This window comes from Nothobranchius furzeri, chromosome 1 (genome assembly GCF_043380555.1).
Source record: "Nothobranchius furzeri strain GRZ-AD chromosome 1, NfurGRZ-RIMD1, whole genome shotgun sequence".
Classification (NCBI taxonomy): domain Eukaryota; kingdom Metazoa; phylum Chordata; class Actinopteri; order Cyprinodontiformes; family Nothobranchiidae; genus Nothobranchius; species Nothobranchius furzeri.
The window spans coordinates 64398212-64469269 of record NC_091741.1 but is presented as its reverse complement, the minus strand read 5'-3'; the positions used below and the strand labels follow the sequence as shown (position 1 = coordinate 64469269).

The 71058-nt window shown below is 43.4% G+C and overlaps 4 protein-coding genes across 4 annotated transcripts; 2 read left to right on the top strand and 2 right to left on the bottom strand.

Moving 5' to 3' along the window:
• Positions 1-2909: 2909 nt before the first annotated feature.
• On the top strand, positions 2910-28829 carry b4galt1l (DP-Gal:betaGlcNAc beta 1,4- galactosyltransferase, polypeptide 1, like). The gene is made up of 6 exons (XM_015952626.3): positions 2910-3451; positions 12003-12238; positions 24356-24543; positions 27926-28048; positions 28493-28597; positions 28679-28829. Exons 1-6 carry the CDS (start codon positions 3139-3141, stop codon positions 28806-28808), a joined length of 1095 nt encoding a protein of 364 aa, XP_015808112.1. The 5' UTR covers positions 2910-3138; the 3' UTR covers positions 28809-28829.
• Positions 28830-30229: 1400 nt separating this feature from the next.
• Positions 30230-33465, bottom strand: exosc3 (exosome component 3). The gene is made up of 4 exons (XM_015952640.3): positions 33199-33465; positions 32562-32711; positions 31723-31874; positions 30230-31186 (listed from the first exon to the last, which is right to left on the bottom strand). The coding sequence occupies exons 1-4, from the start codon at positions 33421-33423 to the stop codon at positions 30979-30981; spliced, it is 735 nt and encodes a 244-aa protein (XP_015808126.3). The 5' UTR covers positions 33424-33465; the 3' UTR covers positions 30230-30978.
• Positions 33466-37098: 3633 nt separating this feature from the next.
• On the top strand, positions 37099-50053 carry rest (RE1-silencing transcription factor). Its single transcript, XM_015952654.3, has 6 exons — positions 37099-37228; positions 41369-41643; positions 41715-42230; positions 45270-45430; positions 45822-45905; positions 47615-50053. Exons 2-6 carry the CDS (start codon positions 41396-41398, stop codon positions 49357-49359), a joined length of 2754 nt encoding a protein of 917 aa, XP_015808140.3. The 5' UTR covers positions 37099-37228; positions 41369-41395; the 3' UTR covers positions 49360-50053.
• Positions 50054-54364: 4311 nt separating this feature from the next.
• On the bottom strand, positions 54365-59648 carry LOC107381117 (proteinase-activated receptor 4). Its single transcript, XM_015952668.3, has 2 exons — positions 59392-59648; positions 54365-55630 (listed from the first exon to the last, which is right to left on the bottom strand). The coding sequence occupies exons 1-2, from the start codon at positions 59495-59497 to the stop codon at positions 54543-54545; spliced, it is 1194 nt and encodes a 397-aa protein (XP_015808154.3). The 5' UTR covers positions 59498-59648; the 3' UTR covers positions 54365-54542.
• Between the last annotated feature and the right edge of the window lie 11410 nt (positions 59649-71058).

Genomic DNA, 71058 nt, shown 5'->3' with positions numbered 1-71058 from the left:
ATGCAACAAATGCTGTTGCCTAGCAGACCGAGAGGGTGGAGCCACTAACAAATACACACACTCATGACATTGTGACATCATAATGTACCATTTTACATCATAGCTTACCTCTTAGCCAATAGCGGTGGCAGATTTAAATTCAAATGCAATGAAGAGTTTTTACCTGACAACGGCACAACACTGACAGTTTCAGGCAGAAAATAAAAATTTTAACTAAAATGCACTAAAGTGCAAAACTATTGACTACATGAGTCTGCAGCACGATTAGACATGCATTTATATAGTTTATCAGAAAACAATTGTTGATTTGGGGGTGACTTGCTCTTTAAAGGTCTTATTCTAAAGTCTGAGGTCAGCTAATTTTAGACTTTTGCTAATGTTCAGTTTGAATCATGCGTCTTATCCTGGGTGTTCACCAGTGATGTCCAAATGAAGCTTTCTGTCTGATTGTTTTGTTTTATCCATGTTGTTAGTTTATCTTCAGATCATTGACTCATTATTTATTAAACAAATGTCGTGGAACATGTGAACTTCAGTGTCACTTTACTACAACACACTGCCCATATTACCACTACAACTAACACTACTGCTTTAACTGCCAACACTGCTTCTACTACTACAAACATCAACAAATACCTTCCTAATCATTCATCCATTCACTGATTATTCCTGTTCAGGAATAACTGGTTGATTGTAACATAATCTCAGTTATTAACCATTGTTTATCAGGCTATAATGAAGCCTTTGATAAGAGGGGCAGTAGCAGGGAGGACCAGACTCCTCTCTCCCCAGCCACTTGGGCCAGCTCCTCTGGGGGAATCCCAAAGTGTTCCCTGGCCAGCTGAGAAACTCAAGTCCCTCCAGTGTGTCCAGGGTCTTCTTCAGGTCTCCTCCTGGTTGGACTGCTCAGAAAACCTCACTAGGGAGGCGTCCAGGATGCATCCTAACCAGATGCCCAACCCACCTCAACTGGCTCCTCTCGATGTGGAGGAGCAGCAGGTCTACTCAACCAAAAAACTGCAGCTTATTCAGAATTCTGCTGCTAGAGTCTTAACAAGAACCAAAAAAACATCACTCCTGTTCAAATCTTTACACTGGTTACCAGTAAACTACAGAATCAACTTCAAAGTGCTTTTCTAGTCTATAAATCTCTCAATGGTGTGGGGTCAAAGTACATGTTGGATCTCCTTCCAGTATATAGCAGCAGGGCTCTCAGACCCTTATTGGTAAACAATCAGCTGGTAGAACCCCGGGTCAGAACCAAACAGGGTGAAGCTGCTTTTAGTCACTACGCTGCACACAGATGAAATCAGCTTACTCATAACCTCAAATGTGCCCAAACTCCAGTAACTATTAAATCTAAATTAAAAACCTTCATGTATTCATCAGCCTTTGAATAAATGTTTCTTAATGTTTCTTTGACTCTGCCTTTTATCTGTTTTTTTATCAGGAATTATTATCTACATTTCTTTGTTTGATTTATTGTGTTTGCTGTTCTTGCTTCTGTAAAGAACTTTGAATTGCCTTTGTGTTTGAAATATGCTATACAAATAAAGCTGCCTTGCCTTTCCTACTCCAAGCCCCTCCCAAATGTTTGAGCTTCTCAAATAAAGAAAATAATCTTTATATAGCCCTTCTCAAGATAAAAATCACAAGGTGCTTCACAAGAACAGTACATTTAAAATATAAAAAAGGTTTTGAAAATAAAAGGATTAAAAGATGTGGTTAAAATGGAAAAAAATAATGTGATAAAAATGTAAGCAAAGAGAAAGAGGGAAATCAGTGGATCCTGGGAAAGGCAGAGTTGGTTGAAAGTGCAGAATGAGAGGGTGGTGATAAAGGTCACATAAAACCAGCTTGAACAGGTGAGGTTTCAGATGATTTTTGAAGGAGACCACTGAGTCCACTGATCTCAGGCTCAGGGGGAGAGAGGTCCAGAGTCTGGGGGCCACAGCAGCAAATGATCTATCACCTTATTATCATGGAGAGCCCATAGATAAGACACCCTGCAGAGAAAACTCATTTTGGCCGCTTGTACCTGTGATCTCATTATTTCGGCCTCCTTCACTTGTGGTAGGACCTCATCTCTGATGTGATGAAGGCTTAAAAAAAAGCTAGAAGCCAATCGATTTAAATAAAATATAACTGATGAACCAGTGAAATCATATTCACTGAGATGTAAAGATGTAACATTTCTGATGAAATCAGTGGCCACCAAAATCAGATCTCGAGGGCCACTACACAGCACGTTAGGTTTCGTCAAGTCAAAGTACTCTGGCAGGACTCCTCACCTTGGCTCAACCTCAACGTAGTAGAGCAGAGAGGAGTGTTGACTGTTGACAAAAACCGCGGAAACCGGTGAGGTGAATGCTGGGAAGTGAAGTTCAGGTGGTGTCAGTGTAGAGCCAGAGCGGATGGAGGACTGGAATCGTGATGTCTTTATTCTGGAGTTTTTGTCCAATTCCAAGAAGTAGAATATTGTACAGGTAAGATGAAATAACGGTACTCAAACAAGTTCTGCAGAAGCCCTGTGACAACCCATCCGTTTGAATAAGATGAGTTGGATTAGACAAATAAATGCCTCTAATACATTGAAGTTGTCTCGATGAGTGGTCTGTATAGATAAAGTTGGTTTTCTATAAGATTTTATTTTGAAAGCGTAAACCGGACGTGTTGTGCATTATTGCGTCATTTGGACAGTTGGGGTCTCCGCAGACAGTAAAGTTTTTTCTCCGCGACTTGAAGGAAGTTCTTTTAGGCCAACCGCGAGTCTAACGGGTTTTCTGACACGTTGTGAGAACTTTGTAGGTGTTGCTTCGGATCCGTTTGAGAGGAACCATTTTGCCGAAGAGTGGGGGGGTTCCGTTACTGAGTCGTTAACTTCCCGTTACTGTAAACCTGGGCGGACAGGGAGCTAATGGTTAGCTTCTAAAGGGTTGTGTTCCTGCTCATTATTTCACCGAGTTTTTTATTTATTTATCTCGGAACATTGCCTGTGTCGTTCAACGGAAACTGTGAGACGAAAACTTGTAAAGTTTCCGCCGACACCACCAGGCATGGACCGTGGATGCAGCTAGTCAGCGGGGAACCGGAGGAAACAGCCGTTCGACTCGTTCAGTCTGGAATTGTTCCGTCAGGATGCCCGCTGACTTCAGCCTCTTACACCGAATTTGCAAGCTGGTGGTCCTGCTCTGTTTCTTCCACATAGCTGTCACCGTCTTCTTCTACGTCCGCTCATTCGACATCCCTCTCGCTTTCCCCCACAAGCGCCAGTCTCACAACAACACGACCCAGTCCGGACTGGACACACACACAGTCAGCACCTCCAGAACCGAATGGAACACGCAGAATGAAGAAGGTACTGCGGCACCGCAGAGTGAACCAGGCCAGAAGTCTGTAACAGAACCGAGGAAGAGCCTGGAAAAATGTCCGGAAACTTCTCCTTTACTGGGTAAGACTTAACCCCACGCTCCTCCTAATGGAGAGAAAAAAGGCAGGATAAAGTCCTGGTTATCTTGATTCAGTTGGACCTACATGTTCTGTTTTCAAGACTGTCATTATTTTCCAGTTTTCTTTTCATTAGTGGGCGTAACCAGTGATAACTCGCGTGACCTTTGTCCCTCACTCAGAGGGAGGGGTTGTGTCAGACTGCTCTGTTCTTCACGACGAAGAACCCACAGACCATGTGGACCCACCTGCTGTATCGCTTTTATCAGCAGTCAAAGCAAACAGTTAATGAAAACCAACATCTGGTTCTACTTCTATCATCAGTTCTCTTTACTTAGAACCAGAGCAGTTTGACTAATAGTTTTTAAAGAAGTTAATAGAAGCAAAATATGGCAATGCAAACATGGGTGAACAGAGAAAAGAGGAAGAATGAGGAGATGTGGTCAGTATGTCCTTCAGCTGCCTAAAGCAGCATGGATACATTTTGCCAGTCTGGACTCCTGAAGCTGTTCTATTCTAGGTATGCAGGATGCTGTTATGTGCAGAATGCAGTTTTTCTTTAGCCTAGTGAGCTAAACCAAATTCCTGCTAAACAATATATTTATTTAGTCTGGCTTCCGGGCTACTTTTTTTGTTTGTTTTAAAACATTCAGCTCTGAGGTGAACAGAGGAGCCGGACTCTTCTGAGGAGTTTCTCTACAGGTTCGGCAGGAAAACTAAAGAATGAACAGAGCGAGAAGAGGACTTAATGAGGTGTTTGTGTCAGAGAACAAAAGCTCCCACAGGACAGTTTCTCAGGTGTTGTGAAGGGTTCCACCACTCACAGGTGTGCAAGGTAGTAATTCTGTCATGCAGGTTAAAGTCTGCCAGTAAAAAATAATCAGACTTCAATCTGAAACCTGAAACAGACCCTGACCAGATGTGAATCTGACTTCAGTCATAGTTCCTGTTTATGGGTTCTGACCTGTTTTTATTAAAATGAAATCAAGTGAAACTTGTTGACATTTTACAGCATAAAGATTAACTCAGTCTGATGCCATTCCAGAGTTTCCCATTTCGATATCTGGAAGCATGAGATAAGAAAACTTTTGCTTCTAGCTGAGTTAGCAATTGTTTGAGGAGGAAAGGATCTGCTCTCTGACTGGACAGTTGTATCTGTGATTGAGTCACCGTCCAATCAGAATAAGCTGTAAAGTCTAAGGTCACACAATCAGCTTAGCATCTTTGAGTGCTGACTCCTGAACTTTAATGAAGAAAAGGTTTATGCAGATCCAGGTGTGTCTGAGGGTCCCAGTCCTGAAGAAGTTCTGGGTCCAGATCCCGGTGACCCTTAAAGGTCAAGCAGCTGTTGGGAAACACTGCAGGTTACCTTAGGTCATAGGAGGATTTTTGTTTACATAAGGGCTGGGCAATAAATTGAAAATATTTCCCATGTCAATAAATATGATCATAAAAAAATGAAAATATGTGTCCAGGTTGGTGACGTTCATGTGCTACACACACAATATGGCCCACAATGTACACTTTCAGGAAGGTTTGCGGGCGAAATCCCAGATTTATGAACACTTTAATGTCTAAAGACAGGGGGAGTTTTGGAGAAAAGCTTAAAAGCTGTATTGAAGATAAATTTGAAGATATTAGAAGCTTGTATGAGCTCTGGGATGACGAAAAACGTTGGTCTGATTTGCATTGTTTTTCCCACAAATCTGCTGAGGAGATATTTATTCCTATTTAAAGAGCAAGTCACATCAAAATCAACTTTTTTTTAGCTGATAACTAGTATAAATGTACGGTGGCCCTGAAGTGCAAACCACAAATATAAATCACTTAACGCAAAAACAAATCACAAAACGCACAACAAATTGAAAAGCGCAAAAACAAATTCACTAAATGCAACAAAAAATCACTAAGCACAAAAACAAATCACAAAACGCACAACAAATTGAAAAGCGCAACAACAAATTCACTAAACACAAAAACAAATCGCAAAACCAAATTGAAAATCACAAAAACAAAAACACAAACTGGAAAAGGTTGGTACCAATGCTGCAACAACAGGCATCACTGATTGGATGATGGATCCGTTGGCCTTTTGAACCGAAAGTTGTTCTGCCGAACGTGGTTATGTGAAAGAGCAGTCAGCGGGTGTTTCCGAATCCACAGAAAGGATGCTTATGAGTACGGGTCCTCGCCGGCCTAGCAAGGCTGGGTCCTTGCCAGACCGCTAAGACCAGAACCCAGTGGCTCTGAATTTGGACAGTCTAGCCTTCACCTCTACGGTGACCCGTAGGTCCCGTCACAGCTGCGGCGGCAGCTACACGCAAAGGAAAAATGCTAAAGCTAGCAAAAATCGAGCAGGAATATTAAGGAGCTACAGCAGCTTCATGTCCATCAGCAGCGTTTGTTCACAAACGTTTTCAGGTAAAGTAACTTTGTTTATTCTAGAAGCTTTCAGGACTTACATGTTAACTTTAGATGGTTTAATGTATGTTTTAAGCTACAGAATGAACTTGTTAAACATACACAACACATTTTTACAGAGTATTATCATGTAGGTAATTAATATAAACCAAATGCATTATAAATGATAAATGCAGTAGGATGTTTTCTAATGTAAATTAGACCTTAGAACTTATTTTGCATCAAATGGGGGTAAAATGTTTTAAAAAACAGGCTTTTTAATAAAATGGCATTGAACTGTTTTCAATGTGCATTTGTTAATTCAACTTAAGCCTAATAATGATTAGATCTGTCTTAAAAATGTAAATTCTCTGTAGTTTTCCCTGCTGCTTTTCTTAAACTGAACAGAACCAGTGTACTGCAGGTTATATGTTTGTTTTACATTTTTCAATAATAAACCTCTTTTTAATCTATTTATTACAAGTCAGCATGCACTGTGCTGCACATCTGCCTCTGTGCTGGTGAAGTTGTGGGTCTGGAGGATGAGTGAGAGGAAGATGTGTGTGGAGGAGGTCAGTGGTGCTCTGTCCTGGAGGAGGTACCAGCAGACCACCACTATTGTTAACAGGCAAGTCATTCATAGAGATGCAACAGCCGTCTGAGCCAGCCCAGCAGGCCCTGTAGATGGACGATGAGGTGTACAGTGAGAGGAAGCGTCCCAAAGCTCTCTCTGCAGACCGTCCTGTATGATGTTCCTCTGGCCAGAAACACCCAGCCACGGTTCTGCTCCAGCCCTCCATCCACGTCTGGATCCTCCTGCAGCAGATCCAGCTGCACTGTTAAAGACTTCCTGCTCACTCAGTTTGAATAAATGATCCAGGAAGTCACTCAGGTTAATCCTGCTTTAACCATACATAACTGGTCCATACTGGTTTTGATCTGTAAATAAGTGTAACATATTATAAACAATCTTGTCTCCTTACCATCTTTTCATTATCTGTTCATGTAACATGTTCAAAAACATCTAATAAAATTGGTGATAAAACCAATGACCAGAAAGTTATTAGTATTTGTTTTCATATTTGTGTTCAAATATCATACAGCTAAATAACATTAACATGATGACAGTAGAAGGCCTCTCTCCCAGGATGACCAACAGGTAAAGCCTCTCCTAACCCTGGACACCTGCAGTCCTAAACAGAGAAAATCAGAGACCACAGGTGACAAAAAGGTAATAAACACATTTTTACATTTATCCACATGAGAAGATAAAACTTTTTATTCTTCACACAAACACTTTTACTTCATTAAAACGTGTCAGCTGTGTAAATCCCTGAATGTAAAACTACTTTTCACAGCACAACTACTGTGGTTGTGTGTGTAAACAGCTTCACTCTTCACCTCTAAGCTTAATAAAAATGCTTCTTTGCTCCGTTGTCCTTAAAAACAAATGACAAGTTTAATTCGCCACACACACACACACACACACACACACACATACACCCACCCACACACACACACGGGAATAACTGGGACCTGCAAAACAAACTCGTTCTGGGTGATTTCTGCCTAAAATGTAATTTTAAAAACAAATATACAAATGAAAAATGTCTATAAACTGAACCGCTTTAAGCTTTTTAGTAGGGCTGGGACTTGATTAAAAATTTTAATCTAATTAATTACAGGCTTTGTAATTAATTAATCTCAATTAATCACATTTTAATCGTTCAGGAAAATGTGCTCTCAAAGTAAAACTTTTAATTAAAATTATGAGACAGAGAATCAAACATTAGACATGGTTATTACTGTAAACTAAAGCTTTTAATAAAAAAATGCATTTTAATTCACTGTGTGATATGAAACAAAACCCAAATAAACAAAAATTTATAATTACAAATAGAAAACACCTGCAAAGGATTCCTGAGCCTTTAAATGGTCTCTCTGTCTAGTTGAATGACTGAAATAAATTAGACTTTGCACCAGATTCAAATTTTTCCAGTTTCACTTGTTTGTATAATTGGGAGTTTTTATTAGCATTTCTACTCATAATGTAGTAAAAACACATAAATAATAATCCTTCAAAATGACAGTAGAACAGGCACAAATATGATCTAGGACTTAAATGTACTAACTTTTAACACCAGAGCAGGCATGGCATATTCTGAGAATGATCAGGAACACTAACTGGTTCCAGTTGGATGACTGGAGGATGATGGGAAGATAAAAGATCATGGCGAGGAAATAATGATCTGACGAACAGGTGAGCGGACCTTCCTTACATGGGAAGTCCTGATGTCACGTTAAGAAGGGGAAGCCGCAGACCCGCAGATTCACGCCTGCAGCAGTGAATCTGGTGTGATCTCCAGCCTGATCACAACTTTCTCGTTCCTCGCTGCCCCTGATACACTTAAGCATCCGCCCCTTAGCTGATGACAGCTTCACACACCTCGCTGCTTAATGATAGTAATGCATGTGATGTTTAGACAGAGACTCGTCTCAGAAACATATAATTCCCCGACAGAATTGTTTAGAAAATCATCAGAAAAGTTTCAGAGTGTTTCTGTTTTAACTTAAACTTCTGTTTTCAACTTTAAGACACGTTGTTTGTGATTGTTTACAGAGAAGTGAGAACACGGAGCGTTCTCCCAGCGGCAGCCAGGTGCCTCTGGTTTGTCTGACTACTTTCATAAACTACTGTTAGGGCAAAGAATTATTCTGTCTGACTACTTTCAGCGCTGCACAGATGTTACGTAAATGTTAAAAATATAGCTTACCGCAACTTTTGTAAAATTCCCGTTGCCACCGGGCAGCTGCAGCAGAGACGATCTCTGAAAAATGTCCGCGACATGGACTCTGTTGTTGTCTGGAAGTTTTTTTTTTTTCCAAGTTAAGAAAAGAGGCGGACGTGTTTCCTAAATCCTGCATCAGTCCGAGCAAGGCAACTTCTCTGTTTTTATTCCGTTTTAGTAGTGTTATGATTTGAAGTTGTATATTAATATACTGTAATTAGATAATTTAATTATCTGATTTTGTATATTTATACACTGGAATTAAATCTAAGTAATCAATCAGAAGTGGTTGTTTTTATCATCAGGGAGTTTACTTAAACACTCTGTATTGACTGAGAGACAAGAAGAGAGAAAGAGTTGGGATTGTTTAAGAATCTTTAATTTCTCTAATTATAAATTCTTACAATCTACCAGGACTATCTCAATGATGAATGCATATGGATTTAGATGTTTCGTGTTGGTGTGTGTGTGCGTTTTGTTCAGAATCTCTAGGCTGACGTAGCGAATCTGGTTTGTTATGACTAGGCTACCACGAGGCTTCAGAAGCTGATGACATGAGCCGCCATATTGCCGTGACCATGTTACCGTATATGGAGTCACCCGTGTAGATCAGGAAATGCCAGGTCCTGGGACCCTCGGTTGTACTGCAGCTGGTGAAACAGCGGTCGCAGCACTACAAAGCCCGTCTGAGGATGACTCCGGTAGTAGTCGGCAGGCGTCAGCAAGTTCACTCTTATTTTGAAGGAACGTTGTCTCGTTGGTACAACCGACGGAAATCTCCAGCTGCAACAGTTCTCAGCTTAAAACAAGAAATACAGCTGGCCAGCCTGTACTCCTATTTGCGGTGATGGATTGAGAGCTGGTTGAAAACAAGGTTGGGAGTATGATGTAACTCCTTGGAGCTCGGATCGAACAGAGCTGATGTCAACGTGGAACTTAACGTGGAACTGAACTTAAAATGGTGTTGCCTTCTTTTTATATCTCCCAGTTGTTTATGAATCTTAGTAAACCGGATTGGACACATTAAGTAAACATCCCAGATTCTCTCTACGACAGACGAAAGTTCTGATTGGTTGAAAACAATGTGTCATGCGTTTCCATGGTAATGTAGATCAGTCTGTCTGGTGCAGTCCTGTTTATTCATTTAAACACATAACTCATGACATCTTTATTTCACAGATCATTCACCTGATTATTAATGATCAACATATGCTTTGATTAGCTTATCACAAATAAAGTACTTTGATTAATTAATGAAAAGCGTTCTTCTTCTGTTCTTCTGTCTCTTCTCCTGGAATGTAAACATACTGAACCAAGCGTCCGACCTTGGCGATGTTACTGTGTGAAGGGGCAGCTGTTAAGGGCAGACCATTATAAGCTTCATAACGCTACAGTAGCCATTAGCACTGTGCATTGTTGTGTGCGTCAGTGATATTCAGTCTACGAGGAAATCGTGCAATGACAAAGGTTCCGCCGTGCTTGAAATGCAAGCTGCGATTAATGTTTATAATAATGTTTATAATGTTTATGTGCTTAGCAGACGCTTTTACCCAAAGCGACTTACAATTTTATTTTTTTTTATTTTTAATTTAATTTTATTTTATTTTTATTTTATTTTTTTACCTATAGGGCATGTTGTGATCTGTGGGGGAAACCGGAGTACCCGGAGAAAACTCACGCATGCATGGGGAGAACACGCAACTCCACGCAGAAAGGCCGCAGCCGAGTTTCGAACCTGCAACCTTCGTGTTGCGAGTCAACAGTGCTAACCACTGCACCACCATGCAGTGAAATATGTTAATTTTTTTAACGCGTTATTTTTTCTAATTAATTAGTCGTGATTAACGCATTAAAGTCCCGGCCCTACTTTTTAGGTTTCTACGGCATTTATAATGCATTTGGTTTATATTAATTACCTACATGATAATACTCTGTAGTAATGTGTTGTGTATGTTTAACAAGTTCATTCTGTAGCTTAAAACATACATGAAACCATCTAAAGTTAACATGTAAGTCCTGAAAGCTTCTAGAATAAACAAAGTTACTTTACCTGAAAACATTTGTGAAAAAACGCTGCTGATGGACATGAAGCTGCTGTAACTCCTTAATATTCCTGCTCGATTTTCGCTAGCTTTAGCATTTTTCCTTTGCGTGTAGTTGCCGCCGCGGCTGTGACGGGACCTACGGGCCATCGCAGAGGTGAAGGCTAGACTGTCCGAATTCAGAGCCGCTGGGTTCTGGTCTTAGCGGTCTGGCAAGGACCCGGCCTTGCTAGACCGGCGAGGACCCGTACTCATAAGCATCCTGCCTGTGGATTCGGACACACCCGCTGACTGCTCTTTCACATAACCACGTTCGGCACCTTGTTCAATAAAGTTTTGAAGAAGAAAATGGATAAATAACCACGTTCGGCAGAACAACTTCCAGTTCAAAAGGCCAACGGATCCATCATCCAATCTCCTCTGCGGGTGGAGTGATTCCTGCTGTTGCAGCACTGGTACCTACCTTTTCCAGTTTGTGGTTGTTTTTGTGGTTTTCAATTTGGTTTTGCGTTTAGTGAATTTGTTGTTGCGCTTTTCAATTTGTTGTGCGTTTAGTGATTTGTTTTTGTGTTTAGTGAATTTGTTGTTGCGCTTTTCAATTTGTTGTGCGTTTAATGATTTGTTTTTGTGTTTAGTGAATTTGTTGTTGCGCTTTTCAATTTGTTGTGTGTTTAGTGATTTGTTGTTAGGCTTTTCAATTTGTTGTACTTTTCAATTTTGTGATTTGTTTTTGCATTAAGTGATTTGTTGCGTGTTTCAATTTGTTGTTGTGTTAAGTGATTTGTTTATGTGGTTTGCACTTCAGGGCCACCGTATAAATGAGTGTCTAATGGTGTTGTAGACATGTGTAGTTATTATTTTTGCATTTAGCTGCATTTTCTTTGAAAACTCTAAATTCTGTCTAAAAAGTCAGTCTAGCGCCATCTTCAGCTAAAAAGTATAGAACATGTTTATTTTGAGTCGGTTTTAGCCAATGGCTAACGAGAACAATGCTACGTATTTCAGAAAAGTACTGCGTAGCAGCTCTGTGGCTGTAGGTTATATAAGAACCATGGTCTCAATAATTTACGGAGGAAATTCCAGTAAAACGTTTTTAGCCTCCTTTGGGCCGAACACAGCAAGAATGATCTATCTGCGTCGTTAAATCCTCCAAACATGCAAAACAATTGAACTATAGGCAACATACGATTTTCCTTGCAACCCAAACCTTTGATGCAATACGAGAAACATAAACAATGGTGTCACAAATGGGCCTCCCTATAGTTTGATGAGGAAGAGTCTTGTAGACCTGATAGACTCTTTTGTTTTCGTCTGTTGTTTTCAGTGGGTCCTCTGCGGGTGGAGTTTAACAATCCAGTGAGCCTGGAGCAGATAAAAGATGAAAATCCCAATGTGCAGCTGGGCGGACGCTTCAAACCCAAAGACTGTGAAGCACTGCAGAAGGTTGCCATCATCATCCCGTTTCGTAAGCGGGATGAGCACTTGAAGTTCTGGCTGTACTACCTACATCCCATCCTGCAGAGGCAGCAGCTGGAGTATGGGGTCTATGTCATCAACCAGGTATGCCTCTACGTTACCAGGATGGAGTAAAGAGTAATCTAATCTAATCAGCCTTCTCTCACATTAATCCAGTAGTCAATTGTTATCTAAATTGTTGGCTTCCTTCTAATGAATTTCAAACAGTTAGTTTATTCTAAGGTTAAACACTCAAAAATGAAAATGGTGAAGATCCTCCTTTTTACTATAACTCTATCCGTGCTACACAGCTTTAATCAAACAGCTGGTGGTCTCCATTTTAGTTGTGATATCTTTGTAGTCCTTGTAGGCATGAATTAATAATTTTTGCTCCGTCTGGGAGAAGAACAGGGCTGTGGCCTTTCCTTCCATTGTCATTTATCTAGCATCGATTAACAGTGGCTGCCTGCGGATGCAAGTGAGCCTCGCACATCACTCCACGCTTGGATTTGAGAGGATTGAACCACCTGTGCATCGTTGGTGTTACAGATGATTCCTAGAGTGAACCAGGGATTTATCGGGATAAATGCTGATTGAAGGATCTGTTGATGTGTCAACAATAAAAATCTGTGTCCACAATATTTTGTAGCCAACATTGTCAAATATGTCGGCGAATCATTGCAGCTCTGCTCTTGCAGCTTTGGTCATCTGACACCCAGAATTAAGTGGACTGCATTTTGGACTGGAGTTTGACACCCCTGCTTTAAGGAGTCGCCACAGCCAGTCATCTGTCTTCTACTTAAGCTTCTTTTTCCAGGAACGTTACTCAGAGCAACTCGGACCGATGCAGCTCGGCCCGACCGCTGTTTCCGAGGGCACGGTTCGGTATTTTCCCTCTACTTTCTCCCCTTTTCTTAGTCCCTGCTCCGTTGAGGTACCTGGCAAGGCTGAGTCGGCCCGGCATTGTGATTCTCGCCGCTGATTGGCTTGGGGCGGAGTCACTGGTTGCTGCGGAGTTTATTTTTATTTTTTATTTTTGCCTTGTTTCACTGCCTGCACCCATTTCCTGGTTCCGAGTCTGACAAAAAGCCATACAACTGAGCAAAGTGTCCAGCAACACCAACATTTTTCAGCTGAGTTGTTTCTGTGGAGCATACAGGTTACCTCACACTGTTTACTGATCACCTCATGTTATTTTGTCATGAGTAAAAATCGCCCACCCCCCTGCAACTGCCGCACCCCCTCCTCCTGCAGCTATGAGGGGGCGCACCCTTTTTCTGTCATGACCCTGGCATGGGAACAAAACTACACTCGGATGGGCTGATTCAAACTATGCTGTATAGAGCTGTTTTGGGCTGAGTAGTGCTCCTGGAAAAAAGGCTTTAGTCCTATTTTCTGCATTTGTTCCACTTGTTCCTCTCATTTACACACATGGATTCTGTCTTGCTGCCACTGAACGTCATTTCTGTCATTTCAAGCACAGTTGGTACCTTTAAGGTATTCAAAGTACATTTAAGTTATTCAAAGCATTAAGGGGGGAGGGGATGTTTACCTGAAGGTAAATGAGCTCACCTGTTCACCTGATGGTAGCCCAGGGATCAGTTTACACCTGTCTACAGGTAACCTGAACACAGACTCTTTTGAATCAGTATTGAGCTCGCACATCTTCTTCAGTGTTTCACTGATCACACCTGTACCTGCAGCCTTAAGATCCAGCCCACTCCACCTGTAACAGCTCCGTCTGATGTTCTGCTCTTTTGGTTTTGGGCTAGTGTGTCTAGATGCTGTATTGTTGTGTCCTCAGACTGATGTAGGTGAAGCATGTCATACAGTAACCGTGGTAACCTCAAGGTCAGCTCACACAGTAACCAGGGTAATCATGAGGTTGGCTAACACAGTAACTATGGTAACCACAAGTTTAGCTGTTTACTGACATGTGACTCTTCTGCTGCTGCTGCTGCTGCTGTTTCTAGATTGACTCACTTGTTCTTTTTTCTGCCTCTTCTTCCTCATCCTCAACCTCCTGTTTAGCTCCTCCCTCTCCCCCCAGCCCACCCCCTTCCTTCTGCATGTCAGGCCGTTCTGCCAATGGCTGTGGTTTCTGGAGCTGCTGAGACCTGCCCCCAATTGGTCTTGGGTAACTGCAGCTGGTGCTGGCTGTGTGGTCGCTCTGGTAATTCAGCTTTCTTCTTCTCCCTTTTTTCTATCTGCTACTCGTCTCTTGTGTCTGTCTCCTGTGCACACCTGACTGTCAGGATTAATAACTTATCTAGATGTGACGATATTAAACTCACTTTAATCTGCCTGATCTTGCTTAAACCTTGTACAAGACGGAGCTCCTTCCATCTCCTACACATCTTTGGGGGGCAGATCTGTGGCCTCTCACACTCTATTGGACGCTCCTATAGAGAAACCTTACATATACAAGCGCTGTGCACACACAGGTGCTTACATGGTGCTCTTATAAGTATGGACTTGGGCACGTTCAACACACATGTCTTAAGGCTGTGGTTGGCACTTAATGCACTGTGTTTTATTATCGTGTGATTGTTCAGTAAAACAATGTTGATTTCATATTTCTTCATCAAGGTGACGCAGTGATAGCTTGCTCCTGTTGTATTGTTGTGTGTCCCTTTCTGTGGGTCTAGAAGCAGACCCCTGTTCATCATTGATTGTTTATTTTTGTGGAACCCATTAATGAATTAATGGGTTCCATATGTAGACATTAATTCTGTTTGCGTCACAGCCAGACAGGACACGAGGAAAAAAAAAAAAAAAAAAAACCTTGTACCAGAAGCAGCTACTGTCAGATTTGGTTCTGATGTATAATAATCTTACATTGACGATGTCAGCAGGTGTTCTGTTAAATGGTTAACGGCCTGTATTTGACATGGCGCCTTCTAGAGTCCTGGAACCCCCCAAGGCGCTTTGCAACACAATCAGTCATTCACCCATTGACACACACATTCACACACTGGTGGGGATGAGCTACAATGTAGCCACGGCTGCCCTGGGGCGTACTGACAGAGGCGAGGCTGCCGAGCACTGGCGCCACCGGTCCCTCCGACCACCACCAGCAGGCAAGGGGGGTTAAGGTGGGCTGCATGGTGGCGCAGTTGTTAGCACTGTTGCCTCGCAGCACGAAGGTTGCAGGTTCAAAACTCGGCTGCAGCCTTTCTGCGTGGAGTTGCGTGTTCTCCCCATGCATGCGTGGGTTTCCTCCGGGTACTCCGGTTTCCCCCACAGATCACAACATGCCCTACAGGTTGTAAATTGTAAGTCGCTTTGGATAAAAGCGTCTGCCAAATAAATAAACATAAACATAAGTGTCTTGCCCAAGGACACAACGACAGCGACAGACTGAGCGGGGCTCGAACCTTCCGATTACACGGCGAGTACTTAACTCCTGAGCCACCGTCGCCCACTGTTACAGTGCTTTCAGCTGGGGTTTAGTTTCTCGTTCCTGTGACTAGTCAGATCAGTTTATTTTGTGAGACTTTGTGAACATGTGAAAGCAAACTCTGGTTTGTGGTTGGAACGGCTACAGAACCACCCTCATAGATCTGATTATTTTCCAGTTCCAGTTTAAACAAACTGAACGGCTTGCTTGATATGCACTCCCATCTTTACTAACCTGTTTCGTCTACAAATAAGGAAAGGGCTGGTTCCTTTTCTCTCCTCAGAAACTGAAGCTGCAGCAGGAAGACTTCATCAGCAGTCACAGGGAGGTTTCATGTTTCATACACATAGAAACACTGACTCACCTGTCAGCTCGCCTGTGTGCCCTGACAACAGCGGTTTTCTAACTGTTAGTGTCTCAAGCTTAAAGTCCTATTGAATTTGAGTCTGTTTACAGACCTGTGGCATCATCATAAACCTGCAGTACTAGGGAATATGAGCCCTCCTCAGTGAGCGTCAGAGTGCAGCAGGTCTGTCAGTACCTCTCCTATGTTGGTGTTTGTATTAGTAATTAATTGTTATTAATAGTAACCACTGAGACACAATAAACAATGTGTGAAACCTTTTTACTACTACAATGCGGTGGTGCGCTGGGACGAACGCTAGTGCTGTAGCGACGCGCCATTGATGTTGACGACTCGATTCTAAAAAATTGTCTACGTCAAATCCGGTAGTCTACACACTTGTTACGTCCCCGGGGGTCTGTTAGGAGTAGGGAGGATTCTGCCTGCTTTTCCTCTAGTTCAACCTCTTCCCTGCCTCCACCAATATCTCTGCCTAATACCAAAAATCCCGAAGGATGTCCACTACCAGATTCCCTTGCTTTTTGGCCCGCCTTCATCGCTCAGCAACAGACAACAACTCCCAGGGTCGAAGCCACTGCTTCGTCTCTACAGCAGATGAAAGAAATCACCGGTATTAGCGTTTTTCCTTCATAAGGGAGCTACTTTCAGACATTCGAGGAGAGCTGTCTTTGTGGTAGCAGTCTCTCCTCTGCACTGATCTGTTTTCTGGGTATATTTAAAATTGGTAACTTGAGCTTAACGTTGGTAAAGCTATACTATATTTTTGTAGCTTATTATGTTTGGATAAACTGTTATGTTTTGGTTTAGAGTTGATCTTTTGTGTGGAGTAGAACTGCCTTTTGGTTACATTTGGAGCGCTGTGGGTTTTTTGTTCAGGTTAAAATATCGCCTTGAGTTTGGTTTAACCACCCAGTTTTGAGTTTGGACCTTTTGTGGTCCTTACTTTGGTCTTTTAAGAACTTTGTAATCTTTGCTCCGTTTTAGTGGGACATCTAAATCCTAGTTTTTTGTACTCACGTTGTCTCTCTCTCTCGTCTTCTTCCGCCTATCTGGGTCCGGGTCGCGGGGGCAGCATCCCAACTAGGGAGTTCCAGACCGTACTCTCCCCGGCCACCTCCACCAGCTCCTCCAGTAGGACCGCAAGGTTTTCCTGTCTAGTTTGGAGATATACTTTCTCCAACATGTCCTGGGTCGACCAGGGGGCCCCCTGTCGGCAGGGCATGCCTGCAACACCTCCCTGGGGAGGCGTCCAGGAGGCATCCTAACAAGATGCCAAAACTACCTCAACTGACTCCTCTCGATATGGAGGGGCAGCAGCTCTACTCCCAAGTCTCTCCCGAATGGAAGTAGGTCACTAATGCCCAATTTCTCAGAGTTACGAGTACAGCAGTTGAGAATATTTTAGTCTGACTTTCAGAGATAACCGCTTTAAACCTCCATCAGTACCAGAGTGGATATTCTGACAAATTACTTCTGCGTTGGGGACAAAACACTACATGTGCGTTCTGTCCACAAAGACAGACATAATGGCCAGCACAAAATGTGTCTTAAGCGATGAAACTTTAGAAGAAGAAGAAAATATAATTTCTATAGCGCCTCTCAAGATAAAAATCATGAGGCGCTTCACAAAAACAAAAATTGTAATAATATAAAAAAGCATTTAGAAAATGTTTAAAAATATATTAATATTAAAATATATTTGAGCAAAAATAGGCAATTGTGATTAAAAAAATGTTAAGAAAGAGAGAGTTAACAGGAAAGAGGGAAATCAGTGGATCCTGAGGAAGGTGGAATAGGTGGGGAGAGCAGAATAAAGAGAGAGTGGTGAAGAAGGTCATACAAAAGCCAGCTTGAACAAGTGAGTCTTCAGCTGCTTTTTAAAGGGAGTCCACTGATCTCAGGCTCGGGAAGAGAGTTCCAGAGTCTGGGGGCCACAGCAGCAAATGATCTGTCACCTTTGGTCTTTAGCCTGGTGCGTTGCACAACCAGTAGGCTTTGATCACTGGACCTCAGGGACCTGCTGGGGGTGTAGGGACTAAGAAAATCACCAATGTAAGATGGTGCTTGTCCATGTAAGGCCCTATAGACCAGAACCAGGATCTTGAAATTAACCTTGAAGTTGACTGGCAGCCAGTGAACCTGGAGGAGAAGCGGGGTGATGTGGGTGTGTTTGGAGGACTTGGTCAGAAGCCGAGCACAGGCATTCTGAACCACCTGTAGACGGTTCAGGGAGGTTCTGCTCAGACACGTGAAAAGAGAGTTACAGTAGTCTAAGTGTGAGGAGATGAAGGTGTGGATAACTGTCTCAAGTTCAGAGTGAGACAGAATGGGACTCAGCTTAGCAATGTTCCTGAGATGGAAGAAGGAAGAGTGAACAAGAGAACTGACATGAGAACCCAGGGTGAGAGCTGGGTCAAAGGTCACACCAAGATTCCTGACAGAAGGTTTGGTGTGAGAAGCAAGCTGACCAACAGAGTCTCTGACTTTGGGAACCAGCTTGTCTGGGGCACAGATAAGGATCTCAGTCTTATCTTCATTCAGCTGTAGAAAGCTCCCAGCCATCCAGGTTTTGATAGAGTCTAAGCAGGTGTGTAACAGTTGCAGCTTAAGCTTGGTTTATGCTTGACGCATTCACTTTCCGCGCGGTGATGCGGCTCGCGGCTGGAACGCGCTTCACAACTCGCAGCGTTTATGGTTTGTGCGGCTCGTCTCTGCGGTGAGCCAATATTCTCCCAAACTGAACAGGGCAGCATGGAGCTCTACAGCATGCATCCAACACTACACCATAGTAGAAGTAGAAATCACTGTTTACAACATGGCATTTCAGCATTTTTAACAGCATCCTCGTCTTTTCCGACAGTGTGAGCTATTTCTCTCCAAGAATTATTAACAACATGTTGATCACAGTGATCTCTGAGAGCTGAATCATACAAATGTCCGTATTTACGAACCTCTGCCGTGCCGGTCCGCCATGTTTTCCCGCGTCCGACCGTCCGCGTGGTTAGAAATTTTCCGAGGTGCGCGTTGCGGAAATCTTGGGCCGTGCGGAGACGCGGTGGAGGGGCGTGGTTGTTAAAATGACGCAACTTTTCCGCGCGGAGCCGTGCGGACCTCGCGGACGCGTCAAGCATAAACCAACCTTTAGACATCACATGGGGCTTAAAGGAGATGTACAGCTGGATGTCATCTGCATAAAGATCATAGGAGATTCCTTTGAAGGAGCTCAGGATGTGCTGAAGAGGAAGCAGATAGAGGAGGAAGAGCAGAGGCCCCAGCACAGAACCTTGTGGGACACCATGGGTAAGGGAGGTGGTGGAGGACCTAAACTTGGAGACGGCCACAGAAAAGGAGCTCTCAGAGAGATAAGAGGAGAACCACTCCAGAGCAGATCCTGATAGGCCTACCCAGTCTCTCAGCCTCTCAAGCAGCATGTGATGTTCAACAGTGTCAAAGGCTGCAGTCTGGTCCTGCTGGACCTGACTGCAGGTCCTCCACCACCTCCCTTACCCATGGTGTCCCACAAGGTTCTGTGCTGGGGCCTCTGCTCTTCCTCCTCTATCTGCTTCCTCTTCAGCACATCCAGCAGGACCAGAACAGAACAGTCCCCTGCATCACTGTGAGTCAGAAGGTCATTAGAGACCCTAAGAAGAGCTGTTTCAGTAGAATGAGCTCTACAAAAACCTGACTGGAAGCTATCATAGATGTTATGTTCATCAAGAGCAACTGTGAGTTGTTTAGCCACAACCTTTTCCAAGATCTTGGAGATGAACGGAAGTTTAGAGATGGGTCTGAAGCTGCTATGGAGAGAGGGGTCGAGACTCGGTTTTTTAAGAAGCTGGTGGATTACAGCGTTCTTAAAGTAAGCAGGGACCTGACCAGAAACCAGAGAAGCATTAATTATAGAGAGCACACTGGGACCGATGGACTGAAAAGCACTCTTAAACAAAGATGAGGGTAAGATGTCGAGGCGGCATGCAGAGGTCTTCATAGAGTTAACTAGTTTGGTTAACTCAGGCAAAGAAACAGGAGCAAAGCTATCAAGGATGATGGGCCTGGTTGGAGTCGGGAGAGGCAGCGATAAGGCTGAAGGAGAGATGCTTGATCTAACCTTATTGACTTTGTCCACAAAGAAAGACAGACAGTTCTCACAGTGTGCAACAGAGTGGATGGAGGCTGTACGAGAGGCAGGAGAGACAATACTGCTGATGGTGTTAAACAGCACCTTGGGGTTCCCTTAGCTCTGGGACACCAGTTCGGAGAAATAGGAAACCCTAGCGTCTCTGACTGCAGAATTAAAGGATGTCAGAAGATCCTTTAGGTGCAGCAGATGGACGTGGAGATGGGTTTTCTTCCACAAACACTCAATTTTTCTGCATTGACGCTTCAGGCTGCGAAAGCTGTCATTAAACCAGGGAGTCGGGTTCACTGCAGGAACTGATCTGGTTCTGACAGGACAGATATTGTCCAGAATGGAGAGGCAGTGCTCGTTGAATTGAGAAGTTAACGAATCTGGGTCGTTATCAGAAGAACAGGATGGATCAAAAGCAGCAGAAAAATTGCTTTAGTAAAAGATTTGGCGGGTTGGTCAATAGAGCTCCTGGCGGGTTGGTCAATAGAGCTCCTGCCTTGCATGCCGTTTTGCCATGACCTTACACCGGTTAGAATCCCAATTTATTTTCTTCTTTTTAGCTAAATTTGCCAGTTTACATTTTCAACCCTTTATTGATAAACAGTTTGAAATATAAGATTGATCTATTTTTTTTACTTTCTTTGCTTTTCTTTGTTCAGTTGAAGGCAAGGCAGCTTTATTTGTATAGCACATTTCAAACACAAAGGCAAGTGCTTTCCAGAAGCAAGTACAGCAAACACAATCAAAGAAATGTAGATAGTAGTTTCAGATTTAACAAACTGATAGTCAGGCAAAGTGAAAAGGATAGCAGTTACAGTGCAGAAAGTGCAGCATAAGAAACGTTTATCCAAAGGCTGCTGAATACATGAAGGCTTTTAATTTTCACTTAAAAGTTTTTAGAGTTGGGGCACATATGAGGTCATGAGGAGGCTGATTCCATCTGTGTGCAGCATAGTGACTAAAAGCAGCTTCACCCTGTTTGGGTCTGACCTGAGGTTCTACCAGATGACTGTTTCCCAAGGCTTTGAGACCCTGCTGGGTGTATATACTGGAAGGAGATCCAACATGTACTTTGATCCTATGCCATTAAGAGATTTATAGACTATTAAAAGCGCTTTGAAGTTGATTCTGTAGTTTACTGGTAAATAGTATAGAGATTTAAGAACAGGAGTGATGTGTTCATTTCTTTTGGTTCTTGTTAAGACTCTAGCAGCAGCATAATGAATAAGCTGCAGTTGTTTTACAGCTGTTTTGGAGAGACCGGTTAGATAACCATTGCAATAGGCCAGCCTGCTGGAGATGAACGCATGAATTAGTTTCACTAGGTTTTGTTTTGACATGAGACATCTGAGTCATGGTAATTGATGAAGATGATAAAAAAGCTGATCTAGTTATAGCTTTAATGTTAAGCTCAATTCTGAATCAATGGTAACACCGACATTTCTAACCTAACATTTATTCCTTTGGAGCTAAGTTGAGAAATAACTTCCATCCTATCCTTAGTTCCAAAGACAATAACTTCAGTCTTGTCTCATTTTAACTGAAGGAAATTAGATTGCTTCCAGTCATTAACTTGCTCTAGACACTGACAATGGGAGTCTATGGGACCATATTCATTAGGTGATAGAGCTAGGTAGATCTGGGTGTCATCTGCGTAACTACGGTAGGTGATGTTGTTATTGTTTATGACCTGGCCCAGTGGGAGCATGTAGACATTGAAAAGCAGTGTTCCAAGAATCGAGCCTTGGGGGTCACCGCATGTCAAAGGGATTAGCTTTGATTTGTGTTCACCAATGGAAACAACATAATTCCTATCTGTGAGGTATGATTTGAACCAATTATGGATGGTGCCTGCAAGTCCAACCCCGTTCATTAGTCTATTAAAAAGGATGTTGTGATCCACAGTATCAAAGCTGCACTGAGATCGTGCATCACTGAAACAGATGTTTTGCCTGAATCTGTTATAATACGGCGCATTGTTTCCTTCACATAGGCGTTGCCGTCGCGGCCCGCCATAGCTAAAATCCTAGTGCCACACCTACAAGATCCCAAGTTTTATTTTATTTTTTTGCGCTATTTCCCGAAGAAGCAGCGGGAACTACTCTGTTGTTGCTTGTGATCACAGCCGGTAGGCAGCAAGGAGGAGGAGGCAGGGCAAGGTGAAGTTACAGCATACGTTACTGAATTCAAATTAGAAAGGTAGCAGTGGATATAATACATCTAACACTGTATTACGGTGTGAGCGCCAACTGAACAGCGACAACTTAAGATCGATGTGTGAGCAATGTGTTTTGTTGGATCTGGTGTGGGTGGAGTTCTGGCACTGTTTCCAAGGATCCTTTGTTCTCATTGGTTGCTTCGTCGGGCCCCATGATGCTTTGTGGGTTATGTAATGAATGGGTGGAGCTCAGGGCGCTGGAGGTGGGATTCCACTAAATCGAAGCATTTCATCTCCAGGTGCAAAGAATGGGCTGACAAAAATAACTCCTATTTAAGTTAAAAATACATCTCAATAGTGCCAACGGTAAATTTTCATCATATACTGTGCCTGCCATTGCTCTAAGAGGTTTAAAATGGCACGATCAGTCTCCTTTAATTTATTTGAGCTCTTTTATAATTAAAAATATTTTAGGAGCAAATTTGAAACTCTGCACTCATACTGTTGAATTTTTAATGGTGTTTTATTTTCTGTTTATTCAGGGGTCAACCTGCATGTGGGAATAACTAAAAGGTATAAAAAATATTAAACACTAGATGTTCTAATATTTGCTTCAGGACATTTTGAGTAGGTTAAAGCCCTACTTTTCGATGATAAAAGTGGACAAATTGGAGGAATCAAATTCTTAATTTACTGGTGAGGAAGATAATGATAATAATAATAATTATTACATTTTTTAACTTAATTTAAACAGTAATTTGTAATAGGTCAGTTGACGCCTCAATCATCAAAATTCCAGAAAACATTTTAACAAATATAATAAAAGATTAGTTGAAACTCACCTCTAAAATAGTACCTTTAGTTAAAGAATAGCTAAATGAATGTAGGCTATATGCAAATACAAACTAACTTAAATGAAAGGAAGAGCTACAGCTACTACGCTGCTAACAACCACACCTGTGTGTGACATAACACAGAGTTCTAACAGGTGGGACAAGTATACATTCCACTGGTGTGGACTACTACTCATCATTCAAAGCTGCAGCAGGAACATCTAGACCTTCTGACCCAGAGGTCCACTTATGGTCTGAGAGCATCTTCATCAGTCTGAGTTGGATCTCTGATTCTGGTCATGGTTGTGGTCCAGCCTGGCTTGTTGTTTTAGATCCAGTGCATAGAGAAGATGGGACATAATGTTGTTGAAGAGACAGATCCTGACCTTTGTCGCTATGTCTCTTTGTCTCCGAGTCTCCATCGGTTTTTTTTCTTGGTTAATTAGCATGGGAACAAAGATTAGTAATAAACAAGCACTGAACACTGAAATATTTATAGCTTTAGCTAATTTGCATGTCCCCAGTTAGGGGACACAAACTGTTCAAAGGAGACATATTCAACTTTTAGCATCATTTTGTGTTGCCATGTGGGTCTCTGTTGTCTCTATAAACGCAAATAAAACCTGTCCATCCCTTTTGTGTTGGTTTTAAAATATCATTCACTTACATAAGATTAATTAACCTTAAAGACTATAATTAAAATATCAACGTTAACACAAATCTTTAAACGGTCTAAAAACGAACCACAATAAAGCCAGCACCACCTTAGAACTGTCTTCTCTAAGCAGTCGCCTCCGCCCTAAGCTGAACATGTGCCTGTCTGGAACCAGTTTCTAGTCCTTGAGCCAAGCATTCCACATTTTAATGGCTCACACAGAAAAAGCTGTTTGACCATAGGAGGTTTTTCCTGGATGTGCTACGAGTGACTAATGGTCCCTGAGCACCTGAGGAGCATGACTTTTCAAATATTTAAAACTCAGTAAGACATCATAAAACCTAACTAAGCATTAACCATATTAACTTGTTTTTCAAATTTGAAATGGGAATCCAGAACCAAGAGGACCAGAGACCAAAATATTTCACTTCTGAAAACTGCTTAATGTGTTAGTCGTTAATCTTCAGTCATAAATCAGATCTACTGGTAACAGACCAGGAACTTGCAGAAAAACAAAATATAACATTTAGAGAGGATGTGAACTTTTAAACCATGCTGTGATGGAATCTAGATACCAGGAGAGCTGAAGTGATGTCTTTACCTGCACCAAGACAGGCTTCAGGCTAATTGTTTGTGTACAGGCCGAACATTAGTGGATGTCTCTGTCTCTGGATGTACCTCAGGATGGAGATGAGACTTTCAACCGGGCCAAGCTGCTGAACGTAGGTTACCAGGAGTCTCTGAAGGACAAAGATTACAACTGCTTCGTGTTCAGCGATGTGGACCTTATCCCCATGGATGACCGGAATACCTACAAATGTTTCAGCCAGCCAAGACACCTGTCCGTATCCATGGACAAGTTTGGCTTCAGGTGAGTGTGAGACACAGGTTTTACTGGATTCAAGTCTGTTAGAGTTCAGAGTACATATAAACAAAACTTTATTATAAATATGAATAAACCTATTATATATTATTTTAGGTCGGTGGTGGTCGTTCATTTTCAGACTTCCAAATGTATGGTAGATTTCTGACATGACCTGAGTGTGTTCACACGTTTGTTTAGTGCTGTCCTAGCAACAGAAGCTGAACTCTGTTGGTGCTGAGGAACTGTTAACAAATGAGACCATCCAGATAAAACCATGTCTTAGTGGCTGTCAGGAAACACAGGAAGTGCTGACATAGATAGAACTGAAACAGCACAGTGAGCACACACTGTTTCCTGTTTACCACCACTCCATTTCATAGCAGCTGCAGTTTGAAACTTCTTATATGTTCTCATGAACACAACCTGAAAACGGCTCCAGAATCAGGAATGGTCCCAAGTTAGTTTCCTTCCACTGCAGGATCAAAGTGTCACCTTTTACCATGTCTTGTCTCCATGGGAACAGATGTAGCACCACTGAACACAGGGTCAGGTTCTGCTCCCAGATCAGAAATTAAATCATAGAAAAGCAGCTCCTCTCACCCCTACTACACGCTGGAAGCATCGGCGCGAAAAGGCACTGATTCAAATAGAATCCATGATAGTCTCTGGATTGTGTTAAACCAGCCACGACGCAGCAATTTTCAGACGTGTCCCAAAATCTGCGTGCCGCTAAAGATAGGATAAGGTTACATTTTTCAGCGAGCCACTTCTGGACACATTAATTTCCTCAGTGTAGGGTTAGACAGGAAATCACACACGGTTTCAGTGTAAAATCTCCGGTAAATTTATAAATAAACGTATTGCAGCGATGCAATGTCATATTTAGGGCTTATGTGTGATCTAATAGTTTATTTACTCACAGCATTGTTTCAGAAGTGCAGCGGTGTGTTTTCATGGCTTTAATCCTGGCAGTGAAGAGGAACAACATCATATATGACATCAAACAGCAATAACAACATCATTTCCTTCTTTTTGGTTTCATGGCGAATTGTATAAACATATCGTAGCCTTTGAAGTCCCGAGGGATTTTGTGATCTTGCGAGTTGAGCAAGGAGCACAGCAGAGAAACCGCTTCACTGCTGAGACTCTCTCGGTGTGCTCTGGAGTTCGCTGCCGTTCTGCGCCGCTGAAGCTTTCAGTATGCAGCCGGGGTCAGGATCAGGAAGTATATATTTGGTGATGAATGGACAAAATAAGGTTTCATTACTTGAGGACTGTCTCCGATGCAAAGGGGTGGTTGGCAGCATGTTTCCTTAGACCTAATGAGACAAAGACTGAGGCCATTCTTTTTGACCCTAAGAATCTGCTGAGCTCCACCGTGACCCCAGCCATTCCAGGTTTGGAACTAAAAGGGTGCGTCTCAAGCCTCTGTGTGAAACTGGATGCTGAATTTACAATGGTCCCTCAGATCAATGCTTTGTAAGAGCGTATTTCTTTCAGCTTCGGTGAGCGGCTCGCCTAAGGCCGATTTTGGAAAGGGTGCATTTAGAAACTGCTATACAAACGCCCACAAACGCTACAATGTGAAAGTCAAAGGAGCTCAGCATGGATCTGAAAAAGCGAATTATTGACTTGAACAAGTCAGGAAAGTCACTTGGGGCCATTTCAAAGCAGCTGCAGGTCCCAAGAGCAACAGTGCAAACAATTGTTTGTAAGTATAAGGTGCATGGCACTGTTTCATCACTGCCAAGATCAGGAAGAAAACGCAAGCTATCACCTGCTGCTGAGAGAAAATTGGTCAGGAGGGTAAAGAGTGAACCAAGAATCACCAAAAAGCACTTCTGCCAAGAATTAGAAGCTGCTGAAACACAGGTGTCATTGTCCACAGTCAAACGTGTTTTGCATCTCCATGGACTGAGAGGCTGCCGTGCAAGAAGGAAGCCCTTGCTCCAAAAGCGGCACCTTAAGGCTCGACTGAAGTTTGCTGCTGATCACATGGACAAAGATAAGACCTTCTGGAGGAAAGTTCTGTGGTCAGACGAAACAAAACTCGAGCTTTTTGGCCACAATGCCCAGCAATGTTTGGAGGAGAAAAGGTGAGGCCTTTAACCCCAAGAACACCATGCCTACAGTCAAGCATGGTGGTGGGAATATTATGCTGTGGGGCTGTTTTGCTGCCAATGGAACTGGTGCTTTACAGAGAGTAAATGGGATAATGAAGAAGGAGGATTACCTTCACATTCTTCAACATAACCTAAAATCATCAGCACGAAGGCTGGGTCTTGGGCGCAGTTGGGTGTTCCAACAGGACAATGACCCCAAACACACATCAAAAGTGGTAAAGGAATGGCTAAATCAGGCTAGAATAAGGGTTTTAGAACGGCCTTCCCAAAGTCCTGACTCAAACCCAATTGAAAACATGTGGACAGTGCTGAAGAAACAAGTCCATGTCAGAAAGCCATCAAATTTAACTGAACTTCACCAATTCTGTCAAGAGGAGTGGTCAAAGATTCAACCAGAAGCTTGCCAGAAGCTTGTGGATGGCTACCAAAAGCACCTAATTGAAGTGAAAATGGCTAAGGGACATGTAATCAAATATTAGCACTGCTGTATGTATATTTGTGACCCAGCAAATGTGATCACTTTTCTCTGTTAACCCATAATAAAGACATTAAAGAACCAAACTTCATGAATGTTTTTTGTGACAAAGAAGTATCTGTTCCAATCACTCTATCAGAGAAAAATCAGAGTTTTAGAAATAACGGGACACTCAGTAGAGCCATTATATTATATTTTTTACAAGTGTATGTAAACCTCTGACCACAACTGTATGTAGCTCCCATACTCTGGAATGCACTGCCACTCACCATCCATTGGTGTTTTCAAGTCACCCCTGAAGACTCACCTCTATAATAAGGCTTTTAGATTGTGATTTTTTATCTTTCCTTTTTTTGCTGGTTTTATTGGCCTTTGTCGTTCTTTATCTGTTTGCTGTATTCTGTCTGTTATATCTGCAATTGTATGTTTCTATTTTTATGTTGGGAGGCGATTTAGTCAGTTCTCATGCTGTTTTTAAATTTGCCATATAAATGAATGTGGTATGGTAATTATCCCAGTCATACAGACCTGGCCGGAGTGTGCAAATTCTGTCTTCATCTCTCAGACCGTACCAGATCTGTTGGACTGAAGTGAGAAGAAAATTCTGGAGGGATTCATCAGAAGCAGATTTGTTTCTGTCAGTCTTACTTCCTGTTTGTCTGCAGCAGTTTATTTTCTGATTACCTGGTTTGTTGTAGCTGATTCCAGGTGAATTTACCTGTCAGGTATTTGGCCGCTGCTGTTTATACCCAGAGTTCAGATGCAAGTCAACTCTGTGTCCTCCCATCAGGTTACCCTACAATCAGTACTTTGGAGGGGTTTCATCCATGAGCAAAGGGCAATACTTGAAGATAAATGGTTTTCCCAACAACTACTGGGGCTGGGGAGGGGAGGACGATGACATCTACAACAGGTAAACCTCACTGTGACACACACACACAAATTACTTTCCTTTAGAAGGAAATGCATGTTTATAAATACTGAAAATGGATTAAATCAGGTGCAAATTATAGACTAAAGGCCTCAGATAGAAGAAAACATTCCTGTCTTCTCTGAGCTACAAATCTACATGACTGCGGCTAAAAGCTCAGACTGAAGACTGGAGTTCCCGAAAATGTTCTCCTGTGGGAAATTGAGGAAACAACTCATAAAAGCATGTCTTTGTCTAGGAGTCTAAAGCACAATCTCTTGACTAGCTCTTTTGATTATCCTGAAAGAGGCTTTCCCTCTCCTCTTCATCTCCTAATCCTCCTGGGATCGGACAGAACTTTTTGAAATTATGTAGAAGATAACAGGACAATGATATTTTTGGTTCTGGTACATCCTTCCTGTCTTCATCACCTGCTGCTTTCTTCAGGCTGGCCTCCAAAGGAATGACCATCTCCAGACCCAGTGGAGACATAGGGAAATGTCGCATGATTCGGCACAACAGAGACAAGCAGAACGACCCAAACCCTCAGAGGTACCAACACCCCTGCGGCCACTGAGCCACACTCTGACCCCTACAGGTCTGTTTTTATGGTTCTGCTTGTTCTTGTCCCAGGTTTGATCGGATCGCCCACACCAAAGAGACGATGAACAAAGATGGCATCAACTCTCTGAGCTACAAGCTGATGAGCGTGGAGAAGCTTGACCTGTTCACCAAGATCACCGTGGATGTGGGCAAGCCCTGAGCAGTAGAGCAGGAGTGATGGGACAGGATGGAACACTGAGCCTTTAATACCACATGCTGACAATGACACTTGAAGCTTTAAGTTGCAGTTCTGGTTCTCCTGAACTGGACTTCTATTGTCCTTGTTGTTGCACAGACTGACAAATCCTTTAGAACTTTTCTCTGACTGGTCAGCTGGAACTAATCAGATGCTGCTGCAGCACATCCTGAAAATGACAGAAACTTTCAAATCATTGGACCTTGAGAATCACATGGTTGGTGGAGGGTTGTGGGAAATAGATATGGTGAGGTTAGACCTGGTCTGGTTCTGGATGGGACCAGCTGCTTCCTGGTTTCTGATCTTGGCAGAATCCTCAAAATCTGTGAGCATGCTGAGCATTTAACTCTGATTGGAAAAATTAGGATTTAAGTTCAGGACTGTTGTCTGGATAGAAAATTTTGCTCCATATTTGTGAAGTGAACAGGTCTTGGACCATTGTGGTTCTGCTCTTATTCTCCTGACAAACAGATCACCGTTTTGATTCTTAAAAAAATCTGGTCCTTACCAGCTCTAGCACAGATCTCTGATCCATGACAGCTCGGCTGGAATTTGGTTTTTCTGAGGGTAAAAATGTTTTTATTTTTTAGAATTTTCCAACAAAAAAAAACAATTCTGATAAGGCATTGATAATTTGTTCAGATGTGGTTAACAAACTGGATCAGTGAGCTAATTATCAACAAATTCAAAATCCAGTTTGAAAACCAGATCAGGAACCAATTACCAAACCGAATAAGGAACTGGATCTAACTGGTTAATCTTCAGCTTCAGTTCAGAGCCAGATTTAAACTTTAGACTGAGTGTGCACGTTTTCTTATCGGCGGTCAGTTTAAACTAGGGAACAATAATTCTAATCCTAGTCCAGTTCCTGGTGGATCTCCGAGTGACTGATGGTTGGATTCTCCAGAACACCAGCAGGATAATTATGATTATCAAGATAGTTTATTGATTTTTGATTAAGTGGCCTTAATACAGCTGTTGGTACCAAATACTTTATTGATCTTGTGACTTCAGTTGGCTGAACGAGCTTGTCTGATTATCGACGGCAGATATCAATCAGTGTGTGTGTGCGTGCGTGCTCTCTGAATGTCTACTGGTCAATTCTGTTTCCGTGTTTAGCTGCAGACCAAAACTGTGTGAAACAATTGCCTATAATGTGCCTTAAAGTCTACCAGTAGCAACTGGTCCTGATGATGATAAATATAAAAGCTAAGTGTTTTTTGTCTCTCCAGTTTATCGGTGCTGATCCACTGAGATGGAATAGTGTTCTCTTTTAAACGAGTTGTTGATGGTCAACCAGCTGTTTTATAGTTTAGATAGTGAAACACACCTAGAACCCCTGGTTGTCATAATAAAACAGAACAAATGCAGATGAAACAATAGAATTCTGGTCACCAGGCTCCTCTGAAGATAATCCACTTTAATCTCAAGGGCCCTGAGACACCATCACATCAAATACACCTGGTGGTGAAATATTTCAACAGAAACTTGTCCCCTGGCATATTACAATTAACACGTTGCCATAAAAATAATCTGAGTGCATCGCTAAATTAGGTGCCTACTTACTAAATGTGAGCACAGCTTTGGTCTAAAACGATCACGAGTGCCGCTTTACTACTTCAAAAGAAAGTAGTCCCGCATTCAGTCAGCAATCAGAATAAAACGCGGGTCTAGTTAAGAAGAAAACCCTTTTATGTCCCAGATGGTGATGCACTTAAATTAGAAATTAGTTTCTGAAGTTGAAAATGGATTGTTTGAAACAAAAATATTTTCTAATTTCACACTGAACATGTCAAACCTGTTTGGGCTGGATCCAGCAGTTTTAAGACTTGTTGGATTTGATCTGTCAGGTTCCCTCCAGGCACCAAATTCACCTGCCTGAGACTGCAGCTACATCATTCCATCATCTCAGCTTTGAATTCCACTGGAATGATCCTTAGAACTAAAATCCACTGTTGGATGTTTAAACACAAGTTCTAAAGATCAAACACATGTCTCCACAGTGATGGCTCCTACCTGTCATGAAACTTTTAACCAATAAGTCACCCTGTTCCAAACAGAAATAAAGCTTATTTCCACCAAAGTTATAAACAAGTTAATGAATAAAATGAGTAAAATATGATGAGGGGGAAGCCTACAGCCCCCCCTTCTGGAGCTTCCTGAACTGTTCCCGTCTCTGCGGTGCTGTCAGGGTGTCACAGCTCTGCAGGAGATTGGAGATGATCAGAGTCTGCTGGATGGTGGATGCTCGGACCCAAATCCGACCGTTCATTCCCACCACCAGCTCACAGGGGAACAGCTGTTCCAGGTCAGACCGGATGTCACTTTGGGGGGCCAGCAGCCTGTTAGGGAGGGAGAAACGAGAGCACGACCAGAGCTGTTACCATGTCAGAACTCAATGTTGGGTCTTTGTAACAGATTAACTTTGTCCTGTTGATAATCACTCACAGATACATGCAGGAGTTAAGAGGCTCTTGTTCTGATTTAGAACAGCTGCAAGACACTCACAGAAGCTGTTCTGTCAGAGGATTCTTTATTACCCAACACTGGACTTATGAGTCAGAATAGGCCACTCCCTCTGGCACATATGGTTCAATTAAAAATGGAACTAAAGACAAACTGACCCAGTTCTCAGACAATGACCTCTGCTTCAGTTTCAGACAAATTCTCTTTAAATAACCTGGGTCTTGTTCCAGAACCATCAGGACTAAATATGTGGTTCTGTGAGAACTTCACACCTTTGCAAGTAAATTGATGTCTGTAGATGAAACCCAACTGTAACAGAACCCGGCCTTTGACCCAGTCCTGATACTCATCCAGAAGCTCCTGCTGGTTCAGAGTTTGTCAGTCAGAGAATGAAAATGTTGGGTAATGTTACCTTCTAACGAGGCCCAGAGAGACTTTGAGGAGCAGACCACCTCCTCCGAAAACACCCATCCCGTTGGCCCGGCCCGATCCGTCGATACACACCAGCTCTGGTTCCATGTCTTTATTGGCTACAGTGAACTGAGCGAACACCAGGTCTCCAACCTGCACAGGGAACACACAGAGGGCAATACATAAGCTGATCTGGTCCAATAAGGACAGGGCACCAAAGTACTGATAGTCCAGAGGGACCCAAAAGGTCCTGAGCCATCAGACATGCAGCATTCAAACACACCATGTAGGCACAAATCAGTCAGGTGAGAAAATGAGTCTCAAAAGGATTTTTGCACTTGTAAACTGATCTGTGTGTAATGTAGTTTTGTCCGTGTGTACTAAGTGATTTGTGTGTGTGTGTTTATTTAATGATCTGTATGTGTAGGAACTGAAGTTACACACGAAAATGTAAACAAGTTACAAATCAAGAGTTATACATGCTTAGATCTATCTACACACACACACATCTAGATACACACACACATCAAGATACACACAGACACAGATTTTTTTGAGACTTTTTTTCTTCCCATAAGACACCCAGCATGACTAAACGATCAGGTGTACTTCCTGTTGGTCCCGACACGTTCCATACTGGGTCAGCGTAAAAACAATACATCAGAACTCTTCTTTCAATCCTCTACAGTGATCATATGTGTGTCTGTGTGTTGCATGCTTGTGATTTTGGGGTCACAAGGGACACAGAACTCCTAAAAACAGCTGACGGGTCCCCCAAATCTGGACTCTAAACATGACTCACTTGTTTCAAGTAGAAAAAAACTGTCCCCTGAGTCTCACCTGGACATTGGGTCTGTTCCTCTTTGTAGCTCCTTCAAAGGCCAGATAGGACAAAGATGCCTGCTCACTGCCTCCAACGTCCACCTTAAAGATGTCCCCAGACTTGGATGTCACAATACCAATGACCGTCTCTGCTTTGGCTGGGACATACTGAGGACAGAAGTTTCAGGTGGTGAGTGGATAGAACATGCTGCTTGTGCCAACGTGACCAGTTTACCTTTCCATAATCGTTACCGGATGAAACAGTATAAAACACCACTGCAACATAAACCTAACTTCACCCTAGTTTAGTTTTGTAGAAAGTTTCAAACTTTGACTTCCTTCAGACTTCCGGTACATTAACTTTTTAATTTTATATACGATCACAACAAAGTGTATAGAACAATAAAAATAACCATTAACAAGGAAACGAATATTCAACAGATTTGAATATGAAATAGATAATAAATGATAAACTTTAGGGTATAAAAAAGTTAACACATCGCAAATGTATGGATAGGGGGACAAATAACTAGAAACACATGTAATTTCCGCCGGGTTTTTCATCAGTGAGAACTCTGAACCTTGTCTATTAGCTCTCACGGTTCTGTTCTGACAGGTTCGGCCGCGAGTCCAGTCTGGACCGGTCGGTACCCACCCTCCACTGCTGTGAGTCCATCCAAAACGTGTGCGGTGGTTTGTGCCTCAACACGCCGCTCTTGCTCACCACCAGCCGGTTTCCGCTCTGCCGCAGCCCCGGTCCACACACCGGCCGCTCTGGCTTCACATTGTCTGTTAGAAAAATTGTGTCCTCAGACTCGAAGACAAATTCATCTCCAGGTAAAAGAACTTCACCGATTTTCTCCTTCAGACTTGAAAACATACCGCTAGCTAGAAGAAGTCTGGACCTCTTGGTTCTGTTCTGGTTCCGACTCAGAGCGCCCCCTGCTGCTCAGGAGGAGATAGACCTCCGGCTCAGCTCGCTCCCTGCTGCTCAAGAAGAGAACTAGACCAAACTCTTGCTTTGCAATAAAAAATATAAATAATATATTTATTTAGTCTGGCTAATTTCTGAATACTGAAGGAGATCCTTCTGGAGCTTTGCCGTGATTTGGGACCCTTTATGGAGCGGCAGACAAACCGCATGAATCTGATTCCAGTCCACACTGAATCTTTTAAAACTATAGAAGCGACTGACCCCAGAACCTCCTCAGCGTTTTTATCAGTAAGGGCATGTCTAAGTGGGCTATTGACACAAAATTTGCTCCAGATGTTGCTATAAACCCATATATGGAATTCACACAAAGAAATCAGGAAGTACAAGGTGAGTTATAATAAATAAAGTGAAATGACAGGGAACCGGTCACTCTGAATTTTTCATGCAGGCTGAACATGAAAACAGTCTTCTACACCTATCTCCTGCATTAGCTTCTGATAGAAAATAGACTGTGAAATGCTAGGATTTGAAAATCCTCACATATCTATGTCACAGTGTGAACTGGCCGAGCCTATCTTTGCTCGTGCATGCACAGGATGGCTTTTTTAACTTTTTTACAGTGAGGAGAGAGAACGGAGAGTGTCTTGGTGATAGTCACTTTGTAACATGGCTGAACATGTTCTGTTAGCCAGTCAGAAGAGAGGTGCGTGTCAGTGGCGTGTCCAGATCTTTTAAAATGGGGTGGCCTAGGTGATGCACTACTTTGTGCATGGGTGGCACCAATGGTTATGCTTTTTTACATTTTTTTTACCCCAAGCCTTTTGTGGACAATGAAAAGCCTATTTAAAGGGAATTCAGTGTGGTGGCACCTGGGGTGGCCAATCAGATTCCAAGGGTGGCATTTGCTACCCCAGGCTACTCCCTGGACACGCCCCTGGTGCGTGCATATTTTTAATAATATGAGTATTCCTGCTGTTTTCAGCCCACCTCAATGATTAAAAAGTTGGACATGTCTCCTTCACCCTCCATCCAGAAAGCAGCTAAGTGTTATCTTAGATGTTTCCATGTTGTTAACTAGGTACTTTTAGGATTTAAAAAGTCAAGAAGGGGGTCTGAATAGCTGTTAGAAATAGCAACAAAGTTGCTAAGTGGGCAACACTGTGGGGGTGAACACTTGATTTGCAACTCGGAGCAGTGCAAGAGGAAGGAGCAAATAATCGGCTTGTTTTGTTTTCATAATCGTTCAAAACTTAAGTCATAATTGGGAATAAAATTTGATTAAATGTGCAGCCCTAGTAGAGATTTAAGAACAGGGAGTGATGTGTCATGTTTTGAGGGATGTGTCTAACCCAAGACATGCAGAATCAACCATGAACACAGAATGATAGAAAAAATAAGATTTATTTTGGATAAATGATAATTAAAAGTACACTGGGAATTCCAGTGGTCAGGAGCTGGGATCACAGTGTCTGGAGGGGGAGAGCAGAATCAGGTGAGTCCTCGGAAGTAAGTCACTATCGGATGTTGTAGTTGCAGAGACTTACTGAGTGGACGGGAATAAAAGGCAGAGGGGAAGGTAATGAGCCAGGGTGGATCCAGGGGTCCAGGAATTGAGAGGGAGCGTGGCGAGAGAGCGGGTTGGTCTAGAGAGATGGAGGAACGTGACAGAGAGATCCAGGAGTCCTATGGAGTAGTGGTGATGTATCCAGAAGTGCAGAGACCTGAGGCAGGTGAGCAAAGGCACACAATCACACAAGATTTAAAAACACACACAAATACCAAAAAACCTAAGGTCGAGTCGAAGGGCTGGAAACTACCAAACAGTAGCAATCATCCGGCGTCGAGCTGTGGTCTCCATCCACCTTATGTACCAGACCCGCTGATTGTTGATCCGGCACAGCTGGAGCCTCGCCTTCTCCCTCTCCTGAAAACACACACTCACAGATGGATTAGTGAGAGGAGTACTCACCCCGGCTCATGACATGATGTGCTCGGCTCTTTTGGTTCTTGTTAAGACTCTAGCAGCAGCATTCTGAATAAGCTGCAATTGTTTAACAGCTGTTTTGGGAAGACCAGTTAGAATAGTCCAGACTGCTGGAGATGAACGCATTAGTTTCTCTAGGTCTTGCTTTGACATGAGACCTCTGAGTCTTGCTAATTGATGGAGATTATGATGAGCATAGTAAGTAGCCTGGCAAGCCAGACTAAATAAATGTATTATTTAGCTCTGTGATTTGTTCACTAAGCAGATAGAGCACTATGATTGGCCCACCATTATGGACCAATCACAGCTCTTTATGTGTTTGAAACCCCTCTAGAGAGCTGTGATTGGCTAGCCAGAGTCCTGGTAGGAGCTGTGGAAGTTCCAATGGAGCGTGCCTAGACCAAACTTTGCAAAGCAAGAATTTGGTCTAGTTCGCTACTAGTAAGTGCTCCCTACCGTGAAACACCCGTAGTACCAGATGACAATGTATTTATCTACTTATCAACTAGTCAGTTGTGTATGATCCGTCTTTGCTTGTTTTCAAATCGACTGATGCCGATCCTTAAGCCTGATTCATGCTTCTCCGTCTGAGTCAGTGCGGAGACACACAACTTCCTTGCGGACCTGCCGGAGAGCCCAGCAAGGACGGACGGAGTCGAGCTCTCTTTTCTAAACATCCGTCAGTCGAGACAGACAACACAAGCTTGTGATTGGTCAGGACGCCGCTGTTGTCTACAGCGCCGACATTGCGCCCTCAAAAACATAAAGAGAGCCGAGGATAACAAGCGGCAGACACGGAGAAGCTTGAAGAATACCTCGCGAAAAAACTCTAAAAACATGGACGTTTAATTCTCCCGTGACTGGAGGAGTGAAAAGATGCGCAGCAAGCATTTTATTTGTGGACGGAAATGACAGGAAACATGGGTTTAGAGCTGGGGAGCACATGAAGAGGTGGAGGAGAATGAGAGACAAATTTGTCTGTGTTAAAAGTCTCTTATATACAAAAAAAACATACCGGTAATATAAACACACTATCTTGGACCGGATACATGACAGGATACCACAGAACAGCGCTACGCCCTCTGGTGTCCTGCAGGGCAATTGCTTTGCAACACTCTCCAGGAGACGGAGAAGTATGAGAGCAAAACGCTTCCGTCAATCCGTGCGTGTCTGTCCCTTGCGGAGCTGACGGAGAAGCATGAACCAGGCTTTACTTAGGAAACAGGAGTGAGAGAGTGATTGCAGTAAGCAAATTTGACCACAGGATGGCCTCTTACCTTATTCTTACACACTGCACCTTTAATAAATGTGAGTTCTCAGGAGTATGGTTCTTGGCTGGATCAGGGGGGCTTTCAAACAAGATTAGGTCAAGGGTATAAACTAAGACTGGGTTGGGAGTTTAAATAGAATTGGATACTTTAGGCTGTAGTGGGTCAGGATTTTGGATCAGAAATAACTGTATGAGAGTCCATACAGAGTTGAACTACTGTTGGTTTATCAGAAGAAAATGTGCTATCTTTCTGCTGAGCCCCTTTACTCGCTCTGTCCACCATCTTGTTCTTTTCACTCCCTGGATCATAAAACTTAAAAATTTTAAACAAAAACTACAAAACTACAAACACGCATAGAAACGCGCTGACGTCAGAGCCGTACGTCACTGTAGAGGAATGTGCGGAAACTTCTATGTACTTTTCTGTGTGCGCTGTCCGTCGAAGATAAAGGCTCCGGAGGCGTAAAAAGTTGGGAAAAGTATCGGAAAGTTCGGAGGTGAGAATTTGGAGATTGTGTGTGGGGGCTCCGGATCGGAGCGCGACCCGGTTCGAGCTTTTTCCTGGGTTGTAGTGGCTGGAAAGTTCCAGGCAGTTTTGAGAAAATGGAGGCGAGGAGGAGAAGAGGCTGGCGCTGTCCGGGGCTGATCAGGACCATGGCTAACACTCCGGGACTCGGAGCCCAGAGATCAGACCCGGAGCCCTGGAGCCTGAACCGACAAGCTCTAACACACCGTTCTGCCTTCAAGCAGACTCAGAAATCGGGTTCCGATAACCTTTTAGAGAGAAAGTCCGAGCTGGCAGGGCTGGTTGCTGAAATCTCAGCTGCGTCGTTTCATGGTAAAACTCCGGATCCGGTTCAGGATCAGCCCCGAAATCCCGATTCAGCTCTGGATCTTCGGTCCAAAATGTTTTCAAAACTCTGAGCTCTTTGTGCCCGCGTTCCGGAAGAACTGTTCACTTAAATAAACTTTTTTTTCATTTTAACTTCTGCTCGTGTTTTCTGAGACGTATCAGCTTTTCCTATTTTAGTTTCCACGTTTCAGCTTTTTGTAACTGTGCCATCTCGGTTCGGTTCCTGCGTGGCAGCTGGAATCTTCTCACTAGTTTAGGGCGGCGAGGCGCTGTCGACCGAACAGTGGTGCTGCTTCAAGATGGACGACGATCCTTAGATCACATCGGCTGTAGGGACCCTCCAGACTAGATCACATCAGCCGGAAGGACATTGCGTGAAAGGAGGGGGCCAGTTTAGTTTAGTGGTTAGCAGGTTTAAGTTTGACCTCTCACCATCGCCACAGACTTGGAGACTGTGGAACAGAAAAAGTGTCTTTAACAACTTACCATATAAAACACACATTAGAACTCCCCGAATGGCCTCTGTTGAGAAAAATAGAGATTGTCAGCTTGTCGTGACTTCCACTAAGACCAATGAAGTAATTTTCATTTAAAAAGTTTGAGTGTGTGTGTCGGAGGTGATGAGGATCCAATTTTTTGACTAATCTTTAAAAAAAAACTTTCTACAACGTTTCTAAAAACGTTGTAGAAAGCCACTTTAAACTTTCTAAAAAATGTGTGTGTGTGTGTGTGTGTGGGGGGGGGGGCATGTCCACCCTCACAAATGCTATTAATGTCTAAAGCATAATTTATACTTCTCTGTCAGCTCCACAAGGGAGAGACACGCACACACAGACGAGACATTTTGCCTTCAGAACTCCGTCTCCTGCGGAGTGTTGCAAAGCAATTCCTCACCAGGACAGCAGAGAGCGTAGCGCTGTTCTGTGGTACCCTGTCATGTATTCAGTCCAAGATAGTGTTTTTACTATTGTGTTTATATTGTTTTTTTTTTTGTATTTAGGAGACTTTTTAATATGGACAAATTTGTGTCTTATTCTCCTCCACCTCTTCAGGTGCTTGCCACCTCTAAAGCCACGTTTCTCATTATTTCCGTCCACGAATAAAATGCTTGCTGCGCATCTTTTCACTCCTCCAGTCAAGGATGAATAAAATGTTCATATTTTTAGAGTTTTTCCACGAGGTATTCTTCAAGCTGCTCCATGTCTGCTGCTAGATTTCCTTGGCTCTCTTTATGTTTTTTAGGATGCAATGGTGGCGCTGTTGACGACAGCGGCGTCCTGACCAATCACAAGCTTGTATTTTCCGTCTCGTCGGACGGATGTTTAGAAAAGAGAGCTCGACTCCGTCTGTCCTTGTGAGCCTGCTGGATAGCCCTCAAAAGGGCGTGCGTCCGTCCCGACGCAGACTGAGAAGTATAAATTAGGCTTTAGATTAAAGTGTTACTCTTGTCTTAAACAGCTTCGATCTCCTGGGTTTCCCCAAAGATTCATGTGATGGTCTCTTACATTAACTTTTACTCATCATCAGTCTGACATCACTTGGTTATTACAGCAGAAATCAAGAGCTTCCTGCTGGAGTCAGCCATTGTACAGAGAGCTATATTTAGCCTTTTCTAGTGATTCTTTCACTTTTGAATAGAATAGAATAGAATGGACTGCATTAAATAATAACAAGCTTACACAGGGGTTCTGGAGAGGAGGGCCCGTCGGATTGTTGAACCTCAGATTCAGGAGGAGCAATGTGGTTTTCGTCCTGGCCGTGGAACACTGGACCAGCTCTATACCCTTAGGGGGATTCTGGAGGGTGCGTGGGAATTTGCCCAACCAGTCTACATGTGTTTTGTGGATTTGGAGAAGGCATTTGACCGCTTCCCTTAGGGGGCCCTGTGGGGGGTACTCCACGAGTATGGAGTACCAGGCCCTCTGATACGGGCTGTTAGGTCCCTGTATGACCGGTGTCAGAGCTTGGTCTGCATTGCCGGCAGTAAGTCGGGCTCCTTCCCAGTGAGATTTGGACTCCGCCAAGGCTGCCCTTTGTCACCGATTCTGTTCATAACCTTTATGGACAGGATTTCTAGGCGCAGCCAAGGTGTGGAGGGGATCCGTTTTGGTGGCCTGAGGATCAGGTCTCTGCTTTTTGCAGATGATGGGGTCCTGTTGGCTTCATCAGAACGTGATCTTCAGCTTTCGCTGGAGCGGTTCGCAGCCGAGTGTGAAGCAGCTGGGATGAGAATCAGCTCCTCTAAATCTGAGACCATGGTCTTGATTCGGAAAAGGGTAGAATGCCTTCTCCGGGTCAGGGACGAGGTCCTGCCCCAAGTGGAGGAGTTTAAGTATCTCGGGGTCTTGTTCATGAGTGAGGGAAAACTGGAGCGTGAGATCGATAGGCGGATTGGTGCTGCATCTGCAGTGATGCGGGCGTTGTACCGGTCTGTCATGGTGAAGAGAGAGCTGAGTCAGAAGGCAAAGCTTTCGATTGACCGGTCGATCTACATTCCTACCCTCACCTATGGTCATGAGCTTTGGATAGTGACCGAAAGAATGAGATTGCGGATACAAGCGGCCGAAGTGAGTTTTCTCCGAAGAGTGTCTGGCCTCTCCCTTAGAGATAGGGTGAGAAGCTCAGTCATCCAGGAGGGGCTCGGAGTAGACCCGCTGCTCCTCCACATTGAGAGGAGCCAGTTGAAGTGGCTCGGGCATCTGGTCAAGATGCCTCCTGGACGCCTCCCTGATGAGGTTTTCTGGGAACGTCCAACCGGGAGGAGACCTAAAGGTAGACCCAGGACACGGTGGAGGGACTATGTCTCTCACCTGGCCAGGGAACACCTTGGGATTCCCCCGGAGGAGCTGGCCCAAGTGGCTGGGGAGAGGGAAGTCTGGGCCTCTCGCCTTAGGCTACTGCCCCCGCGATCCGACTCCGGATAAGCGGATGAAAATGGATGGATGGAAGCTTACAGATAACACACAGACAATAAGTTATTATTGTAACCTTCAACCACTAAAAACAATGAATAAAAAGGAAACTTGTGTTTCCGGAACTATGCAGCACAAGGGACACAGACACACTAATGTGCATCTGGTATTGCACAAGTATTGAACACATTCTTAGTATTGCATTGATGCTATTGTGTACCAGGATAATGCCAGTACCAGTTAAACTGTGGAGTTATACACTCTTACTGCAGAGGGGATGAATGACATCGAGCATCGATTGGAACCGGTTCCAACTGTTCATTTTTCCCAGAATCATTCAAACTTATTTATTTCGATTCCTAGAATGCAGACCAGAAGAGGACTCCGCGGCTGATCTCCGTGAAAAATAAACGTGATCTGCAAATTGTGATCAACGCTTTTCAGAGCTGATCACACTAGCTGTCTGTGTGCAGCACCGAGTTAGCTAACTCATGTAAAGCATGTCAAGTCTTGAAAGAATCGGAATCGGGAATCGATAGGACCCGGATTCGAAACAAGGAATTGGAATCATTCAAAATCAAACGATGCCCAACCCTATCTACAGTAGTGTTGTGTTTTAAAAAACAACAGAATCCCATGTACGCAAATGCAGAGAGGATCTGACAGGTGACACGGCCTCACACAGCTTTGTGTTTTTGAGCCTGACCAGTCTTGATCTCTGCAGCGACACGACCAACCTGCGATCAGATGAAAACACACATTAACAAACCCACTCTATTGGTATCATGTAATTAACTCCTGGGGTCATTTATGATACCCAATGTACACCATGTGTCTGTGCCATGTCTGAAAATGTATGTTTCTTCCTGCAGCTTCCTGCTGGTACGAGTAAGCTCCACATGGAGGCTCCTGTGTTCTCTGTTGGGCTATTTCCTGTCGGTGGTTCCCTGACAGATGACATGCAGGGTGACATGCCCAAAAACACACTACCAGCCCCTCAGCTTGTGATGCTGGCTAATGTGGCGGCAGAAACAGCACCAGAGAATGGTGGCGACGGCGATGACAGCGTAGCAGATGAAAAAGAAATGATGGAGCTGCAAACAGTGGGATCCAGCTACTCGGACAGTGAAGATGAGGGTGTCATCAGGTCAGTTGGTCCCCTTCACTTCTTGCTTGCTGCACATTATCTGTTGTTAACATACCTGTGGATTTGAGCAGGTACAGCTACGACAGCCAAAGCAATCGGGAGGTGTGCATTGTTGAGTATCCAGAGACTCCGAGCCCCTCTGTCGAACCCGTTCCTCTTGAAGACCAGCCCAAACCTTCTAAATCCCCCACCTCAACCTCTACCGGCACTAAAACATCTTCCCACAGTGCCAAATGTAAAAATGGCACTCCTGTTGGCGCAGAGGGCACACAGAAGAAGAAGCTGTTCTGCTGCAAGCCTTGTCACTTCCAGGCTCAGAACGAGCAGGAATTTGTGGAGCACCTGAGCACACACAGCGCTAGCAAGATGATGGTGGTCAACCAGGTGGAGGGGAGGAGCAAGAGTAAAGCCAAGGAAGGAGAGACACCTGAGGCTCAGACAGGTGAGCAGGAAGAGGGCAGCAGTGAGACGGCTGTGGAAGATGTCAAAGGTCTGATCAGGTGTGAGCGCTGCGGCTACAACACAAACCGCTATGATCACTACATCGCTCACCTGAAACACCACAGCAAAGAGGGCGACGACCACAGGTGAGACTCACCCACACACCAGTCTTTCTAATGAATAGCAGGTTGAGAAATGGTCAGGAACACTGTGGGAAGGAAATTAGAATTCTTTTATATACATTTTTCCAAATTCCTCCAAGCATCTTCCTGTCTTCAGAGCATCTTTACTAGTCTTTGATATAATAAAGAGGCTTCCTCTTTTTTTCTGGTTAAACTACAGTGTAATGGTTTAATCTGGCAATGGCTCGCCATTCTGTAATGGTTTAATTTACATCTTATTTAATGAGCCATAAGACATAAGATTCCTTAGTAAATATGAAATCAACCTTATGGATCTGTGGGTACTGTTTAACCAGAAGATTGGAACTTTTTATTGCAGGGATTATGTAACCACTTCATATTAATTCAGAGACAACAGAAGAAAGTCAAGTTTTAAAAGTTTAAAGATTTATTACTAAACAAATTAAAACTAGACTAACTTTAACACTAAATGTATGGTGTAACTAAGGTGAATGAGACGGAGAATGGTGTAATGTGGAATGTTGCTCAGAACCAGCAAATCCTAAGAAACGATTGGTTCTGGTGGGAAATGAAGGTGATGTCTTTGCGCTAAGCTTTAGTTAGGAGATTCATAAACACATTTGACGCCATTCTGTCGTTCTACGTACCCTTAGCGGAAGTCCCCGTCTAGATCAGGAGGTGTAGAGGTCCAGCTTGACCTTTGTGGAGCTGAAGCTTGTCGAAACAGCCGCGGCAGCCGACCACCAGTCTTGAGATACTTCCGGATTATGACAGTTTATCGGCATTTAACAAGACCCAAAAACGGGGTCGTGTTGGTTCAGCTTTTATTCTGAAAGGAACCGTTGCAGCAGGTGGAACAGCAACAGAGTTATCCAGCTTGACGTTGGTTCTTTCGGCTGAAGAGGCGAGCTACGGATTGGCCACTCCATCAACTTCTCTCGAACGCTTTGAACTGGCGTTAAAGATGACGTGGGCATAGCTTTATACTTTGGATGTTTTGGTTTATGGTCGAATCATGAAAAGATGACAGATTTACCAAGCACCACCAAAACCACGCCTCCGTCAGATCTGGCAGATTCTGATTGGATCAGTAAAAGCAATGTGTCATCTCAACGCTATGTGAGATCAGTCCTAGTGGAAACATTTAAAGTCATATTACTTATATTCTATAGGATTATAATGAAGTAATTAATATTTTGATTTCACAGATTGGTCACATCTTATTATTGACTAACACTTTGTTTGATTAGCTTTATTAAAAATAGAGTTCCTGGATTTATTAAAAGGAGAGGGTCCTTTCCTTCATTCTTCTCTTGAGCTGGAAAGAAGCAGTTTAGAAGCAAATGCATGAGACCTTGAGGTAATATCTCATGCAGAATAGTTCTGTGTCAGAGGAGAGGGGAAAATGACTTTTGGTGGAAAACAGTCATTTCATTCCGTTACAACAGTTTCAGAATTTCTATCAAGCCCCAGAGTTTCTCTGTGTTTACTGTAATCGTGTAAACTAACTCGTTTAATGCCTCGGCCTCACTCGTTCCCTAGAGCAATTCTGTTGTGATTTATGATAACAGTAGCTACGTTTACATGAGCAAAAGTATTCTAAATGAATGCTCTGTCAGATCAACAATCCTTCATGCAAACACGTCAGTCGGAATATTCTGATCTTATACAGTATGGCCAGATCTGAATGAAATTTCGTTCCGATTGAGAGAGGTGATTTTGTCTGATCATCATTCCGATTGACGTCCATGTCCATTTGGATTGTTGGAGTAAAATAATGCCCACTGCGCATGTGTGCAACTTCAGCGTGACGTCTTTCCACTTTTGCAGATGCTAAGGACAAGTCAAAACATGGCGGAAGGTTAACAGAAGTTATCCTGCTCTCCTCTCCGGAGGCGGGGGAGCAGTATCGTTACGTACCACTGAGCCTGTAGCTTAGTTAAAGCGATCAGTAAAAACAAAAGCATACAGGTTAAAATGGGACGAAGATCCATAATGGGGGAAAAAACTTAATTTAACGCGCAAAGCTAGAGAATAAGAAAATAAAATGTGAGGGGGAAAGATGTGCGAACAAGATGGCATTTGTTTACAATTTGGTGTGTGTATACTCGCGGCATGATTGGATCATTTTTGGATCATTTCAGATAGTTTCCATGTAAACAGAGATTTGAGATTTCTGATCAACCAAGATTTGAATCGGAGAGGGGAAATGTGGAGCTTGTAAACATAGCTAGTGGACATTAGCATTAACATAAGACAGTCTGATAGACTAGAACTACTTTCTAGGTCTTAAATTATCTGATTTCTCTGAAGCATCCTCCTTCACTGAGCTTACCTGATAGTGCTGAAGCTGACACGCTGTCCTTTTTGCTGTTTGTCATGATCCAGAGGACCACATGTCCAGCATGATGTGTGAAGCTCCTCGGATTTATCTAGAACTGTCTTTTATCAAAGTTCTGTAAAGTTTCTCTTCATTCCCACGTGTATAGACATGATTTCTGATCATTCAGAAAGGAGAGTCACACCTTGTAGAAGACAACTTTGCATTAGTAAATGGAGGCCCATCACAAGAAGGGGTTTGGTGTTCCCTCAGGTGGCTCAATTCCACATTGGGCAGAATTTTTGAAGGACATGTGCTTGGATGTATCTGGATTGGATTATGTTGCTGTTTGGAAACCCATTAAGGTCTTTAGATGTGAGGGACCTGGTCTTAACCTGGTATATTTATGGAACAGTTCATGTGTGGAAATAAAAGGTGGACCGGGTCTGTAGATAAATGTACTATTCAAATCCAAACCTGTCACGATGTGACACCCCCTAATCATCTCAGGGGCAATCAGCTGTGTCCTTGGTTGTCCTGCAGCAGCCCAACCTGCCTTTATGTTTTAATATTTACCAACAAGCTGCAAAATGAATTTGTTCAAATAGCTCCAGATCTTGGCATTACACAGCTAAGGTCTGGAGGTGTTGAGATTACCAGATTGAAACCTGATTGGCGATCCCTCTGAATGACAATAGCGTGTTTACCTGTGTTTCCTGCAGGGTGTTCAAGTGCACATTGTGTGCCTACACCACTGTCAGTCATTATCACTGGAGGAAACACCTGAGGAATCATTTCCCCAGCAAACTGCACACCTGCAACCAGTGTTCCTACTTCTCCGACCGCAAAAGCAACTACATCCAGCACATCCGGACACACACAGGTACCCAAAACATACACATCTGTCCGTGTTGTTTTTGTTGTCCACACCATCTTGTGTTCACATCATGTCCTTGTCCACATTGTATCCGTGTGTCAACATCATGGTCACATGACATGGAGGACCATGACCTGGATGACTGAGACCCTTTACCAGCATGTTCACATCGTTTCCATATAATGTTTTTTTCATCTCTTGCATCAAATCCCCATTTTTTCCTTGTTCTTTCCACATCTTCTCCATGAATCAACCATCTCACCATGCGTCCTTGATCTTTTTCTGACTGATCATTGTCTGTTAAGTTTCAGTGCTGTCTTTGTGTTCTTCCCAGACTGAGTTTGATGTGCCACAGGGGATATATGATGTTGTAATGAGGTGTTTTCTGTTTGGACAGGTGTACGTCCCTTCCAGTGTCTCTACTGTGACTACTCAAGTTCTCAGAAGACTCACCTCACACGACACATGAGGACTCACTCGGGTGAGTGTGTGGAACACATCTGGTTGTCTTCTACCATGGGAGTTGTGTTGTTTATGTGTTCACCTTTTGGCTATTAATCATTTCAAAAGTCAAATGAAACTACCAAAGCACCCGACAATAGCTGAACTACCAAACTACCTGAAAGTTGAACCGCCAATTCATCCATCGGTTGAATTACCAAACCACCTGTTAGTTAAACTACCAAACAGCCAAAAAAACGTACTACCGTATTTTCCGGACTATAAGTCGCACTTTTTTCATAGCCTGGCTGGTTCTGCAACTTATATACCAAATTATGTATATCGTGCTGCTGCGGGCCGGCTCCGGACCAGGTTTCAGCTCCTCTGTCCCGCTGAGAGGGTTTCAAACACCGCCATCACCTGCTGCAGCCCGTGGCGGGGTGCCACGGGTGCTCTCTCCGCCCGCTGGGAGGGTTTCAAACACCGCCATCCTCTGCTGGAAACCGTGGCACGCTGCTGCGCCCTGAATGTTTATTCTGTTATTGTTACCGGTACTTGTCTTGCAATGTGAAATGCTTGGTCTCAGATTTTGTAAGAAAAATAATAAAATTTGCCCTCAAAATGCGACTTATATATGTTTTTTTCTTCTTCATTATACATTTTATGGCTGGTGCGACTTATATTCCGGAAAATACTGTAATTTTACAAATGCAACCTTTTGTTAAAATGCTATTGATCAACAAAAATATTTTGGGTTTGGACTCCTCACACCTGGAACTGGATCAGAACTGTTTAGTTTTGCCGTGCCCGCTGTGGGCCTGTGTGGCTAACGAGAGTTGTTTGTCTGATAATAAGATTGTGATGTTGTGTTTCTCTGACTAACTGAAATCATCTCTGTGCTTCTCTCTGAAGCCGCCTGTTGGACTAACACGGTAAGGTCTCTCTCTGGGTCAGGTCTGGTTCTGTTGTGTTAGATTGTGTTGTGTTGTGTTGTGAGGTGTTCACATTGGAACAGGTCCATCTAGCTGCATGGTGACGCAGTGGTTAGCACTGTTGCCTCGCAGCACAAAGGTCGCAGGTTCAAAACTCGGCTGTGGCCTTTCTGCGTGGAGTTGCGTGTTCTCCCCATGCATGCGTGGGTTTCCTCCGGGTACTCCGGTTTCCCTCACAGATCACAACATGCCCTATAGGTTATAAATTGTAAGTCGCTTTGAATAAAAGAGACTGCTAAAAGAATAAACATAAACAAAAAAACCCACCTGTGTTTTTATCATGGATGGATTCTTTATTTTGGTAGTTGGGACCACAGAACCCTTTTTTCAGAGAGCTGTGATCCCCACACAGTCGTAAGTTACATAAAACAATCTTGGATATCATGAAATGAAACACAAAAGACTATAAAAATAAATAAAACCTACCTAGAAACACTTTCAGTGGACCCAGATTCTTGAGTTTTTACTTCGCCTCTCAGTTCAAAGATACGGATGCAAATCAGACTGAAGTGTTTTTCTGCTATCAGGTGCAAAGAACCCAAAAGGCCTTTGTTCCCAGTTGAGTGTTCACTCCTAGAGCCACCAGTCTCAAAATACCTATTGAAGGACTGGTTCCATTAAAGGGAGAGAGTCACTTGACTTTAAGTCTAAAAGTTGTGTTTGGAAGCCGCTGTAGATGAACTTCTGAGACACTTGTGTCCTACCTGAGTTCTGTCCTCTGCAGCTTTCTAAAGTCTTCTTTACATCATGTGTGCAGGTGAACGTCCTTTCAAGTGTGACAGCTGCAGCTACCTGGCTGCAAATCAGCACGAGGTCACGCGTCACGCTCGCCAGGTCCACAATGGTCCCAAACCTCTTTCCTGTCCATACTGTGAGTACAAGTCAGCTGACCGCAGCAATTTTAAGAAGCACGTGGAGCTCCACCTGAACCCTCGGCAGTTCCTCTGCCCACTCTGCAAGTATGCTGCCTCCAAGAAATGCAACCTGCAGTATCACATCAAATCTCGTCACTCTGGCTGTGACGTGGCCCTGGATGTTTCCAAAGTCAAGCTGCGCATCAAGAAATCCTGTTCTGAAAGTGCAGATGAAAACTCTGACTCAAAGAAAAGTAAGATGGACTGCCCATTGAACATGGAAGAAGATACGGACCAGGATGAGGATAAGGACTCAAGCCCCATCAATCTGTCTGTCAGGAAGCGCAACTCTGACCAACCATCACAGACCCAGACTCCTAACAAGACAACAAAGACCCTGAATGCCAAATCTGAAAAAGACAACCCTACAAAGAGGAAGGTGCCTGAGAAAAGGGTCACAACGAGGCAGAAGAAGATGAAAAACTCTGTGGAGATCAGAGGCGATAAACAGGTCCAGCCAGAAGCTACTGGAAGTACCGACAGCCAGGCTAAGAAACGAGTCAAGAAGCTTCTCACTGAGAAGACAGCTGTCCAGGACCAAACGGAGGAATCTAACTCTGTTAAACAGCAAATTGAGACAGAGACTTCTGACCCACAACCACCAGAAGGAGCTGTAAAGGAACTGAAGACGAGGCCTGAGAGGAAGAAAGCAGCTGAGAAGAATGGGAACAAAAGTCTCACGAAGGCCAGGAAATCTGGTTCAAAGGGATCGCAGAAGACTCCAGAACCTGCTGAAGAAGTTTCAGTGAAACCCAACAGTCCTGAGAGTAGCAGGAAAGTGGGGAGGGGCAAAGACAAACCTGCAAAGAGAAAAGGAGTGGAAGCTTTGGACCTTTCCCAACAGTCCTCTAAGACCAAGCGCCTGAAAGCCGTTGCTAGTGAAAATCTGCTGTCCAAATCCGTCGACACCATGACAAAGCAGTCCAGTTCAACCGAAAAGTCCAACTGCAGGATGCTGCCTGTCAATAAGAGAAATACTAGAACCTCCAGCAAGAAAGCTTCTGGTCTGCAGCCAGCTGTGGAGCCAAAGAATGACCAAATGACATCCATTACTGGTGTGTCAGTTCCACAAACCGCTAAAGCTGAGTCGACGGGGACCGGTCCTGTTCAAGCAGGTTCCTCCACAGATCAGCCAGCTCCACCTGAGCTTGATCCACATCCCTCCAAGCAGACCAAGGCTCTGCCACCCAGCAGCTCCAGAGAGGACATGCCGTCTGATGACTTGTCTGATCCCGCCTTCCTCAAACCCTCACCTCCACCTCCGCTGCTGCTTTCAGGTCAGCGCAGCAAACCAGCCGACCACGAGGATGACGAGGGCATTCACAGCAGCCACGAAGGAGGAAGTGACATCAGTGACAGCGCGTCTGAGGGCAGTGATGACTCTGGCCTTAATGGTAATGGTGCTGGTCCAGCCAGGTCAGCCAGCGACCCTGAAACACCCACCGATGAGATTCCAACGCCGACAGAACTCAAAAGTCACTTGTGCATCTTCTGCGACCGCACCTTTCTGGCAGAGGCAGAGTACCGCCGCCACTTGAACCGACACCTGGTCAACGTCTACTTCCTGGAAGCCACAGCAGCACGCTGACTCCAACTTGTTGAGCAATTTGGACCAAACATTGGAACACCTACAGGAAGGGATTAAGAACTTACTGGATTTACTGCTCAATCCGATCATTTGGAACACTTTTCCAAATTAACTTTTAAAAACATTCAACGTTTTTAATGGCAACAGGAGATAAATTCAGTCTGATGCCAAAGACATTTTCTCAGTTGCAGACGGTCAAACTGGAAAGTCCCAGCAACAACTGGGACTTCACACCGTGTACTATGAGGAACGGTTGTGGGTCGTTTGAGACCTTCAGTTTCTGTGACAATCAGTTTATTCTTAACTTTTTATTAAGCTTTTCAGGCAGTTGAGATCAATCTGAGTGGTTTTCTTCAGAGATGATAAGATGACGGTGATGATGAAATCTTTGGGCTTTTCTCTAGTATCACATTTAAATATTTCAGTGCAATACACCATGTAGTCAAGATGCCAAAGTGTTTTTGTTTGAGATGATGAAACAGAGGTGAATAAACCTCCATCAGATGCTAGTTGTCAGTGTGCACCCTGCTTAGCTTAGATGTTTTTCTTTGTTGTCCTGCAGCTGCTTCACATCAGTTTCAATTTCTGCAGATGATCAAGGAAATCTGAGCACATTTTATATCAGTCACAAGCTAACTTCAGTTTTGTCATCCTCCCCTTTATTAATAAAACATTTACTCGCGTACTTCCATCAGCTGTTGGTTATTTTCTTTTTCCCACTGATAAAAATGAATTCTTATTAAACTTGTAACTGAATGAAAATCACCAATCGTCTTCAGCATTTAGAAACTTGTTAAACATGGAGATGGAGCTGTGTTCTCGGGATGTAACGTTTTAAATGAAAAACGTGTAGATGCCTGTCAGTTTAGGGTGGAAACGCAAGCATATCGTGTGTCAGTCATAGTAATGAAAATAAGGGATGCTCACAACAGCTTCTCAGTACAGTGACCAACCACCATGGCCCTAGTTGCTCATATGTCATGGGGTGATGGGCCTGCACAGATTTTATATCATTGAGCAATTACTCTTTTTCTCCAGCGGTTATCGTACAAGAGACGGGGACACTGGACGGGTCGTAATCAGTCACAGGCATACACAGAAACAGAAAAGCAGTCACACTCACACCTTGGAACCAGAATTTCCTTATTTTGGTGTGATGCAGAACACCAGATGTGTGCTACAAAGATACTGGCTTAGTTCATGTTATCTTGGACTGAAAAGAATTCCCAGCTTGGAATCTGCGAAAGGAGAAAGATGCATCCTCCTTAGTATGTTAACTATTTACAGCGAAAATCCATCAAGGCACCTGACACATTTATTGGACACAGGCCTCCAGCATCATGGGAGGTGGACGTCCAGAGGAAGAAACACAGGCCCATCCCGAAACACGTGTGCATTTATTGAAACATAAATATCAGCCTCCCACAAGAGGACCTCAGGTTTGCCTCAGTGACCAGGACTTCCCCTTCTGTGAACAGTCTATATTTTCTAAATCTACAAAATAAGTATAATCTGAGTTCAAAGTGAGAAGTTCATTGAAGTGTGTGTGTGTGTGTGTGTGTGTGTGTGTGTGTGTGTGTGTGTGTGTGTGTGTGTGTGTGTGTGTGTGTGTGTGTGTGTGTGTGTGCGCGCGCGCGCGTGCGTGCAGACAGTGTTACGGGTCATTTAGGGTCATCACTTAACCTACACATGCATGTTTTTGGTCTGTGTGAGGAAATGGAGTACCCAGAGAAAACCTACTCATGCATGGTGAAAACATTCACATCTCATGCCAGCAACCTAGTGAAAGGTCAGAGGTGTGCCACAGGAGACCAGCACCATGGTTCTGTATGGGATTATTTTGGATCATAGTGGTGAGAACTTCTGGATAAACGAACACTTGACCTATTTCACCAATGGAGTCCAGTAGAACAGAACAGCTCTAAAAAGACAAGTTAGGAACAAAGTCAGAACCAAAACAGTTTGAGAGGTAAACTATAACAAAACTCTCATGAAACATGATCATGGATGCTGTTTTAGGAAAGGTGAAGTCTGGGCTTACAAGATCAATATGGCTGAATTTAATGATGTTTGATTAGTTATCAATGAATCATAACCATCCAACGTCAGTGTGCGGATCCTGCTATACCAGTGATGAGAGCTTCTTTGATATATGGTATTATTGTTAACATACTGATATTAATATGTGACATGACTGATAATAAAATCATCATTAACTCATCAAGTAGATTTGTTTGGTGCATTCAAGATCTAAAATAATTTAAACAATAAACAGTTATTTTGATTAAATCATTACTTTCAAGAAAACAAGTCTTATTAAATTCACCTTAGATAAAACACTCATTGTTCTATGATTGTAATTAATCTGTAAAATAAGAAAATAATTGTATAGAAAGCATGTGATTCTTTTCATATTAAGAGTCCTGTCTTCTGGAGATGTCTTGTAACTTGCAGCAGATAAAGGAAGCAGGAGAGGAACTTTGTTCTGGCAGTTCCCCAGGTAGCAAGGCTGGCTTATGGAGAGATGGTTATAAACGGAGCACACTGTTTCTCAGGTAAATGAAGATGGCTGGACGGTGTAATGCCTTCCTTAATGCTACAGCAGCTCTAAAATGACAAATTAGGGGCAAAATAAGCTGACAGCTGTAACCAAGAAAATTCCTGTTATCATTTTAGTGTGACAAATGCTTTACACACATTGATAACATACACTTAAAACCTGCATTATCACCACGACATAAAAACAAGTCATGTGGTGGTGGTATAACAAGTATCATAGTTAACGTTATAGGGGGACATGGTGTGGTATTTTTAAGCCTAATAAGTTATTCTCAGGAGTTTTATTCTTGACATTTTTAGTACTTTCCTGAATGTCAATGTCAAGTTTATTTATAAAGCACATTTAAATACAATACAAAGATTGACCAAAGTGCTGTACATCAGCAAACAACATTCAAACAAAAACAACAAACAACAACACAGCAAAAAGAATGAGTCGTTTCAGGGCTCTGTCGCTTTAAAGTGGCACTGTGTAGTTTCCTGGCATTGGGGGCGGTACACATATTTCAGGGTAGTTTTACACCATATTGTCGTGACTGTCGCTAGTTTAAAAAAAAAATTACGGTAAAGGTTACCCGTGGAGCAGAAAGCATGTGACCTTGGTGTGGCTCCTCAGACTTTGAAGCCTGGGGCACACTGGAGGCAGATGCACCACGTCTCGCCTGCGATTTTGAGAAGTCAAGTGGTCACACAGGACAAGTCGTGCGATAGTTACAACATCACACAGGACTTGAGAACAGGAAGCAGGAAGTGACTATTGTTTATACGTGATCAGAGTTGTCGTCATGTTTTGTGAGACTCTTAATTAAAATTGGAATTTTTAAGATCAATAATACTTTAAAGTTATCAAAACTGCAGCTGGGTTTTTGCTGGCGGTTGGGTTTGTGCCATAAAGCCGTTCTGTGTCGTAAAGTCTGTTGTAAAATACTTCACATTGTTGTAAACAGCTGCGGCGCCACAGCGCTTGAGATAGAACTGGCACCTATCTTCAGTGCCTCAGCGCACAAGAATGCAATGCTGATTGTTGTTCCTGGATCTGCTCGAAGTCCTGCGATTGCCAATTACGTCATCAAACGACGGTAATATCATTTGGCCAAAATATATTGCATCTCTTTTTCAATTCTGTTCTTTCATATAGGTTTTGGAAAGAGTTTAGGAGTTTTGTTATTAAATTAGTGTTTCTTACTACCTAAATGTTTTCAATCATGGTAATGTCATAGAGTCGTACATCCAGCCAATCTTCTAGTGTGATGTCATCGACAGGCGTGAGACCACGAGCCGACAAGAAGGAAATATGGTGCCCCCAAAGATGCTAGACCTTATACTTTAGACCTGATTTTTATGGTTATATGGTGTAAAGCCGCCAATATTTTTCAACAACCGGACATGACTTTGTTCATTTTCAACAACATTTCGATGCACATTTCCAGAGATTAAAGGTAAAACTCCACACTGCCACTTTGAGAAAAGCCAACTGCTGCTGGCCATGCCCACCCATGCCTTGATTGGCTGCTATTAGGTGAGGAGCTTGGACATCTGGAAGGGGATCACAGTAGAGCCACTGCTCCTCGTCATAAGGCGTGGTTCTAAGCTAATTTCCTTTTTTATGATGCCATAATAGGTTTTAGGCTCATAATGCCTAGAATCAAACCCTGACAGGCCTTTAATTTTATTATTTATTTTGTTTGTTTCTATTCATCTTTGGACTGTTAACAGAGGCAGTAGAGACCCAAGGATGCTAAAGGGAGTCTTGCTAAATATGTCCCCCCTTAAAGGAAACAATGTTCAAGAAGGAATGGTAAATGACCTGTATTTGATGAAGCACCTTCTAGAGTCCTGGAACCCCCCAAGGCACTTTACAACATAATCAGTCATTTACACACACATTTACGCCCTGGTGGGGATGAGCTACGATGTAGCCACAGCTGCCCTGGGGTGCACTGAAAGGAGGCAAGGCTGCCCAGCAGTGGCGCAACCGGTCCCTCTGGCCACCACTAGCAGGCAAGACGGGTTAAGCGTCTTGCCCAAGGACACAGTGACAAACTGAGCGAGGCTCAAACCTGCAACCTTCCGATTACAGGACGAGCACTTGACTCCTGTGCCACCATCACCCCGGGTCAATTCATGTCCTCTGGAGTTCAACATTATAGTTCTCTGACTCAACTGCAAACTAACTTCTGTTCTTTAACTTAAATACCTCCAGTTCTTCTGTTTGTTGTTAATCCTAGTTCTTTTAACTAAGCATCACTCATGCTGTCATTTGGTAACAAGGTTTATTGTTGTTTTGAGCAAAGCTTGTGCATGATTAGCTTTAGCTGCAGCCAGCAAAAGATGCAAATGGATGATCTGTTGGTTATTATAACACCCAAGACTTTCTCGTCAATCACCGCCCCTCACAGTCACATATGATACTTCATTACATGTTTTTTGTTTGGTTCTGACCTGAATAACCCAATCTGATGAACTAGTAGAAGCTTGCAGTAGGTTTCAGCTGTTTGAGGTTTTAACTGGGCCATTATCCACCAGAAAAAGTGGTTGACTGGATCATAACCATGGTCATAGATCAACGCTGGTTCTCACTTGAAAGAAGCAATCCATGATTTTGTTTTTACAATAGTTAAGCACTAGCTGCGATGATATCTGCAGTTAGGTGACAGTCTATTTTCACTCTCAGGTGTCCCTCGTCGACTGCTCATGGGCAACACAATGACCTTTGACTTCTGGCCCGATGATGAGGACATGTTCCTTGGAGATGATATCTGATTCTCATGGTTGTCACAGCAACAAAGCATGCTCTTGACCTTTTTTCTGAACTCTGGGGACACGAAGTAGAAGATGAAGGGATCAATGCAGCTGTTAAATGCACTGCTTGCTAAGCTAATCATGTAGGGAACATAGAGGTCCTCGCCGTCCACATCCAATGAGCTGTCAGCATAAGTTTGAAGAAGGAGGACATTACTGGGCAGCAGACACACAATGAAAACAATCAACACCAGCAAGGTTACCCGGATGGCGTTTGCATAGCGCGTCCTCTCAGCCATCAGGGTGTGTAGCACAGCACTGTGGCAAAACAACATGATGAGGAAGGGCAGCAGAAAGCAGGAAGCAAACAGAGTACTGAAGTACGGAAGGAAGTAGTTCTCCTGTTCCCCCCCAGGCAGCGCGTCATGGCAGGTCATTATGTTGAGTTCATTCAGCCTGTAGGTCTGCTGGGAGAGTAGCAGTGGCAGCATGGCGGCCAAAATCACCACCCATACCATTCCAGTCATGTACAGAGACATCCGCTGGCTTCGCAGAGTCCTGGCGCGTAGAGGGTGAACCACAGCTACATATCGGTCCAAAGCCACAAAGGCCAAACACCAGACTGAGCCATACATGTTACCATAAAATACAGCCATGACAATGCGGCACAAAGGCTCACCCAACTCCCAGTTGTTTCCTCGAAAATGGTAGGCGATACGAAATGGCAGAACCATGAGCAGCAGACAGTCTACCAGTGTCAGGTTGATGAGCAACGTGGTCGATGGCAGGTGTTTAGTTCGAAAAACCAGAACCCAAAGAGCCAATATGTTGACCGGCAGACCCACACAAAAGGCCAGAAGGTATAGAACTGGCAGGTAAACATTGATGGTTGGAGCCTGGATCTCCTTCAGCTGCTTCTCCTTCAGAGTGGTGATGTTACAGTTAGTAATCAGGCGGAAAGTTCGTAGACCTGCAGAGATCACAACAAAGCAGTCAGTCTGATTTTGGAGCTGGATCTTTTAGAGATTTGGATGTCGAAGGTTAACATTTAAATATCACAGGGTTGGTTAATCAATGCTTGAATTGGAAAAATCAAATACCTCCTAGCAACAACAATTTTAAAACCAATTAACACAATATATTTATTCATATTAATCAAATGAAAATCAAGTCAGTATGAGAGTGGTCACTTGTCAGAAAATGATTAATCCACGCAGCAGGGTTGGCTAATTTAAAGTAACTGTTGAATGTGATGACATAGAGGAAATGTATGCTCCTGAGCTGTGGCCTGAAGCGGCTCTAGTTCAGCGTTATTTTGAGCCACGTAAGACCACTGTTGTTAATTCCAGTACTATACCGTCCAATAAGGAGGTAAATGTGCCATCCAGTGACTATCAGTTTGAATATGTCACTCGGGGTTCTGTCCTAGGCTTGATGATGTTATTAAGCCTGCCAGGCCTGAAGTGGACTGGTGTATTGGGATTTGATATACTTAATAATTTTATTATTTTAAATATTATATCCCTCATGAATCTCGGGAGAATCAGGTAGAATTTCTCAATAGGTTGGCTTTTATTAATGCTTTTATACAGGACAGTGGCACCTAAAGTGTTCATGTTGTGGGGGATATGAATGCAGATATGGCTGACAATAGTTCTTTATTTGCTAACTATCTACATATAGATACAGAACAACTTTAATCTATCAAGTAGAGCTCTGCTACCTGTGGACACTGATACGTAGTGAAGCTGGGGGGGGGTGGGGGGGTAGTATTTCCAACCCCTTTAGTGTCTTTAATGGGGTAAGGCAGGGTGGCATTTTATGTCCTGTTTTGTTCAACTTATACGTTGATGAGCTATCCGAATGCCTGAGAGCTTGCAACACCGGCTGTTTGATAGGTGATGTTCTGATTAATCACCTTATGTATGCAGATGACCTCGTAGTTTTTAGCCCTACTAGTGCAGGACTGCAACAGCTCCTAGATGTTAGTACTGGAATGAAATATGATTTAAAATATAATTCAAACAAAAGTGCTGTTCTAATCTGCAGAACTATTCAGGATAAAAGGCTTCATTTTCTTGTGTTAACCAGCAACAGCCTTGCAGTCTGTGAAAAGATAAAATATCTTGGTCACTTTATCACAGCGAATATGAGCAATGATGATGACATGTACAGGCAGTGCTGCAAGTTATATGTGCAAGCAAACACCATTGCACGGAAATGTAACTGTTGTTCTACACCTGTTAAAGTGTCATTATTTAAAGCATACTGCACACCTCTGCACACTGCACATCTGTGGTCATATTATAAAAAAACTCCAAATTGCACAGGTTACAAGTGGCTTACAATTATGCAATGAGAATCCTCCTCAAAATTCCCAGGGGAGGAAGTGCTAGTAAAATGCTTGTTTCTGTGAGGGTGTGCACATTTAAGGCACTTCTGAGAAATTTAATGTTTACGTTTATGACATGGCTGGAAGAATCTTCTAATAGTAATATAGTTGCACTCTCGAATCCCACTGTGAGTTGCTCTCGTTATTTGTCTAAGCGGAGAAGGCACTGGCTAAAATGTTTAGGTAGATATGACTCAGTTAGTTGCGTCGTCCCTTACTTCCGCTGTAGCTACATCCTGCGATTTTATATAGAATTTCATTGGTATTAAAGGTTTCATGTCTTGTGCTTTATTTTAATTGATTATTTTATCTGTGTGTTATTTCTTTTTAAATGGACTTTAAGTCTGGCAAAAACACGTTTGAAACATCAAATCGATCAAGTTAACAAATCTTATCGAATATATAAAACTCTAAATAATAAATCCAGTCAAACAAATCTAATTAGTCAATAAAAACAAAATTTCAATTATTCTCATCAATCTTGTTGACCAATTGAATCAATAATATATTGTAAATACATCCAATTAACACCAAAAGTGCAATTAAATAAATCAGTTAACTCAATCATATAAATATAATCAACACACTTTGTTTCTCTATATTGCTGATTGCATAACACCACTGGGTGTTTTGTCTTTTTTTACACAGTAAATTTTTATCTTAAATATTTCAGTTTTTTACTATTTTGATTTTTGCACCATGAGTTATCAGTAAATGTCATTTAAATTCAGTGCAAGTCTTGTACATATGGCAGTCTTCACAATAAAAATAAATTGAATTCATCGGCAGATTGGTGCTGCATCTGCAGTGATGTGGGTGTTTTATCGGTCTGTCGTGGTGAAGAGAGAGCTGAGTTGGAAGGCACAGCTCTCGATTTACCGGTTGATCTACGTTCTTACCCTCAACTGTGGTCACAAGCTTTGGGTAGTGACCAAAATAATGAGATCACAGATGCAAGCGGCCAAAATTAGTTTTCTCCACAGGGTAGCTGAGCTCTCCCTTAGAGATAGGGTGAGAAGCTCGGTAACCTGGGAGGGGCTTGGAGTAGACCCGCTGCTCCTCCATATCGGGAGGAGCCAGTTGAGGTGGCTCAGGTTAGGATGCCTCCTGGACGCCTCCCTGCCTGGTGAGGGTTTCCAGGCATGTCCAACTGAACCCAAGACATGTTGGAGGGACAATTGTTTCTCGGCTGGCCAGGGAGCATCTTATTTCCCCAGAGGAGCTGGCCCAAGTGGCTGGGGAGAGAGAAGTCTGGGCCTCTAAGCTTAGGCCGCTGACCCCCGCGACCCAATTCTGGATACGGGGATAAAAAAGGATGGATTGATGGAATTAAAAATGAATGAAATGAAATTTAATTGAATTTATTTTAACTGAATCAAGAACTCGTCTTTGAAGCCTGTTAGGGACTGTTACAATGACTTGTAGATATCTGAGGATTTTTGATTCCAGTGTTTTCTTTTAGGTGTTTTCTTTGATCTTTTCTATGCTTACATTTTAGTTTCTTCTTAAAGAGCAAGTCACCCCCTACCAGATTCTTACTCAACTCCCACTTCCTGTTTGAAAAATGCAACAAATGCTGTTCCCTAGCAGACCAAGAGGGCGGAGCCGCTAACAAATATACACACTCACAACATTGTGACATCATAATGTACCATCTAACATCATAGTGTACCTCTTAGCCAATAGCGATGGCAGATTTAAATTCGAATGCAGTGCAGAGTTTTTGCCTGATGACGGTGCATCGCTGACAGTTTTAGGCAGAATATTTTAATTTTAACTAAGATGCACTAAAGTGCCGAATTATTGACTACACGGGTCTACAGCACGATCAGACACTCATTTATATAGTTTATCAGCAAGAAAATGTTGATTTGGAGTGGCTTGCTCTTTCAACATTGATTTCCTGCCTGTCTTACAAATATCTGGGAACTGACCTTGTTGAAATGCTGACTTTTGAAGCCCATGGACTCAAGAAAGCGCATCAGAGAATATATTTGTATCAGAAATGCTTGTAATGTGGATTCTACATTTATTCTTGAGTCTTTAAAACATTACCTTCATCTGTTGGTGCAAACTTTGTTAAGTACTTGTCTGCATGACGTGTTTTGGTCTAGACCAAAGAGATGAAGTGAGATAAGTTGGTTTCTAAAAGGAAGCTCAGACTTCTCTTCACATCCGCTTCGACTTTAGTTTTAACTTCAACAAACATTTTAGCAAAAGAGAAAACATATTCCAGAGATCTTGATTCATCTCTGATCCTCCAAAAGAAACCTGACTAAAGAGATGAGAGAAAGAACACAGCCAGTCCAGCTGTGTGCACCACGAGGAAGGAGACTTACGGACAGGCGTGACCGAACATACATCTCCAGGATGAGAAGATGGAGAGACACTGCAGATGGATGACAGAATGAACACAAAGAGGGGAGTCCCAACAGTCAGCTTCATTCCTCTTCTGTGGTTTTTCTCTGCTGTACTCACTTTTCAGACAGTTTAGACCACAAATAGCTGCTTCTGGTTTCCTCGAGTTTCAGTCACAGCGGTACCAGTCCAGGAATGGTCCAAAAGCTCTCAGTAGAACCTAGACTTGTTCAGAAGCAATATCAGTGTGTCCACAGTGGATCAGCAATAGCAGGACTTGCATCAGCTTTGTGAGGGTCTGAGGATATCCGTCTGATCCACCCTCTGCTGGCCTCGCCCACTCAGCTTATGTTATCCAGATGTGTTTGTCTGTGTTTTAAACATGTCTCTGAGGACTTTCTCAAGTTTCAGCTTCTCTCTGTGTACATTCTGCTCTTCACTTTCTGGTATGAACTCCGATCATAGCTAGGGTCAGACTGGATCTACTCAGGGCTGCTGCTCTTCTAGAACTCAGGGCTGTGGCAGCACATAATACATGACTCAGGGGAAACGGAGTTGATGTGCATTCCTGTTCCTTCATTTAACAGGAGTGGCCTGCTCTAACCTAGCCCCTGAGCCACAGTGTTCCAAAGTCAGCGCAGCATGTCCCCCTACTTTTTCCAAAGTCGATTTTTGTCTCCTGCACTTATTACCATCCAAAACCTATACTACACTATGTTAAATAGACACTGGTTGAGGACTATGACCAAGCGGAAGACAACCGCTTGTATTGAAGCCTGTTTCCCATTAGAATGTCCATAAGCTCATCTATTGGCTCTGCTGATACTTGCTAGCATGTTATCCCTGCATGCATTCATGCATTCCTGACATTGCATAAAAGAACCTCTAGGCTGTATTTTTAATACATATTTATTGCATACTTACTGTAAATCCCCCCCCCCCCCGGTTACATCTCCAGCGCTCAGTCCTGCAGTAGCTACCACATAAAGGCGGACCAAAGTTTCCAACCCGGTGAAGAACACCCATTCTGACAGATGTGGATGCTACGCTGGTGCCACCGTTAGAATAACAAAACTACATTTGTCACATTGTGAGCCTGGAGGAGGTTTGGACCCAATATGCAGACACCCAGAACGACATGAGGCAGGAGTGGATGTAAATGAAAACATTCCTTTATCAGGAAGGAGAACAAAAATGTTCCAGAAGGGCAGGAAGCCAAAAACCAATGTCCTGAAACCCTGGAGACAAAAAGCTCATTTAAAGAGCTCAAAAACCTAGATACCTATTGACGAGGCACAAAACAACGCTGAAACCAAACAATGGACTGACAAAACACTGTAACACAGACAGGGTTTTATACACTGGGGAGGATGAGAGGGAGATGAACTGCAGGTGTGTGGGGAGAGAGAGACCAGGTGAACTCAATTACTAATCAGGGAGGAAACTAACATGACCTAAGAATAAAACCTAAAGACAAGAAGAGCAGGAAACATAACTAATAATCTAAGGGGGGAGAAAAACCTCAAACACCGATGGGAAAAACACGCTAGAGAGACTAATAATGTAACAGCAAGATGGCGCCCATGAGTGGTTGTCTGTTTGCTAGGCTCCTGATCTTTTTTGGTTATTTGGTGTTTTTTATTGTTTCTTCTTTATCTGGTGTGGAGTCCCTGCTAACATATGATCGAGACTTACTATTGTCGATCAGGTCCACGATGATCAACCTCCAGAACTCCGATACCGGACCCGCTTTCCCACCTCCTCTGGAAACTGGCGTTAACCCAGGTCTCGGCCCTCTGTTACCTGTCGGCCTGCCGCTGCCCCGGAGGCCATGGAAGAGGAAACGGAGGAAGAGAGCCGGCTTCTTCGTTCAGCTTCGAAAGATCCTGAGAGGCGAAGCTCTACCTGATCGCTGCTCCGCGGCTGTGTTGTGGCGGATCCAACAGAAACTAAACGGAGTTGGGCTGATCTTGCTGCTCATTGGAGCCCCTGATGCAGGACGTTACCTGAAGGCGTGGGAGACAAACAACCTCCGTGGGCGTAGCCTGGAGTTGCTATGTAGCTTAGCCCGCCAGCCGCCCGCTATTATGGAGCCCGCGGCACACACATCGCCAGATTCCGCCGCGAAAATGATGTTAATTAACGCTCTCTCCATCGCCAACAAGTCTCACATCCTCAACGATCTGTTCCGCACCAAAAAATTTAACTTTTTGTGGATGTCTGAGTCGTGGCAGCGCGAAAATGACGTCACTCATCTCCGTGAACTCTGTCCTCATGACTGCTCTTTCTTCTCTGCTCCACGAACCACAGGCCGCGGTGGAGGAACAGCTGTTATCTTTAAGAAACACTTTTCGTGCCAAATTATATCCTCAAACTCCTACAGCTCATTTGAGATGATCATGATTAAAATTGGCCGAGTTCAACCAGTTTATGGAATTCTGGTCTATCGCCCACCTGGATCTACTTCATCCTTCCTGTCTGACTTTCAGGATCTCCTATCTTCAACTATTAAACTAGACAGGATAATCATTGTTGGAGATTTCAACATCCACGCTGAGGATCTATCTAACAGCTCCACTAGGGAGTTCCTAAACATGATGAACTCTTTTAACTTCTCTCAACACGTGTCTGGTCCCACTCACAGAGCAGGCCACACCCTGGATCTGGTCTTTTCCTACGGACTTCTTGTTGATAAGCTGCGGATAAATGATGTTGTGTTCAGTGACCATAAGTCAGTTTCTTTTCATATTAACCTAAATTCTGAATCTCTTTTACCAGACTCTGCTAAGCAAAGACGTATTATCAACAGTTCTACCATTTTAAATTTCTCCTCCCTCTTTGACTTTGTACCTCCTTCCTCTGATGACGTGGAGCTCCTTACTAACTCATTTAATGATCACTGCCTCAAAATTCTAGATCAGGTCGCTCCTTAAAAAACCAGCCGCAGTTCCAGTGCCTCAAGTTCACCTTGGCTGAACAACCAGATTCTTGATCTTAGACGCTCCTATAGAAAAGCGGAATGACGGTGGAAGAGGACAGGTCTGGTTGTTCATCGCGAATATTTTAAAGAACTTCTCGAGTCATACAACGAAGCTGTAGAAAATAACAGGTCTTCTTTCTTCAGCAACCTCATGCCAAAATAAGAATAACCCTAAGGTTTTGTTTGATACAATCTCCAGCATCGTGTCTTCTCCTCCGCAGCAGGCTCAGCTATCTTCAGCTGATGACTGTAACATATTTCTCCACTTTTTTGCAAACAAGGTGTTGAATCTGAGATCCAGCATTCCACCAGCCCCCTACCCCTCAGGAGAGGAGGCCCCTCAGTGCTCTGAGTCTTTCACTTCCTTCTCCCCAATTACACTAAATGACTTAACCTCAATATCAGTCAGATGAAACTCCCTCTGTTTTAGTCGGATCCCTTGGCGCTATCAGTCCATCTCTGTTGACTATAATCAACAGCTCACTGAGCCAAGGCTGTGTTCCATCTTACTTTAAAAATGCAGTAGTGACTCCTTTCTTAAAGAAACCCAACCTTGACGCCAGCTCCACCAGTAACTTTAGGCCCATTTCTAAGCTACCTTTCATCAGCAAAGTACTTGAGAAGGTTGTTGAAACCCAATTCAGATCCTGGTTTTCTAAGTCAAAGATCTCTGACCCCTTCCAATCTGGCTTTCTGAAGCAGCACTCAACTGCAACTGCTCTAGTAAGGGTGCATAATGACCTCCTGATGGCTGCTGATGCAGGGAAATGCTCTGTCATGGTCCTGCTTGACCTCAGTGCAGCTTTTGACACTGTAGACCACAATGTTCTACTAAACAGGTTAAAGGCCCTGGCTGGGATTTCAGGTTCTGCTCTAGACTGGCTCTCCTCCTATCTCACTAACAGAACATTCACAGTGAAGTCCGAAACCTTCTCTTCATATACTGCCTCTCTAACATGCGGGGTCCCACAAGGTTCAGTTCTAGGGCCTCTACTATTTGCATTCTATATTCTTCCCCTAGCTGGCATTATTCAGTCTTTCCCAGACATCTCCTACCACATCTATGCTGACGATATACAGCTCTACATGTCCTTTATGCCACACCAGTTGGACAGGCTGGCCACCCTTGTACTCTGCCTGACCCAGATCAGTAACTGGCTGTCCAGCAACTTTCTTGTCCTCAATGCTAACAAGACAGAGACCCTGTTCTCTGCACCCCCGGAACATCAGCCAAAAATCAAGCAAGAAATTGCCTCTTTTTGCCCATCAGCCAAGGCCAACATTAGAATTCTGGGAGTTATTTTTGATCCAGTTTTAAGTTTAGACTCACACGTCAAAACCATCTCCCGCTCTTGTTTCTTTCAACTGAGAAACATTTCAAAAGTCCGTAAACTGGTTTCTACTGCAGATCTGGAAAAAATCATCCATGCCTTTGTGTCATCACGCTTAGACTATTGTAATGCTCTTTTTACTGGTCTCAGCAAAACCTCCCTCTCACGCCTTCAAGCCATCCAAAATGCAGCAGCCAGACTCCTAACGAAATCCAGCAGACGAGCTCACATCACCCCAGTTTTACAGTCCCTCCACTGGCTCCCAGTAGAATTTTGAATACAGTTTAAAGTTTTAGTCCTGACCTATAGAGCTCTTACAAACCAGGCTCCAAGCTACCTATCTGAGCTTTTATCCCCACACATCACCTCACGGAACCTTAGATCCACATCTGAAAACCTCCTGGCTGTTCCTCGAACCAGACTGAAAACCAAAGGGGACGGGGCCTTTCAGACTATTGCCCCCAGACTTTGGAACAGTCTGCCTTCAAATCTCCGTCTCTCTAACACTGTAGAGGTCTTTAAAAATCATCTAAAAACTCACCTTTTCATCCAGGCGTTCCCTCCCTAAATGGTCTAAAAGATGGCTTTGTTCGGAATCACACCTTCACTTTGTTTATACTCATGATTTTATTTACTATTTATCACTGCTATTGTTTTTCTGATGTTTTTATTGGTTAGAGGTGTAACGTGAGGAAATATGGGTTTTCTGTGCCAAAGGTCATTTGACTCGGCTGGGTCAGGTGCTGAGTGGCACTGAGTTTCCCGTTGCGGATTTCGACCTACTCGGGGGCTCTCCTCCTCCGAGCGGGCGGGTCATTGCAGAAATCGACACTGACCTTCCACCACTTCAGCTGACACCTTTAACCTCCGACCCGGAGATAGGTGGTACACCTTCTAAGGGGCGGAACTCTAGTCAGTCTGTAAAGACTCTGGTTAAACCGGGTTTTTCTGATTCTGTGTGGGAACCTCCATCATTCTTGGGAGAAAAGTATTCTTGGCTTCAGTTTTCAGGACAGACCATGTTCCTAAAGCTAGCGTCATGTCTGTGTCTGATTCTACACATGGCTAGGTTTGCTTTGACACCCGTGACACAACCATCCTTGGAAAACTCCTTTTCAGAACCTCCAAGTCAAACACCTCCAGGTCTTTGGACATCTGAACACCTGCTCTTTCAGCACGATCCTGGTGACAATGTGCATGTCTTTGGTGAACAGGCTCTTAGGAGCCTGAGAACTGTTGTTTGTTATGCTTCTCCTGTCTCACAGACACGGCATAAGTTTGAGAAACAAAAGGGGGGTGTGAAGCCTCCTCCTGATCTTCGAGCATCGTCTCTTCATCTCCAGTTCACTCCAATTTCTGATTGCAAAAACGTCGCATCCGATAAGCTGATAAACATCCATGAACAGGTAAAATCAGGTTCTGATCTAACAACTAAACCATCCGCTTCACTCCAGTTCCAAACGGGTCCCTCAGGTAAATTCAAACAAGTTTCCCTGTGGGTTTGTAACACCAGATACAAACCACATGATGACCAAATCTATTATGACACGGCTCCCACAGATAAATTCCAACTCGTTTCTCTGTGGGTTCGCAACACCAGGTTCAAACCGCTTACTGAACAAATCGATTTTGACCGGATTCTTTTCCACTAACTGGTGGAATGTTACAAATTCACTCTTTGTTGGATGAATTTTTAACAAATGTGATATCCTTTGAGTTTTTTTTTTTCAGGTTACCTGCCTCCAGCCAGGGTCCTGTTACTGACTCACATTTTTAGGGATTACTAACCTACTGATTTACATTTTTAGGACTGATTTACACCTCTATCTTTTCATAGTGCTTTGTGTGGAGTGATTATTTTTGATTACAGATTTTAACTTGTTAAAATTTCCCTTAAAGGGCTACAAGCCAATTTGCCCTTCATTTTCGTTTTTCAGTATATTCCTTTAATCAGGGCAGCCTAATGATTTTCACATATCAGTTAGGATTTGATTTCTTTTATTTGTGTTTTCTCTGCATCACCTTTTTACATGACATGTAGAACAGGGTGCAGAACATTTCTTCTTTAGATAATTCACAAAATGCCTTCACATTTTCCCAGAGGTACCCATAGATAGGTTTTTGATCATTTCTTTGATTTGCATCAGGCGCAATCTATCGTATGGGCTGTCTCACTTTGTCTCCTTCTCCGAGCTCGTCCGGCCTTCGATGTCTGCTTCCATTCCATGGGGGGTCTCCGCCATCAGAGGGTCGTCTTCACCTTACTCCACCTGGGTTCCTGTCGCATGGGGCTTCGGTCGTGGTTCGAGAGGAGTCAAGGTCGTCACTGGCCTTCGCCTGGACTACGCCCGAGGGTTACATCACCTGCCCAGCTCCGTGTGGACACACGGGCTACCTTATCCTTTGAATATACCTTTACAATATTGCTGATGAAATTAACTGCTATTGAAATAGCTCTGCTTTCAAGATTTCCTAAGTGGATTACTTTACAATGATTTGCAACAGTTTGGGCCTTAATCATCTGATCAGGATATACTCCTTTCTACACGAGACCTGTGGAGACGCTTCATCGCTCCTGCCTTCATCTGGAACATGCATGTCTACCTTCATGAGTTCATCACGTTAATGAGGTCACGACGTCAAGTGGTTTGTGCTTGACCACCATGTCGTCGCGAAAGGGGGGAATGTAACGTGAGGAAATATGGGTTTTCTGTGCCAAAGGTCATTTGACTCGGCTGGGTCAAGTGCTGGGTCGCTGAGAACTTTCACCCACAGATTGAGACCTTTGCAGACATGAAGTCTGCAAGAGTCTGCTGGAAACCATAACATCTGCCACCTGCAGCGCCAGAAGATGTGTTCTCATGGAAAAGTAGTCATAACATAACAAACTTCCTTTCCTTTATTTTAAGTTGTTAAATGATCAGTATTATCACTTTGCTCATTATAAATGTGTTTAATCAAATGAATGATTATTATGCTTTAGGTAATCATAATAACTAATGAATCACTGCTTAATTAAATAATGTTCTGAGGATGTTTTAGTGGTGACCTTCACACACTCAAACACTCACACACACACACATCTGCTCTCACAGTAAACTCCAAAACACATTTGCTGACGCACACGTTTTGCTTTGAGAAGAGAAAGGCTTTTGGTAAGTTTCAGTTATGATTCAGTTCGTGCTTGACAACGAAAGAGAGGAGACCTGAATAAATGCAAAAGGGGGGACCGAGCCGATCGGCTCATTTCTCCCCCCACGCTATTCCTAGGAATAGCTGAATTGCACCAACTAACGCGGACTCGCCTCGAGTCTTTGATTTCTGAGTAAACTAAGCTTAAGAAAACGCATCTGCAAACGTTTTTCCATCAACGTGTACCGCGGGCATCTCTGGACCGGGTCGCGGACATCTCCGTCTCCTCTGCCAGCCGCTGGTGTCACCTGGATGAAACATCACCATCCTCTGGCGTCCCGGATCTAAAAGAGGGTCCGACTTTAGGTGAGGCAGTCCACGGCAGATAACGTTTGATGCGTCTTTTCCAATAAGACCTAAGTTTATCCAAAACATCACGTTCACTCAGACACCTGTTTCTTCCTGAAGCAAAATCTAACGCACACACACGCACTCAGCTCACCTCATGTTCAATCTTCACACATTCACCACAAGGTCTATTTGTGCAAGCTTACCATATCAACTGTTAAAGATTGTTCAACAAAGTTGCCAATGTTGATTGATGTTCCTCTGCTTGTGATTTCAAAATCATTAGTTTAATTTGAAGAAGTAAAACTTTTAACTTTCAAACTTGTTTCTTCATTGAGCTGAAACACAGACACACGGATATTATCGTCAGTTTATCGATGAAAACAACCTTTGAGTCTTCTTAAAACTATACAATTTGGTTATTAATTTAATAAAATTAATATCACAAATTAATATGTAGAATGGTTCCTCTTTCATAAAAGAGCATAAACCATAACGCTACAGAGGTATTTGCCCTGATCTTACTCATGTTGTACAGCGCTTTGTGATTTATATCTGTGAAAGGCGCTCTATAAATACACTTTTACTTACTTACTTACTAATAAGATGAACAGCTGTAGCTAAAGGAAAATTACCTAAGAGAAAAACCTAAAGACCAGAAAGGCAGCAAACATAACTAATATTCTAAGGGGGGAGCTGAAACTAAAGGAAAAACACTACAGAAAGAAAAACTACAGGGGCGTAACTAAAGGGGGCCACGGGAGCACAGGACCTGGGAGGGGGATACCTGAGGAGGGAAACCTAGAGGGCTGAAGATCTGGGGAAAATTGGAGAACACCAGGAGACACATGAGGAAGACGCAGACAAGGACACAGGAGGGCGCTAGGAGACACAAAAGGAGAACCTAGAGAGGGATGGAGAACACAAGGAGACACATGAGGGGAGACGCAGACGCAGACCATGATAACATTCTACTATAATAGATTTTTTTTTATCTTTTACACATCTTTTTATTTGATAGGGCCTATGGTTAAAATTGGATGTTAGCCTAAATCTGGACAAGTGGGGGAGTAGAGGGAGGTGGAGTGAACATTCGGTAAAGATAGCTCTCCCTTGCCCTGCCTCCAACATGCCTCCATCTAAAAGGCTAGGTAATCCAGAGTTATAGATTTGCTGCTATAGACTAAGACTGCTGGAGGACATACTGACCACTTTCCACGCTCGACTACTTTCTTCTACAATTTTCTCTTTAACTGTATTTTTTCCTGCAATTTCAGCTATTAACTTTATTTTTTCTCTAAGTGTTTTTCTCCCCAGAAAAAGCTACTGTTCTGCTGAGCTGTGGTAGCCTCATGGAGGGGGCCATCGGTTTGAACACTGTTGCTAACCACTTAAACATTCTCCCTCTTCTGATAACATTTTACTTTCTTTGACATTGAATGTTCTACTAATAGTTTACCCGTTTGATTATAGATTCACTATGATGAATACAATAAAGTTTATTTCTCACCAAATAAAATATTTACTTAGAAATCACAATGTAAACATAGAAACACTACTTGTTATACATGTTGTGTGTGTGTGTGTGTGTGTGTGTGTGTGTGTGTGTGTGTGTGTGTGTGTGTGTGTGTGTGTGTGTGTGTGTGTGTGTGTGTGTGTGTGTGTTGGTGTATAAGTGTGTCTGCTGTGTCTTCTCGGTCCCCAGTGAGTTGTGGCGGATGGCTGCTTATACTGAGCCAGGATTCTCTGTATCTGTATGTATATGTATGTCGATGGCTTATACCAAGCCCCCACAATGCGTCTCTAAAATTGGTCTCAACCCGGAAGTACCAAAAATTGCAGTTCCACCCTCATCCACTGGGGGCTGGTGTCAGAAGCGAGCAAGTCCTCAATGACTCCCATGTTAAAAATACCAATTTCAGAGTAGAAATAAACATGTTTACAGCCTGGTACCAGAACATGTTTTTTGTTTAAATGATCTAGTTTACACTCATGACAACTCTGAGGGGGGTGAATTTTTTTCTCACTCTTCTGTTTAAGTGTATTAAAAGCCTAAAATTCTGTATAATTAATGAGCATCAGACCCACGTGACCACAGAGCTAGCTCCGTAGAAAGGCCTCAGTAGAGCCTCGGTCTGGCTTGGAAACTGCTCCGGGATTTTGAGTCTCTGTGTTTGTGTATTCTTTTTTGGATATTATTTGTGCAATTGTTGGACAAAATGACTTGCTGTGGCATTAATTGCACTAATAGAGCGTCCAAGGAGTCTCCACTTCATTTTTTTCTGTAAGTAAAATTATATTTATGTATTTTAGGTCACTGCTGAGCTGAGCTTAGATTTTAACATGTACTGTTTAACCATGAAATTTAAATGTAATAGGATAAAACCCAGTGCATTTAACATAATGCTGCACTTTAGAAAATGGGTTGAAATATAACATGTTGGTGGGGCTGGGTTCTGACTATCGGCTTGTGGAGCTCTCGGGAGACCTCTGCTTTCCACCTGTTCTCGCCTCCCCGCAGCCCGGCGCATCTGTCTGATCGCGGCTTCTGTGCGCTGCGCGGGCTGATGGCTGGGTCTCCCGGCAGCTCGGCTCATCTCTGTCCGATTGCGGCTCCTGTCTGCTGCGCGGGCTGACTGCTTGTGGAGCTCTGGGATGGAAACCTTTCCACCCGGTTCTCCCCAGCGGCAGCTCTGCACATCTCAGATCGCAGCGGCGCTTGTCTGCTGTGCGGCTGCCGGCTTTTGGAGGTCTCGGAGACCTCTGTGTTCCACCCGGTTTTACCCAGCGGTCAGCCCGGCGTATCTCTGACCAGGGGCGGCGTTAGGCCCGGCTACATGGACTGAAGCCCCGGATCTTTCATGATAAGCCCCGGATCTAAATCGCGGAAGTAACATGCAGTACCAAAGTCCAACATAGAGGGCGCAGCTGGCAGTAGTTTGTATACAGCCTGCCTGAGCCTCCACCACTGAAGAAGAAGCCCTTCAGCAGCCAGCTTCTTCTGCACTCTGCCTGAAACGCATGAGTGAAGATGGACATAAGGATGTTTTTTTAGACAAAAAGTACATTGACAGAACCCCAGCTTTGATGAGACTGGTGTTGACTCAGGTTTGTGGGTCTTATTTGAAAATATTTGTTGTGCTGCTGGTTTGCCTAAAGTTAGCTTACTATCAGGTAAAGTTGATGGAGAAAGAAAGGGAATATTTACTGTCATCTCACACTAAACACTAACAGGAACAATACTCTGCCCTGAATATGTAGCTTCAGATTAAAAATTATGTGGTACAAGACATATATATATGATGTTGACTAGTGCGTGTCAAGTGTGTGCGCGCACGTGTGTGCGCGTGTGTTAAGCCCCGGATCTTCTTCAGTCCTGAATCCGCCCCTGTCTCTGACTCAGAAGCTCTGGCGTTGTGCACAGTTAACTCCGGTTGTAGCTAGGTTGCTACCTTGGTTAGCTTAGCTCCCACCTCCACATTAGCTTTGGGTTAGTTTCAGGTTAGCTTGTAGCTAGTTCAACCGGGTGTCGTCAGTCGATCCCAGCCTTACAGCCCCACCCTCAGCTCCACCTCTCTTCCCTTTTATGGAATTGTCTGGGCTTGACGGAACCTGTGACATGGTCAAAATGGCGGTGGTGGCCACCTCCCATTTATCTTCAAAAATGTGTTATTGGAGTCTATGGAAACCCATTGTCCATATATGTATGTCGATGGCTTATACTGAGCCTGGATCCTCTGGAGGTTTCTTCCTGTTAAAAGGGAGTTTTCCTCTCCACTGTAGCTAAATGCTTGCTTAATATGAGGATTGCTGTAAAGTGCAATTTGATGCAATTTGCTGGATTCCTTATATATGAA

Bases quoted from the DNA above. Each gene is read 5' to 3' on its own strand.
- b4galt1l (XM_015952626.3), top strand. From the start codon at position 3,139: ATGCCCGCTGACTTCAGCCTCTTACACCGAATTTGCAAGCTGGTGGTC. The intron at 12,239-24,355 runs GTATGCCTCTAC...GATGTACCTCAG, and splicing joins GGGTCTATGTCATCAACCAG to GATGGAGATGAGACTTTCAA. The intron at 28,049-28,492 runs GTAAACCTCACT...TGCTTTCTTCAG, and splicing joins GACGATGACATCTACAACAG to GCTGGCCTCCAAAGGAATGA.
- exosc3 (XM_015952640.3), bottom strand. From the start codon at position 33,423: ATGTTTTCAAGTCTGAAGGAGAAAATCGGTGAAGTTCTTTTACCTGGA. The intron at 32,712-33,198 runs GTGGGTACCGAC...TTCTGTCCTCAG, and splicing joins TGGACTCACAGCAGTGGAGG to TATGTCCCAGCCAAAGCAGA. The intron at 31,875-32,561 runs GTGAGACTCAGG...TTCCCTGTGCAG, and splicing joins GGAACAGACCCAATGTCCAG to GTTGGAGACCTGGTGTTCGC.
- rest (XM_015952654.3), top strand. From the start codon at position 41,396: ATGGAGGCTCCTGTGTTCTCTGTTGGGCTATTTCCTGTCGGTGGTTCC. The intron at 41,644-41,714 runs GTCAGTTGGTCC...GGATTTGAGCAG, and splicing joins GAAGATGAGGGTGTCATCAG to GTACAGCTACGACAGCCAAA. The intron at 45,906-47,614 runs GTGAGTGTGTGG...TCATGTGTGCAG, and splicing joins ACACATGAGGACTCACTCGG to GTGAACGTCCTTTCAAGTGT.
- LOC107381117 (XM_015952668.3), bottom strand. From the start codon at position 59,497: ATGAAGCTGACTGTTGGGACTCCCCTCTTTGTGTTCATTCTGTCATCC. The intron at 55,631-59,391 runs GTAAGTCTCCTT...TGATCTCTGCAG, and splicing joins ATGTTCGGTCACGCCTGTCC to GTCTACGAACTTTCCGCCTG.